This window comes from Schistocerca cancellata, chromosome 7 (assembly GCF_023864275.1).
Source record: "Schistocerca cancellata isolate TAMUIC-IGC-003103 chromosome 7, iqSchCanc2.1, whole genome shotgun sequence".
Classification (NCBI taxonomy): Eukaryota; Metazoa; Arthropoda; class Insecta; order Orthoptera; family Acrididae; genus Schistocerca; species Schistocerca cancellata.
The window spans coordinates 500,239,864-500,311,952 of record NC_064632.1 but is presented as its reverse complement, the minus strand read 5'-3'; positions in this window follow the sequence as shown (position 1 = coordinate 500,311,952).

Here is a 72,089-nt window from a genome sequence, read left to right as displayed (position 1 = left end):
CATTTTGTAATGGTAGCAGGAATTGTCTGCACCAGAAAGCATTGTTGGTGGGAGAGACCGCACTTTAACGTTCGTAGGAAGTCAGTAGTAAGTTAGACGTGAAGCGAGTCGGTAGCAGGTCTGAAGCGAGAGGTTGAGAGGAGCGGTGTGCCTGCCAGCCACCAGCTATGATTTACAAGAGATTATAAACGGATGTACAGAGACATCAGCTAAGTATTGTCATAAGAGGAACTAATATTATATTATTATTATTATTATTATTATTATTATTTTTTTTTTTTTGAGAAAGTAAAGACTACTGAAGATATGTTTGCGCAATGCTAGTTGTAAGATTATTGTAAAAAGTAAGTCCCATTTGAACGTTTGTAAAATCATTTCATTACCAACAGTATATATTTGAAGAATCGTTTTCAGAATATAATTAATTTTTGCTAGCAATACTGCATTACTGAATATAATCCATCCCAAAAACCATCAACGTAAAACTTTGCTACATTTTATTGTTATCAAGAAAAAGTTTAACTATGAATTACGTAACTTCAGTCAAATTAATTAAAAATAACGTCAGCTTTGCTATTAAAGAATAACGTCAGCTTTGGTAATAAATACAGCCACTTATTATGACAGCCCACCAGTAGCTAATAGAGTATAGTAAAACAGAGTAAGTATATTCAAATCGCAGTTCGATGTAGCAGTCAGATGGCGATCCAGTAGCAGTAAAAAAGGTAAGGAACAGTTCTGGGTTATTGCAGGTAACGACTGAGGGCCACGACGACGACACATTCTACGTTACGACGAAACAATCAGCAAATCACTTTTAATAAGCAGCATTTAAATTTGTATGTGAAGCTTGCACTTATTATTATTGAGAAAGAGAATAAATTTCAAAGGGAAGATTTCATTTGTTATTATTAAGCAAGAGATAGAAATCCTTAGGGAAGGTTTCATAGGTTATTGTAGAAGGGAAGGTTGCGTAACAAAAGAGATATAGAGGAGACGGAAAGGTTTCAATGGGAAGCGTGAAACAAAATCTCTTCGCTGGGCAAAAAGTTTCGCAGTTTCGAAACGTCGTTTATGTTACGCCTCTGGGTCAGCGGCTTCGTCCAAGTATATCTCAATCCGAGTTTGATATCATTTATGTTGCTTGTCCTGTTCTACCGACTGAGCTAAGGCAGTCAACGTATGCTTATAGTACCGGTATATTTTACTTTATCACAGCACAAATCTTTATGACAGGAGCAGTGTTCATAAAAGATTATAAATGAAAGGTGATCATTAAAAGAATCGAGACTCCGCAGAAAACGTATGCTACATTCCGTCACTGATATGCTTCCGTAGAGATTTTGGAAAGTCGGCGCCCATGCTTCCAACCCGCATTCAGTACAACAGGTGCAGGTAACGACTCCAAATAACAAAAGTATTATTTCACTCACTCTGCACGAATGTATTTTCCGAAGAGTCAGGGTGTCGCTAATGACAGTCTACGGAATATATACTACTGTTGTCATTTGGAATACAAAACAAGATTTAAACTCCTGCAGATGGAGTGCTGGTGTTTCGTTAGAGACATAATCCGTAACGAGCTGTATGAGTTTGCTGCCAAGGAGGCGGATGTTGCGAGTGACCGGGCTAGAAATTCGGTACTTTGCTAACTACAAGTAATTAGGCCGGACATTCACAACTTTGCTGACTACAAGTAATCAGGATGGACATTCGCTACTTGGCCAACTACAACTTTGAAAGCGCTGCGCAACTTGTGAACCAGTGAAAAGGCCGGCGGCGGGGAGCGGATGTGGCCGCCCTGCTTGGAATCCAATTGAAAAGGAGCTCCTCCAAAAGTTCGCCGGGCATGCGGACTCCAGCCGACAGACTGTGGCGAATCGAAGACTCTTAGCAAAGCTGCATTCTCCCTTGGAATGCTCACGACCATCCGGCGTGGGCTACAGCGGCCGAAGAGCTTAATTACGTCCACTGGAGGCAGAATGATGTCGGCAATGAAACGAGTACTTCTCCTCCATCTCTCCCATTCATCTTTGCTATTACCGTCTTGTAGAGGCGAAGATACAGTTAAGACGTTGTTGTTTGGCTTTCTTCTTTATCAAGAAACATCTTTGCCCTTATTTTTCTTCTTGGTACGTAAAGCAGTCTTGATTTTAACGATTTGGAACGCTGAAAAGGCATCTCTTAAGGGCATTCGTTAATGTTGTTGTTGTGGTCTTCAGTCCAGAGACTGGTTTGATGCAGCTCCCCATGATACTCTATCCTGTGCAAGGTTCTTCATCTCCCAGTACCTACTGCAACCGACATCCTTCTGAATCTGTTTAGGGTATTCATCTCTTGGTCTCCCTCTACGATTTTTACCAAATGTTCAAACGTTCAAATGTGTGTGAAATCTTATGGGACTTAACTGCTAAGGTCAGCAGTCCCTAGAATTACACACTACTTAACCTAAATTATTCTAAGGAAAAAAACACACCCTCATGCCCTGGGGAGAACTCGAACATCCGCGCGGGCCAGCCGCACAGTCTACGACGAATTCTTTTTTACCCTCCACGCTGCCCTCCGATATTAAATTGGTGATCCCTTGATACCTCAGAACATGCTCTACCAACCGAGCCCTTCTTCTAGTCAAGTAGTGCCTCAAATTTCTCTTCTCTCCAATTCTACTCAATACTTCCTCATTAGTTATGTGATCTACGCATCTAATCTTCAGCATTCTTCTGTAGCACCACATTTCGAAAGCTTCTTTCTATTCTTCTCTTAACTATTTATCGACTATGTTTCACTTCCATACATGGTTACTACACTCCATACAAATACTTGCAGAAACGACTTCCTGACACTTAAATCTACACTCGATGTTAACAAATTTCTCTTCTTCAGAAATGCTTTCCTTGCCATTGCCAGTCTACATTTGATATCCTCTCTACTTCGACCATCATCAGTTGTTTGCTCCCCAAACAGCAAAACTCATTTACTACTTTAAGTGTCTCATTTCCTAATCTAATCCACGGAGCATCACCTGATTTAGTTATACATTCCATTATCCTTGCTTTGATTTTGTTGATGCTCATCTTATATACTCCTTTCAAGACACTGTCCATTCCGTTCAGCTGCTCTTCCAGGTCCTTTGCTGTCTCTTACGGAATTACAATGTCATCGGTGAACCTCGAAGTTTTTATTGCTTCTACATGAATTTTAAATCCTACTCCAAATTTTTCTTTTGTTTCCTTACTGCTTGCCCAATATACAGATTGAATAACATCGGGTAGAGGCTACAACCCTGTCTCACTCCCTTCCCAACCACTGGTTCCCTTTCATGCCCCTCGACTGTTATAACTGCCATCTGGTTTCTGTACAAATTGTAAATAGCCTTTCGCTCCCTGTATTTTATCTCTGCCATCTTCAGAATTGGCCATTCGACATTGTCAAAAGCTTTCCCTAAGTCTACAAATGCTAGAAATGTAGGTTTGCCTTTCCTTAATCTTTCTTCTGAGATACGTCGTAAGGTCAGTATTGTCTCACGTGGTCCAGTATTTCTACGGAATCCAAACTGATCTTCCCCGAGGTCGGCTTATACTAGTTTTTCCATTCGTCTGTAAAGAATTCGTGTTAGTATTTTGCAGCTGTGGCTTATTAAACTGATTGTTCGGTAATTTTCACATCTGTCAACACCTGCTTTCTTTGGGATTGGAATTATTATATTCTTCTTGAAGTCTGAGGGTATTTCGCCTGTTTCATACATCTTGCTTACCAGATGGTAGAGTTTTGTCAGGACTGGCTCTCCCAAGGCCGTCAATAGTTCCAATGGAATGTTGTCTACTCCTGGGGCCTTGTTTCGACCTAGGTCTTTCAGTGCTATGTCAAACTCTTCACACAGTATCATATCTCCCATTTCATCTTCATCTACATCCTCTTCCATTTCCATAATTCTGTCCTCAAGTACATCGCCCTTGTATAGACCCTCTATATACTCCTTCCACCTTTCTGCTTTCCCTTCTTTGCTTAGAACTGGGTTTCCATCTGAGCTCTTGATATTCATACAAGTAGTTCTCTTTTCTCCAAAGGTCTCTTTAATTTTCCTGTTGGCAGTATCTGTCTTACCCCTAGTGAAATACGCCTCTACACCCTTACATTTGTTCTCTAGCCATCCCTGCTTAGCCATTTTGCACTTAATGTCATGTCATTTTTTACAGGTTTGTATTCCCTTTTGCCTGTTTCATTTACTGCATTTTTATATTTTCTCCTTTCATCAATTAATTAATATTTCTTCCGTTACCCAAGGATTTCTACTAGCCCTCTTCTTTTTACCTGCTTGATCTTCCGATGCCTTCACTACTTCATCCCTCAGAGCTACCCATTCTTGTTCTACTGTACTTCTTTCCCCCATTCCTGTCAATTGTTCCCTTATGCTCTCCCTGAAACTCTGTACAACCTCTGGTTTAGTTAATTTATCCAGGTCCCATCTCCATAAATTCCCACCTTTTTGCAGTTTCTTCAGTTTTTATCTACAGTTCATAACCTATAGAGTGTGGTCTGAGTTCACATCTGCCCCTGGAAATGTCTTACAATTTAAAACCTGGTTTCTAAATCTCTCCCTTACCATTATATAATCGATCTGATACCTTCTAGTATTTCCAGGATTCTTCCATGTATACAACCATCTTTTATGATTCTTGAACCAAGTGTTAGCTATGATTAAGTTATGCTCTGTGCAAAATTCTACCAGACGGCTTCCTCTTTCATTTCTTACCCCCAATCCATATTCACCTACTATGGATCCTTCTCTCCCTTTTCCTATTCTCGAATTGCAGTCACCCATGACTACTAAATTTATGTCTCCCTTCACTACCTGAATAATTTCTTTTACCTCATCATACAATTCATCAGTTTCTTAATCATCTGCAGAGCTAAAACTTCCTGGCAGATTAAAACTGTGTGCCGGACCGAAATTCGAACACGGGACCTTTGCCTTTCGCGGGCAAGTGCCCTACCAACTTTTTTTTTTTTAAGGGGAAATCATTTGTGGGAATTATTATTTATTTTTATTTACTGTTTTTAATACATTCTTAATGTGGTTTTACTTTATACCACAACAAAAATAAATGTATCTAGCACCGCATCGTGCTCTGAGAAAAAGAAAACAATATCTCGGCATGTTCCTACACCGAGGTAATGTATATGGGGAAAACGAAAAAAAAGTGCTCCATACAGGATGCAGAAGGGTGTGTCGCTACTCTCCTTACGCTTCATAATCCAGGTACGTCTTCACGTATATCATGTTGTTCCACCGAGAATCGAACTTAGTCATGTCAGCTCACTCAATGGGTATCTTCTCCTACCTGTTGATGATCCAGCTGCGTGGAGGGTCGCGTAGGGCACTCCCTAAGTAATTAGAAAAATACTGTCTGTATTTTGGATTCCGTACGATCTTGCAATGACGTTCTTGTAGATAGTTCCAAAAGTCTAATACATCTTTAGGTCCATCGTGAAATAAGTAGTGTACCGCATGCACACGGACCCACGTGACAGCGTTGGTCTTGGCGCGCGGGAAATACTGTTGATCCGGAAATAGTAGAAACCGAGGTGTAATGTGTTCCGGAGTCACTCGTAGAAAATACGACAAAATTTGTCGCACCATCCAACTGAGCTACCCAAGCACGACTCACGCCCGGTACTCACAGCTTTACTTCTGCCAGTACCTCGTCTCCTACCTTCCACACTTTCCAGACGCTCTCCTGCGAACCATGCAGAAGGAGCACTCCTGAAAGAAAGGATATTGCGAAGACATGGCTTAGCCACAGCCTGGGGTATGTTTCCAGAATGAGATTTTCACTCTGCAGCGGATTGTGCTCTGATATGAAACTTCCTGGCAGATTAAAACTGTGTCCGGACCGAGACTCGAACTCGGGACCTGCAGAGCTAGTTGGCATATAAACTTATAATACTGTACTAGATAAATTATGTCATTTTATGTTCATAACATGGTTGTTTCCTTGTTGAATTTCAGTGTTCAATTACAAAACGGCAATGAAATTGATATACTATGAAAGCCAGCCAAAAGGTTCTATTCGAGTCATGTGATGGTTGTGACGTCACTGGCTAGCTCTCTGGTCGTACTGTCATAAAGCTGTCACAGAGGTGTTCTGTTTCGGAATTTACGTTTTGGAAAATTGGTTTACAAATGGTATTTAGTACCACATCGCACGAATACAGCCATAAAAACTCTTGACAAATTGTTTTTGAGTGTTTCGGACAATGAGAATGTGCCTAAAAATTGGCTGCACAGTACCAGCAAAATGCCGCCAATTCGATGCCCACGTTTCCTTACTTAATTAAAAATATCTTTCACTCTGAATTTAACATTAATTTACCTCCGAGATACGCTTTGCCACCATTACAAAGAAGGATAGCGCCAGTCGAAGAAATTAAACTCTTAGTAAAAATTATCGTTGTACCTACTTCTTTGAACATCATTGGTAGCTCGGTTGGTAGAGCGGTGGGCTCTAGAGTATTAATGGATGATATCCGCAGGTCGCTGATTCGAATTTAGCCTGCAATAAAATTTTAACTTATTTATCAAACAGATCGACAGTACTTCCATACGAAAACAAAATCACAATTACAAAACTTCACCGCACCGATTTCCCTTGGTGCTCACATGCGCTTACATTTGTAATAGCTGTTCACACAAGTCATGTTCAAAAAGATATTGTCTAATTAATGTGACCCTACACTTTTTACTTTATTAGAAACAATGTCTACTTTTATCTTCGTACTGTCCAGCTAGGATCCTTATTGTTGAAGCTCTTGAAGTTCCATCATCTTACATAGGTGAAGTTAAGCCTGCTTCAGATACTGATGTTAGTTTACACTCACAGCCAGCACAGCCCTTACGTATGTGTTACTTGTATGTTGTATCCGTAGTTACATGCGCTATCCGTTGCGCCACAGAGTCCGCTCTTGTCGGCGTACCTCTGCTGAATACCTTGTATAGCGGATATCAGCATAACACTTTCCAAGAATTATTTTATTGCACTTTGGGTTGACAGTCTAGATATAAGATACGGACCCATTTGCAAAAGTTCCAAAATTCCTTAGTTTTGAGTGGGTTTAATTATGTTGCCCTAAATGAGGGGAGCATAAACGCATCAATTCTCGTAAGGTTTCCACAATCAGAGTTCACAAAATTCCTTTATGATGTTACTTAAAAGTTGTAAATTCGTTTTCCATCACTAAATAGCTAAATTATTCGCAGAAAAAGAACGTAAAAAGCTAGTAATTACGGCTAACACTCCTATAAGACACGTATAGCTTCGTCTTACGTCCAGTCTGTGACGTCAGCACAGCATCAGCCAATAACAGAGTTTTCGGTCACGTGACCAAATCTTGATATTTAATGATTTTTTAGCTTTAATTACATACAAATGAGAGAGATTTTGTGAGAATGTTGACCGTAAATGCGATTTGTATCTTACAATCACTCCGAAAAACAACAATCCGAACCACACTTTTAACACAGCGCTGTGAATGTAAGAAATACGTAGAGACATGTTTAGATGTGTAATGGTTTAGGAACAGGACGTGAGAAGAAAATCTGAAAGTGAACCATTATTTGGATTTTACTGTTAGCCGTCGCTTATGCAGTTGTTTCGATATGAGCACCAGACACGTCGACTAGATGCTGTACAGCGCCAGACTTGCACCTGGTGGCCAAAATTGGAAGATAATTTTTCTAGCGTTAATCGGTTCCGTACTAACGGATTACCATATTTTCCAAATTTCGCAATGTACGACAATAACAGCGCACAATGGACATCTGTGAGAAGCTGCTCTTAAAATTACAACCACCAGGTACTTAGTCAGAAATTTTGAACATGCCCTGATAATGTTGCTGCTTCACTTCATTCTTTTTAAATTCACCATCACTTACGCTGCGAAGACTGGCATGGGAAATATCTCGCAGCAGAGGCTTTCAGCCGAGTGACATCCTCATTTCCAATGTCTTGGACATGAGCATCGTGTGCCAAAAATAGGGAATTGCACCATGCTCACCGTGAAACTACCTCTCTTATTGCGAATGGAGGTCGTACTTTGTTCGCGATCAGAGGTTGTGCTCTAGAAAAAGAATTTATTTTGGTTGCAAAACGTGGCAGACTGGTGTTCCAGGTCTATGAAACGTTTTGTACTAATGCAGAGTACACGCACCAGACGGACCCGAATGATCAGTGAAAGTTGTCAGCAGAATATCATCTAATTTCATTGTTATGCCGGAAGATACATCCGTCTGGCTTGGTACAGACTGCAGTTTTATGTTCCAACAATAGCACAATTCATTAGTAATGAGTAAAAAGAAGGCTGTTAACTCATTTGTATGTGAGAAGAGCCCTTGTATACCGTGCAATCGCGCCTTGAGCAGACCGAATCAAGCGGTTTCGTCGAGGAATAATTGTCAACGTTAATGACATGGACTGTTAAATGAGGTTTGGGCTGAGTTTTGGTTTGAGGGAGTTTGCAACACTTGGCCAAGTGCATTATTACTCCCACCTCCCTCATTAGTGCTTAGTTAGTTCAGGGCATAAACGAAAGAAAATACTAAAAGAAAAGAAATTGTCATTTTACTTGGAGGCATGATGTCCCAGTTTCAGTCACTCAACGATAGCCTAAAAAGTCAAGTCAAACATGTCGTAGGAGACATATGACAATAATCAAGACTGATATCGTTGTCAGCTACCTTAATGAGCGTGAAAATTCAGGTACTGTGCACTGAACAGTGGGTGTAGCAAAAAAAAATGAGGTTATAGTTCAACGTCCCGTGGATAGAGAGCCAATTATAGGATGGCACAAAGATGGAGAAGGAAGTCGGTCGAGTCCTTTCTTAAGGGAACATTCCGGTATTCGTCTTACTTGATTAAGAAAAACAACGAAAATCTCTAATCTGCATTGCCCGACAGAGTTTTGAATACCAGTTATCGCGAAGTCTGCAGTCCAAACACTATACAACCACTTTCTCGGTATCTGAGTAGTACATAAAGGCAGTGTTGAGCAATTAGTAACAGCTAAAGACAATCTAACAGGTAGACAGAATACACCCATTATCAATAAATGACGTAAAATTATTATACGAGTCCGTGATCATTATTGTTAGTCAATAAAAATGTGCGTTTTGATAGCTCTTTTTATGTTTTAGTAGTTCCACACCTTAAGGGGTTTCAGCCAAATACAGCCGATCTTCATGCTTAATGAACAACATTATTTTAGATTACATTGGTACTCTGGAGCCTTACAAGGCTTACTGATGTCGCACTGCGGCGAGTGAGGTGGGCTGGAAGAGCATGGTACATATCTGCCGTCGATATCTAACCGAAGGCACCAGGTTTGATTCCTGGCGGAGTCGGTGACCTCCTCCGTTCGAGGTCTGGATGTTCTGTTGTCCTTACGTTCGCATACTCTCTCTTTCGTATACTCTCTCTCTCTCTCTAGTATAGTCACTCTCCACTGCTGAGACTGCTGTATGGGCACGTCCTGAAATCCAATAATTAAAAAAAAGTTACTTGTCGTACGTGCGTCGTGAGCGGGCTGTGGAGGCTGCGGCCACGCTTGCAGCGTCATCAAAAGTAGTAATCAAAACAACCGTCAGATGACGATAACACAAAATGCTACATCTCCATTTTTTAAGTTACTATTTTAAAGTTCTTGCCATATTGAACAGGGCAGAATACTGTCGCAAAAGCAACGAAAAAAAGCATGTAAAATTTAAAAGAACTCAAAGCAAGAAGTTGCTGAAGTTTCACAGAAGCTTGAAATTTAGCGCGAACTTCAATGTGAGATGATTTTAATAATTTTCACAACGAAACTCTGTTCGAAATCTGTTACAAATCAGAAAGAAATTCTAGTCGTATGTATAGTACACCAGTCCAGCGGTTAGTCGTAACAGCAAAGCGCGAAAACAGTGGTGGTGCTACTGATGATAGTAACACTAAAGCAGGGTTACTGAACATATTTCTCAGAAATTTTTTCGCAGCGGCAGAGGAAGTAAATAAACCAGAATTCGAAGCAAAAAGAACCACTGACTTGAGTAACTTATAAGTAGCTTAAATCACTTAATAAAGCCATGGCCTCCGGTCCAGACTGTATACCAGTCAGCCTGCCGGTGTGGTCGAGCGGTTCTAGGCGCTTCAGTCTGAAACCGCGCGACTGCTACGGTCGCAGGTTCGAATCCTGCCTCGGGCATGGATGTGTGTGATGTCCTTAGGTTAGTTAGGTTTAAGTGGTTCTAAGTTCTAGGGGACTGATGACCTCAGAATTTAAGTCCCATAGTGCTCAGAGCCATTTCAACCATTTTTTTGTATACCAGTCAGTTTACTTTCAGAGCATACTGACATAGTACCTCTATACTTAGCAATCATATACAGCCGTTCGCTCGTGGAAGTATCCATACCTCAAGACTGGAAAGTTGCATAAGTCACACAAAACCCCAAGAACGGAAATGGGAGTAATCCGCTGAATATAACTAACGTTGATTTTCAGTGGGATATTGAAACATGTACTTTATTCGAACGCTATAAATTACCTCGAAGAAATGATTTATTGACAGACAGCCAACACTGATTCAGAAAATATCGTTATTGTGAAACACAACTAGCTCTTTATTCTCATGACTGATATCGAAAAGCGATGACAGATGAATTCCACGTTTTTAGATTTCCAGAAGGCTTTTAACACTATTACTCACAAGCGACTTCTAATCAAATTGCCTCCCTATGGAGTGACGCCTCTGTTGTGCTACTGGATTTGTGTTTTTCTGTCAGAAAGGTCACCGCCGCAGTTCACGGATAGCTATCGAGTAAAAGAGAAGTAATATCTGGCGTTCTCCAAGTCAGTTTTTTTTTAGATTTTCTGCTGTTCCTGACCTATATCACATTTAGGAGACAATCTGAGCAGCCCTTTTAGATTGTTTGCATATGATGCATGTACCGCCTTATACACTCATCTGATGATCAGAATCAATTACAAAATGATTTAGACAAGATATCTGTATTGCGCCAAAAGTGGAAATTGGCTGTAAATAATGAAAATCTGAAGTCACCCACCCGAGCACTAAAAGGAATGTGCTAATTTAGATTCCATGATAAGTCACACATCTGAAGGCTGTAAATAAAAGTAATTGGTTCGGTGTTACAGTTACGAATAACTTAAACTGGAACGATCACATAGATAATGTTGTGGGAAAAGTGAACCAAAGACTAAGATTTATTGGCAGAACACTTAGAAACTGTAAAAAGTCTACTACTAAAGAGACCGCGTTCGCTATTGTTGTCCTCCTCTTTTGGAGTACTGCTGGTCGCTGTGAGGTACGCATCAGATAGGATTGACGTACGACACTGAAAAAGTCCAAGAAGGGCAGCTCGTTTTGTATAATCACGAAATAAAGGAGAGAGTGGCACGGATATGACACGCAAACTGGGGGTTTTCATTGCGCCAGGATCTTGTCATGAAATTTCAATCACTAACTTTCTCCTGAATGTGTGCAAGTACTTGTTAGGCGCCCACTTTCGTAGGGAGAACGACCAACATAATGAAATGCCGGCCGCTGTGGCCAAGTGGTTCTAGGGGCTTCAGTCCGGAACTGAGCTGCTGCTACGGTCGCAGGTTCCAATCCTGCCTCGGGCATGTTTGTGTGTGTTGTCCTTAGGTTAGTTAGGTTTAAGTAGTTCTAGGTCTAGGGGACTGATGGCCTCAGATGTTAAGTCCCATAGCGCTCAGAGCCATATAAACCATTTTTTAATGAAATAAGAGAAATAAAAAAAAATGGTTCAAATGGCTCTGAGCACTATGGGGCTCAACATCTTAGGTCATAAGTCCCCTAGAACTTAGAACTACTTAAACCTAACTAACCTAAGGACATCACACACACCCATGCCCGAGGCAGGATTCGAACCTGCGACCGGAGCAGTCCCGCGGTTGAGAAATCAAAACATTGATAAAATACAGGAAAAGCACATCGTAAGAAAGAAAGGTAGGACTCACCAAACAGACCAGATACATTGTATCATGTTTGACGAATTCAATTTTGTTTTACCTAAGAATGTGTCGTACTCGTAGATACTAGGTGAATTCTATCTCTCCTATTTACGATGTTCATTTTGTGTATTTTATCAGTGTTTTTCACTGAGTGCTTGCTTTTTCCGTTTGTACGAATGCGTTTTACGTAATTGTACCGCTGTATTTTTACCGATACCCTTTCAGATATTTCTCTTGTAGATGCTTTGACAATGGAGTAAGGCCGAAACGCGTAAGGCAATATAAAAGTAAAACATACTGTGGTTAACACTAATATCAGTTTTTGAGTACAATGAATTTTTGCGCCCCATTTTTCACACGTGGTCTCTAATTATACTGAAAGTTCTCATCGTAGCAGTTCCGTTCGTACTGTCTGAGTGAACCATTTCAAAGATAGGAGATCGTTGAGTGCCCTTCCGCTAAGAACGTGCCCCATAATACACTGAGGGGTGCTATGTTCACAGATACGAGGTGATGGCTGCTGTGCTCCGATTTGCTGCTGCCAGCGGTGTTAGTTTAGCGCATAAGCTTCGTACAGTTGACTGTGTGTTTCTGGCGGACCTTAACCTCATGAAACATAGCTCCTTGATGCGACTTCATTTGTTACAGGGCAGACCGTGTTTCGTCCCTTTCTGCGTTTGAGTCGTGGTGCGCCTTTTCTGGCACACCAGCTCTTTGGCTCGACTATCGATTACCGACTGTACTACGATCTTTGCCCCTGTTGTCTTTTGCCGGCGGATTTTTACGGTTGTGGAGTTGGTCCTCGGACTCGCTACGAGGCGCTGGGACGTGTTTGAGGGGAAGACGGAGCAAACACGCGGGCTCGGTCAGCGGTGGCGCTGCGGATCTACCTTGCAAGAGAGTCGCGAGTTTGTGGTGGACCTGTCTGATGTCAGCTTCGGGCGCTGCTCGTCGCATTGCCTTGGGGCCTGTTTTCTCGGAGAGACCCATCCCTCGAGACCAACTCGAACAACGCTCTCCATCGTACGTGTAAGTGGTTTTGGTGCCTTCGTTTCGTCAAACGATTTGCGTTGCAGCGAGTGTATTTGTTGGTAGGTTGGTTCTAATGTACGTGTTGTCGAAGTAGGGGCAGCCGGCAGAGTCTGTGTGACTGTATGCAGACCAGCAGTTACTATTTGCTTTAAAATCCGCTAGTTGGATGACTATTAAAAGGCAGATTAGCACGAAGTCGTGCGTGTAATTTAGGGTTATTGCAATCAAGCGACGTCCCTGGTATATTGGTGTAAAAGAAAAAAAAATTGCAACCAGTCATTCCGTTATTAGTAAAACTTGTATTTGTAATGTTAGTCATTTATATGTTCTTTCTTATATATGTGCACTTATTGGATGCACTCACTCAACAGTAATTGGTTTGTGTATTTTATTGTTTATCAGTTTCTTAACGTATATTGATTGAAGTTTGGTCGGTGTTTGCCGTGTCTTCTGCGGTCTGTTTGTGTTCCAGTTTCAGCGAGTTTGGTTGCGTGGGTGCGGCGCCACGTCCCGCTTCGGTGCACAGAAGCTGTGACGTGACGTCTAATGGGAATGGGCCCCGACGTTTAGGTGTTGTTTGGTCGGCTGGTCTGCTGCTTCCGGCATTTAAGTCACTTTTGCTCGGGGCAGCCTGGGGACACTGCCCGTTTGATAAACGTAACCTATTTCATGTACTTTTTTGTAAAAAAATATGTTTCAAATTTTTTTGTATGAATTGTAATTCTAGTCACGAGTTGTGCTGGTTGCGTTTTTGGGGGCTCTAAACGAACTGATGCTTTTCGTAAGTCAGCTTCATATTGTTAATTAGTTTAAAAAAGTTGTGCCATTTCTTTAAAACAGCTTCAGACTGTAATTTATTTGAAATCTCTGTGGGTCATCTCTTTAAGTCTGTTGGTAATTGTTATCTGCTGTCTTGCTTGAGAAGCAAGATATCTGTAATATTTTATAAATGATGCTCACGTTGATTGTCTCTTACCTGTTTTGAATGAACAATAAATTTGGTAGTTGTTGTTTAAGGAGTGACATTACAGGGGCCTTGACCTTCCATCCTAAGTGTACCCTTCATCCCCACTTCCTAAGATACACCGTTCCCTTTGCACAGGTTAGTATTGTGAGTTGTTAATGTGACTGCTATGGATGCCGTGTTCAGATATGCAGGCTGCACTCGCCTGTACACACACACACGCACACACGCACACACACACACACACACACACACACACACACACACACATGCGTGCGCTCAGACAGAGGCACACACAATTGCAGGAAAGAATCGTTTGGAAAACGCAGTCTGTACTACACGGTTTATTAAAATTCCGTTCTCCGGGCTTTTATCGCATTGGATAGTAGTTTGCAGTGTGTTGTATTTTTCTTTCGTCGATTTTTTTTTCTTCTCTAAGCTCAAATTTTGGGAAGAGAAAGGGGAAGGGCTTGGAGAGAAGTGGTGGGGTGCACCAGTAAAGGGGGTTATAAAGGGGCAGGATATGAGCGCACGCGGCCGCTGGATGTTCTCCGTGATACCGGCGTGTTAATAAATAAGCAAAAAAGCGCGCGGCTCCGGCTAAATATGCGGACTGGCGCGCGGCATTTGCATACAAATAGTGGCGGCCCTGTCGGCGCCTCCGCCGGTCCTGCTGCCGTTCCCCTGCCTTACTGCGTGAGTAGCTACGTGGAGGCAGACACTAGGAAGTCCCATAAAGGCGCGGTCTTATGCCTCTAATGAGCTCGCGGCAGCTTCACGTGTCGTAGAAGCTCACCGAAAGAGCCGCAGTCTCGGTTCATTAAACGTCCAAGCACTAAAATCTGTTTTGACATAGTATGCTACTATCGTTTCGTTTTAGTATCGCGCCGTCCCGCAATGCGGTGTGTCTCAGTCGCTTTACGGCCGCTATATTTTCAGCTTAAAATAGTTTGCCTCAAACGTGGAAACAATCCCTAATAAGAGCTAATAAAAATCCACTCTAATGCACCTAATATCTGCACCCTCTCTCACCCTCACTGCCCACGCTGCATGTGGGTATTCCCGGAACCACTTAATAAAACGTTTTTATTAGGTCGCAAGAACGAAGTGTCCGGATTGGAAAGGGTGTAAGAGACGGACGTATTTCTTTTCCCCTACTGTTGAGTCTATACGTCGAACAAACAGTGACGGAAGCTGATGGCATTGCTATCCTCACTGAAAGTCAAGAAGAATTACAGGATCTATTTCACTCATGCTCATAAATTAAGGATAACTGCAGAATGTGGTGCCAGACAACGTGGCACTAAACAGAACTTGCGCTAATAGTATAGGCACGTAGGGAACACACACAACATAGATCTGTAAGTGCACGGTACTGGCGATAAGATGCAAAATCCGTCCCGAAACACACGTGCTACAAAATGCCACTGTGTCCTGCGCGTGTACCCAGCATCAATATGGAATATGATCACCAGGCACACACGTACACAGGCCGCACAACGGGTTGGCATACTCTGGATCAGGTGGTCGAGCAGCTGCTGGGGTACAGCCTCCCATTCCTACACCCGTGATTGTCGGAGCTCCTGAAGTGTCGTAGGGGTTTGAAGACGTGCAGCGATACGTCGACCGACAGCATCCCAGACGTACTCGATGGGGTTTAGGTCTGGAGAACAGGCAGGCCATTCCATTCGCCTGTTTCAACGTACTTCTCCACGATGGCAGCTCGGTGGGGCCGTAAGTTATCATCCATTAGGAGGAAGGTGGGACCCACTGTATCCCTGAAACGGTGGACGTACTGGTGCAAAATGACGTCCCGATACACCTGACCTGTTACAGTTCCTCTGTCAAAGACATACAGGGGTGTACGTGCACCAATCATAATCCCACCCCACACCATCAAACCACGACGTCCATGCAGGTCCCTTTCAAGGAAATTAAAGGGTTGGTATCTCGTCCCTGGTTTACGCCAGATGAAACCCTGGCGTGAATCACTGCTCAGATTATACCTGGACTCGTCTGTGAACATAACCTGGGACCACTGTTCCAATGACCATGTACCGTCTTCTTGAACAGGGGTCAGCGGAATGCACCTTGCAGGTCTCCAGGCGAATAAACCATGTCTGTTCAGTCGTCTGCATAGTGTGTCTGGAGACAACTGTTCCAGTGGCTGCGGTAAGGTCCCGAGCCAAGCTACCTGCAGTACTCCGGTGCCGTCTGCGGGCACTGATGGTGTTGTACACTGTAGACGTCCCGTACTGTAGCGCATTGACACGTTTCCTGTCTGCTGGAATCGTTGCCATAATCTTGAGGTCACACTTCGTGGCACACGGAGAGCCCGTGCAGGTCTGCTGTGTTTGACCAGTCTCCAGTCGTCCTAGTATTCTACCCCTCATAAAGTCATCAAAATGTGTTCTTTGAGCCATTTTCAACACACAGTCACCCTTAGCACGTCTGAAAACGTCTGCACACTTACTCGCTGCACCGTACTCTGACATGCACCAACACACCTCTGCGTCCGTGGACTGCTGCCAGCGCCACCGTGCGACGACCGCAGGTCAAATGCACCGCATGGTCATACCCTGAGGTGTTTTAAGCCCGCAAACCGCCCACCAGAGCGTTGTTTCACCATGTATCAGCATTATCCTTAATTTATGAGCATCAGTGTAAATGGAATGAACAGTCTAATGAGCAGAGAATATGGATTGAGAGTAAATCGAAGAATCACGAAAAGAATCAGAAGCATCAGAAAAGTGAGAAACTTAAATTCATAATTGGTGATCACGAAGTAGATGAAGTTAAGACTTCTCCTATCCAAGCAGAAAAATAACCAGTGACGCATGGATCGAGGACGAAATGAAAAGCAGTTGACAGTTCACGGTTGGATACACAACATCGCAGTTACAGGTAGTCTGCGTAAACCACTTATGTGGCCACTGACGCATCGCGTATAGGGATGGTTCAAAAATGGCTCTGAGTACTATGGGACTTAACTTCTGAGGTCATCAGTCCCCTAGAACTTAGAACTACTTAAACCTAACTAACCTAAGGACATCACACACATCCATGCCCCACACAAGATTCGAACCTGCGACCGTTGCGGTCGCGCGGTTCCCGACTGTAGCGCCTAGAACCGCTCGGCCACCCCGGCCGGCTATAGTGATGGTGTTAACTCCTTCAGTAGCAGCTAAGGCTTGTAGATGGTGCACTGAAACGCCAAAACTGGCAGCTGTACAATAATCAATATCATTAGGACGGCTCTTGGTGTTTCATTTTCTTACAATATAAAAAGCACTCTAGCACTGGGAAAAGGGAAATTCCCCCCAGAGAGAAGTCTATTACTATCAAACGTAGGCCTTAATTACAGGAAGAAATTTCTGAGAATGTACGTTTTGAGCACAACATTTTATGGTAGTGAGACATGGACTGTGGGAAAACCGGAACAGAAAGGAATTGAAACATGCGAAATGTGGTGCTACAGACGAATGTTGAAAATGAAATTGACTTACAAGGGACGGAATGAGAAGGCTGTGCGCAGAATCGGCGAGGAAAGGAATGTGTGGAAAACACTGACAGGAAAAAGGGGCAAAATGACAGGAAATCTCTTAATACTTCAGGGAATAACTTCCATAGTACCGAAGGGAGATGTAGATGGTAAAAACTGTAGAGGATGACAGAGATTGGAATACAACATGCAAATAATTGCGAACATAGGTTACAAGTGCTGCTGTGAGGTGAAAATGTTTGCACAGAAGAGGAATTCGTGGCGGGCCGCATAAAAAGAGAAAAAGAAAAAAGCTGCGCTTTAATGTTTGTTTACCTGTTCGGTAAAAATCATGCAATTCATTTAAAACTAACTTGATTATGAACTAGAGACTTGAAACTTTCAGCATAGCTTAGCAATGACTGATAATGCAATGTTACCTCGATGTTTGTCCGGTGTGTGGCGGAGGGTGCTTTGTATGCCATTGTCGCATCCCCCGTTTTCCTGTTCCAGCAGCGAATGGTGCGCAACAACAACGATTGCCGCTGAACTTGCGTGTGTGGTCGAATTGCTCTAATTTTTGCTTTGACGGTCTTTCCGTGAGATACACGTAGGAAGAAGCAATATATTGGTTGCTTCAGGTAAAGAGGAGCAGAAATTAAACTGAAACTTACAACAGGTCTCTGTTGTAACGTCATCGAAATGAAATCGACCAAAAAACTTTGCACATACAAGACTAAAAGGTAAAAAAAATTATTATTTGAATAACAACCAATATCTAATATAACTCGGTTTTAAATCGAATCAAAAAGTATAAAATAATTTCTCCTAACCCCATACAAATTGTTAACCCCATAGATATGAAAATTTCCGATTGTGAACTTTTAATAGATATGAAAATTCTTGTAAGATTTAAAACGGGAAACCTGGGTCGCATGCGACACATCACCGAGGCATGAATATTTAAAATAATTCACCTCCTTACTATTGTCTATTGCATGTGCCCCACGTTTTTCGTTTTAAATCTTACAAGTAGTTTCATAGCTACTGAAAATGACTGTCGGAATGGCGTTAGGAATCTGCAATTGGCTAGGAAAAGTTATTTTATACTGTTCAATCCAGTTTCTTTTTTTAAATACCTTTATATATTAAAAACGATTATTAAAAACGGATTTTTTTAAATAATTGTGAAATCTCAAAACCCTTGTGCAGTTCATCGCTATTTGTCTTCCAACCGAAGACACCAGATGACTTTCAGTTCTGATAGGTACCATTAATGTTGCATCTTCAGCAAAAACAATAAAATAAAATAAAATAAAATAAAAAATAAAAAAAATAAAAAAAATAAAAAACATAAATCTGCCATTTTCAGCGACATAAACGAAATGGGGCTCGTTTTACAACTCCATGTCTCTGGTTCTTCCCTGACGGAATGCCAGGCGCACCAGACCGAAGATGGAACACCCAGAAGTCGGACTGGTGGGCGCGGACCGCAGAGGGAACACCCAGAGCTGCAGCGGACGCAAAACGGAGCAGCAACGCTCCAGCAGGTATCACGGAATGGGCGCGAACCACAGAGGAAGCGCCTGCAGCCGTTGGTGAAGGGGGAAGGCCATAGGCGTAAATACTGGACCAGGTCCACTCGAGGAGCAGTCTCAGGTCGCACCTGATGAAGGTCACGAGCTACGTGACCGAAATATTCCATTCCATTCCATTCCTATTTCACATTCCAACCAATAAGGCTTCCTTCATGTACACACAGGAGGGTTCCAGTCTCCCACTCCAGATCTTACTGTGTGGCTGTAATTAAAGTGAAGCTAGTGACAGACGTGCAGCATGGGCTGTAATTATTGTATGGCAACGAAATTTGGTAGGTATTCTAATGTGTTAATGCAGAATCGATTTAGACTGGGAAAAATAGTTCCTGTATTGGCCACAAGGTGCAAATCTGGCGCTGTGAATGCAAGAAAAACTACAGAAATGTTTCCAGATGTAATGGATTAGGAACAAGATGTGAGCAGAAAAGGACAAACAAGTGAGAAAGGCATACTGTTGATTTTATTGTTAACTACTACTCACGTAATTTGTTCAGTATGAGCAGTTGAGATCTTGACGAGATGCTTTATCCACTAAACGACGTGGTGAACGGTTGCTCGCAGTAGTTCCGGTGGAATCTGGGCAACGTCTTCTGATCAGGTAAAGACAGAACGTGTCCCTGGTAAATGCTTTCCTTTACATATCCCCAGAGCCAAAGTCACATGGATTCATATCAGGTAGTCTTACAGACCGTGCATCTGGAAAACCTTTGGCAATAACACTTGTGTGATAGGTTGAATTAAGTAGATATTTCTGCGGCAAGCGACAAGAGGTGTTGCCCCATCTTGCATGAAAACAATGGTTTTCACACTGTTGCGCTTTTTCAAAGCAGGAATCACATGCTGTGCAAGGAGGTCTGGATAATGTGTTGACGGCACAGTACACCTGACGTACGCTCTGCGCGGATTTTCTTCTAACAAGGGAACATCCCCATCGTACCCCCCTCAGATTTAGTTATAAGTTGGCATAGTGGATAGGCCTTGAGAAACTGAACACAAATCAATCGAGAAAACAGGAAGAAGTTGTGTGGAACTACGAAAAAATAAGCAAAATATACAAACTGAGTAGTCCATGTGCAAGATAGGCAACACCATGGCTAATGTTAGCATAGGAGCGCCGTGGTCCCGTTGTTAGCGTGAGCCGCTGCGGCACGAGAGGTCCTTGGTTGAAGTCCACCCTCGAGTGAAAAGTTTACTTTCTTTATTTTCGCAAAGTTATGATCTGTCCGTTCGTCCATTGACGTCTCTGTTCACTGTAATAAGTTTAGTGTCTGTGTTTTGCGAAAGCACCGCAAAACCGTGCGATTAGTAGACGAAAGGACGTACCTCCCCAATGGGAACCGAAAACATTTGATCGCAAGGTCATAGGTCAACCGATTCCTCCACAGGAAAACACGTCTGATATATTCTATACGACACTGGTGACGGCATGTGCATCACATGACAGGAATATGTTGTCGACCCACCTAACTTCTACTCTTGTCGAATGGGTAAAAAGATTCTTCTACTTTGCCCGATTTAGGTTTTCTTGTGGATGTGATAATCACTCCCATAAAAGTGATGAAAACATAAGAGTTTGTCACATAAACTGAAAATAAAAATTAAACTTTTCACTCGATTGAAGACTTGAACCAAGGACCTCTCGTGCCGCAGCTGCCCACGCTAACCACGGGACCACGGCGCTCCGGAGCTCAAAGTATCCTTTATGTTGCCTATCTGGCGCATAGACTACTCAATTTGTATATTTTGCTTATTTTTTCATAGTTCCACACAACTTCTTCCTGTTTTCTCGATTGATCTGTGTTCAGTTTTTCAAGGCCTATCCACTGTGCCAACTTATAACTAAATCTAAAGGGGTTGCGATGGGGAGGTTCCCTTGTAAGAAGAAAGCACTGAAAATGAAGGTATTTGTGAATCCACACCACACAGCAGCAAATGGCCAAGTGCAGTCACTCTTTGTGCACAACAGGCGGCTTAACAGTATTCCAGATTCGGCAGTCGTGTATTTTCACTGAATCCCGTAGCGTAAAATGTGCCTCGTTTTTCCAGAGAATATTTCCGAGCCACATGCCATCAACCTTGACCTGTGCCAGAAGCTGTAGAGCAAATTTGGAACGTTGATGACGTTCATGAGGTTTCAGTTGCTGTTCCTCCTGGATCTTGTAAGAAGGGCTCAGTTCTTTACGCGGTATCGCCAGCAAACAACTGCAGATCGCTACGCACCCCGTCCACCAGGTCATTCACGTGTATACAAAATACTAGTTATCCTAATACGCTGCGCTTTCCTGAAGATAACCTTGTCTGTGATGAACCGCCGTCGAGGACAACGTACTGGGTTCCAATACTTAAACAGTCTTAGAGCCACTCACGTACCATTATTAGCTCGTGGGAATGCGTCGCGGTGCCCCCCTGTTGCTGGTGGACACACCATAATAAAGGACGCAAGTACTACTGCCGTTCGAGAAAGGGCACATGGTGCCAGATCGACAAGCCTCTGGCCAAGTGTAATACAGCTGGCCAACCGGCTTCCTACGTGCAATCTCATCTCCCTAGCCTCTGGCGGCACACACTTTGAAAAGCACACACATCCCCTCGTGCTTAATTGCTCGAGTCTGGACCTCGCGTCCCTGCTCTGTGAGGCTTCGTTCAAGATGCATTCTATGAGACTCTCAACTATTCATTCAAATAGCCCTCCACAGCAAGAAATTAAAATGAAAATTTATTGGGTAGATGTGGCAGTCACTAACATTAACTCACATTTCTCGATGGGAATCAATTTAGATTTGGTATACTTATTAATTTAATGGAGTTTTATTATGATACGTGATGGCTTTGATAAAATCGATTACTTATCAAGATGAATGGTGGTTGTGGTGGGTGGTGGATTTGAGGTTGAAAGGGACCAAACTGCATGGTCATCGGTTCCTTGTTCCATTGCACCAAGTCCATGGGTTAAAATGGAAAACATACGAGAGACACCACAGGAGGTCGAGAGGGACAAAAAAAAAAAAAAAATCTGAACACACCAGGGACAATAGAAGACAAGAAGGGCACAGACATACAAGAAACAGGCAGAAGAGCTTAAAACGGTAGAGCAGATGACCCGGGCTGGCTGATCACGATGATAAAAAAGGATGAGCCAGCCACTCTGCAACACATTAAAATCTCTAACCTAAAAGGACTAGGATAGAAATCACGGGGAGACAAAAAAACGGGAAGTAAAACTTAAACTGAAGATGAAAAGCCAGCGTCACGTATAAAATGTAAAACCAAGTTAGCCATGGAGGCATCGTCTCCTAAAATAGAAGGAAGGGTGTCAGGGAGATTAAAATTCCGTCTTAGAGCGGCGAGATGTGGACCACCAAAAGGTGGGCCACTGTTAAACGTGAGCCACAGCGACGACATGGTGGGGCCTCACGCCAGAGAAGATAGCCATGCGTCAGCCAAGTGTGGCAGATGCGAAGGCGGTAGAGGACCACAGAGTCCCTGCGAGAATCCCGCAGAGAAGACTTTCACTCATTTGTGCTCCCCTTGATGGTACGGAGTTTATTGAGCGTAACTAAGCTGCGCCATTCAGTATCCCAAATCCCGAGAACTTTGCGGCGTAACACCGAACGGAGGTCAGGTTCGGGTTTGCCAATCTCCAGAAGCGGCTTACCAGTGGCCTGTTTGGCCAGGCTGTCAACAAGCTCATTTCCCGGGATTCCTATATGCCCTGGGGTCCATACAAAGACTACTGACCGACCATATCGTTCGAGGGCATAAATCGACTCCCGGATGGAACTACCAGCGGAAGGCGTGGATAGCACTGATCAATGGCCTGTAAACCACTCAGCGAATCATTGCATACCATGTAGGGCACACCGAGGCAGGACAAGAGGAATTCAGCAGATGTGACCATCTCTGGTCGTGTCATGTTAAAATAAACCACAGCAGCGGATATTCGGTATGCCGCGTGACGGTACAAGTCTATATTTCACATCTTGTAGAAATATGTTCCCAAATTTTTGAGGGCATACGGGCTTGTCAATGCACATGGTGACAGTATAATCTGCTCGGTTGAAAAGCTCATCCGAAGTTAACGCCCACGCTGTTCATTCTTTTGTGATATGGGATTGGGATACCCTCATGCAGAACAGGAGGCAGATATTCGTGGAACTTTGAACGTATGAATTTCTCTAGGGACACCACGATTACGAGAGAATTTTTCACATTTAGTTAAATTCTCAGACTTTTCTCCCTGTTACATCCGTTACATCTATTACATCTACATCTACATAGACAATCAGCAAGCCAATGTACGGTGCATGGCGAAGGTTACGCTCTAGCACTACTAGTCATTTCCTTTCCTGTCCCACTCTCAAATAGAGCGAGGGGAAAACGAGTGAGCCCTAATATCTCGTATTTTATCTTCGTGGTCCTCACGTGCAATGTACGTTGGCGGCAGTACATTCATTCGGCAGTCAGCTTCAGATACCGGTTCTCTAAATTTTCTCAAAAATGTTTCTCGAAAAGACAGTCGCGTTTCCTCCAGGGATTCCCAGTTGAGTTCCAGAAGCATCTCCGTAACCCTTACTTACCGGTAACACATGTAGCAGCTCGTCTCTGAATTGCTTCATTTTCTTCCTTTAATCCGACCTGGTACGGATCCCAAACACTCGAGCAGACAGATGATGATTCATTTGGACGATCGCAGTTTTCCGCGGATACCTATTTTATAAATTTTTTGCAACTAGGATTCGCGAGAATAACGTCGATTTTCTTCCATAGATTTCCATTTCAAGATCCCAGTTCGAACACGGAGATGCTAGACAAACAGATGTGGGTCATTACGTGCACAATTTTCGACAATTTTTCGGAAACTCTATCGAGTGTTTCACTGGTCCTCTATAACAGTAGCTGTATTTAGGTCCTAAACATCGTCCAGTTACAATGTTAACTAATACACAGAGAGATTCAGAAGAAATGTAAATACTCTTTGATAGTTAATGTTAATGAAACGAGATGACATATCCCATTAAATTTCAGGCATGCAGCCGCGCAAATAAAATTTCCTCCACTAATATTTCGGCCGCGTATCGTCCGACCATCCTCAGAGTGGGCCACAAGACTGGCGACAAGATGCCAAGCCCTGCCTTATATGCTCCACCGCGGAGGTACTGCGCATGCGGGCTACAGATGCTGGTCGGTGGCAGAGAAATACGCTTACACATGCGCCGCCTGCGGCGATGGCGGACAGACATTCGATTCTCTTATCGATGTATGATCGGCGGCGGTGACACCATGAGACTTCTCTCCAGTTTAATTACCCAAAGAGCCGGATTCCATGCTTTGTCCAAATTAAAATCATTATCTCTATTTATTAAATTATTAGCTAATCTAATCTCTATAGCTTCCTTGAAGCCATATTCCCAAAAAGAAGAGGTGGATGTTAAAATCTTCACATCACTGTATTTCATGGCATGCCCTGTATCAATACAATGTTCGGCCACAGCTGACATGTCTGGCTGTAATAAACATGTGTATCTTCGATGTTCCACACACCTCTCATGAACTGTGCGTGTTGTTTGACCTGTGTACGACTTCTCACAATTTCCGCAAGGAATCTGATACACACCCGCTTTACGAAGCTGTAAATCGTCCATCACAGAGCCGTGTAAAGCTGCAATCTTCGTGGGGGGTCGGAAGATCACCTTAACAAAGTGTTTCTCAAGAATACGGCGTATCTTCGAGGAAAGAGTACCCATATAGGGCAAAAACGCGCTAGATCTGATGGAATTACTATCTTCTTCCCCATCAAATACCTGGATTTTAGGTTTTGCATCGAATGCTCTACGAATTTGTTGCGGAGAAAATACATTCGATTTAAACATGCTCTTGAGGTATGTGAACTCTTCTTGCAAATTGTCTTTATCTGATATACAGGGCGCCCGATGCACTAAGGTCTTAAGGACACCTGTGGTCTGTGAAGGGTGATGGCAGCTACTGGCATGAAGATATAGATTTGTGTGTGTTGGTTTCCGATATACGGCAGTTCCTAATGTGCCATCACCCTTACGGCGAACGACAACATCCAAAAAAGGGGAGGCAGCCGTCTTTTTCTATTTCCATAGTAAATTTAATGCTAGCATGGATGGAATTCAAATGCTTAAGAAATTGATGTAATTCATCCATCCCGTGGGGCCATACCACGAATGTGTCGTCCACGTACCTCCAGAAGACCGTTGGTTTAAAACTTGCTGAGTCCAGTGCCTTGTCCTCGAAGCGTCGGAGATACGCTTATTACAGGCAGACAAGTCAGCTGTGGCCGAACATTGTATTGATACAGGGCATTCCATGAATTACAGTGATGTGAAGATTTTAACATCCACCTCTTCTTTTTGGGAATCTGTCTTCAAGGAAGCTATAGAGATTAGATTAGCTAATAATTTAATAAACCGAGATAATGGTTTTAATTTGAACAAAGCATGGAATTCGGCTCTTGGGGTAATTAAACTGCAGAGAAGTCGTCATGGTGTCACCGCCGCCGATCATACATCGATAAGCGAATCGAATGTCTGTCCGCCATCGCCGCAGGCGGCGCATGTGTAAGGGTTTTTCTGTGCCTCCGACCAGCATCTGTGACCCGCATGCGCAGTACCGCCCTGGTGGAGCATATAAGGCCGCGCTTGGCATCTTGTCGTCAGTCCCTCCTCTGCCTTTTCTCATTCCCTCTCGCGTCTGCTCTGCCCCTCGTCCCCCTTATGAGTCCACTCCCTCCTTGGTTGCCCCCCCCCTTTTTTTCGTTTTTTCCTCTCCTCCCTCCGCGTTTTTCCCCCTCCTCCAGATCTCCCTCCTCCCGTCTGCCCTTGGCTCGGGAGTGTCATCTTTGTGCCACCATCTTCGTGCAATGTTTTAGTGAGTGTTCGGTGTTGCGTGTCTTTTGGGTAGTGTTGCGAACGGCCATCATACTGTCGCTGGGTGTGATTTTTTATCTCTTGCGAACAGAAACCAGACTGTCGCCATGATTTTTTTAATTGTGTGTCTACTGTGTTACTTGTCTGATTCCTGTGTATTTTATTAGCATTGCCAGCCCCTTTGCTTTCTGTTTTAACTTTCCGCATTTTTCCGCCATTTTACACTTTAAGTCACCGTTTTATCGCCTGTTTTTCTTGTTTCTTTTCTTCTTCCGTTTTTAAAAAAGTCTGTAGGCTATAGAGCAGCGTACTAAGCTGTTGCCAGCCCGCCCCCTTCGGGGGGAATTGAAAATCAATAAAGGAAAAAAAGAATTGTCGTCAGTCTTGTGACTCACTCTGAGGATGGCCGAAGTATCAGTGGAAGAAATTTCAGTGTCGCCAGTGGGACAGCTGCACAGGACGCCTCGATGGTTTCGCGTAGCTCGTTTTGTGTAGCTGGCTTTTGTTCATAAACTTCATTTTGCAACGTTCCCCATAGGTAGAAGTGAAGAGGTCTGAAGACCGTGGTGGATACTCAACAGCTCCTCTTCGACATACCCATCGTCCAGATAAATTTTCATCCAAGCAAGCTCTGACATCTCTATGGTAGTGAGGCGGAGCACCATCTTGCTGCAGGTAAAATCTTTCAATTCCTAACACCTGTCGAATGGCGGGTAAATCGATGTCTGCAGTATATGACGATACAGCTCACCTATCACAGTACGTTCAAAGAAAAACGGGTCAATCAAATTGATCCACGACAGACCACACCACACATTAACACACAGTGGATTAACATATTTGTCCACGTGAATGTTGTGATTTGCAAGAGCCCAATATACGCAGTTGTGGAGTTTTACAGTAGTGTTAAATCTAAATTGCGCCTGGTCAGATTAAATGACCACCCGTGCAAACCGTTCATCCTCGAGAAGCACGCCTTCAATCCACTCGCAGTACTCCATCCTTCGATCCGGGCCGTTCTCGTTCATAGCGTGCAGCGATCTTGTAATGCACACTTTCCACTGTGCAGCCTTCAGAATTCCCCGTACGCTTGATCGGCTTACTCCGCTTTCACATGCACCCTGGTTCAAATGGCTCTGAGCACTATGGGACTTAACTTCTAAGGTCATCATTCCCCTAGAACTTAGAACTACTTAAACCTAACTAACCTAAGGACATCACACACATCCATGCCCGATGCAGGATTCGAACCTGCGACCGTAGTGGTCGCGCGGCTCCAAACTGTAGCGCCTAGAACCGCTCGGCCAACCTGGCCGGCACATGCACCCTGCTTCAGATATTTGAGGTGACGTAGTAAAATGTTGCGATACAGAGAGCTGGAAGCTGGACTTGTCGATGTTTTGGTCACGTAGACCTTTCCTTATGCAATCCTGAACATTACCGTCGGCTTCAAATTGTTGTGCGCAACGATGGGTGTGTTTCATAAACATTACGCCTTTGTTGTTGTACCTACATCGTGTTTTCATACTTCCAGTGCTACTTAAATACAGCCTTCCGTGGTTCTAACGACAATCTTACTTCTTTCATTGCTGCACTGTCATCTACTGACGAGCGCCAAGATCTCTTGACAAAACAATGAACTGCGCTATCGCGCAAAATTGCAACTGTGTGACATTTTACTCCACTGATGTTAACTATCAAAGTGTGTCTACAATTTTCGGGACCGCTCTATTGGTCAGGTATGATTCAAAGTTTCGATGGCAATTGCTTCCTACAGCACCCATAGAAAGATGTCTTGTATCGTTACCTTTACTTCCCAATTAATGCGACCAAGAAAAAAGTTTCTCTGTCATTACCCTGGTTGTCCTTCCTAACATTCCAATAGTTTATTTATGTATTAACTTCTTTTGACAGAACATATTGCAGAAGAGATAACAACAGGGATGGAAACACCAAAACTATAGAACATTACTATGCGTGCACGTACGTTCGCTTGTTTACGTCTACATATCCGGCGAGAGAGGGCAAGGGACAAACAGCGAGAGGGAAAGAGAATGGGGTGCCAGGAAAAGAGAGATAACAAACAAAGCAGAATTCAAAAAATGGTGAAATGGCTCTGAGCATTATGGGACGTAACTTGTGAGGTCATCAGTCCCCTAGAACTTAGAACTACTTAAACCTAACTTACATAAGGACATCACACACATCCATGTCCGAGGCAGGTTTCGAACCTGCGACCGTAGCGGTCGCGCGGTTCCAGACTGTAGCGCCTAGAACCGCTCGGCCACTCCGGCCGGCCAAAGCAGAACTGTTGACGCATTGCAGAGGAGGGCGTATCGACTTCCACAGATCGAAACATCTTACTGCTCGATCTTACTTCCTAACAAAAACTACTGGAGAAGACGCAATTAAACTTCTGCAAGTTCCATATCAGAACTCCAGATGCTCGCCCTTTAAGCTTATCCAAGAAAAATCCAACTTTGCTGTCCTCGTTGCAGGAAAGTTCTCTTAAAAAGAAATTGTTCGCTTCGTATCTGGGTGTTTGTGGCACTGTTACAGTACTGTGCGCTAATTGTCTGTGCGCGATTCTTTTACTTTGTGTAAAAACTGTTATCATTTTGTACTTACAGCTCTGTTAATACAAAGCATCCAGCAGACACGCTGAATATAAAGAAACCAACAGTTAGCTGATGTAATTGCGTTGATGGAAGCATAACATAGAACCAACGGCGCTTTAAAATAATGGACGATTATCTATAACAACATCCTTTACTTTTGCGTTTGTACAAGAAGAGAATAGAAGCTTTCGAAATGTGGTGCTACAGAAGAATGCTGAAGATAAAGTGGGTAGATCATGTAACTAATGAGGAGGTATTGAATAAGATTGGGGAGAAGAGAAGTTTGTGGCAAAACTTGACTAGAAGAAGGGATCGGTTGGTAGGACATGTTTTGAGGCATCAAGGGATCACAAATTTAGCATTGGAGGGCAGTGTGGAGGGTAAAAATCGTAGAGGGAGACCAAGAGATGAATACACTAAGCAGATTCAGAAGGATGAAGGTTGCAGTAGATACTGGGAGATGAAGAAGCTTGCACAGGATAGAGTAGCGTGGAGAGCTGCATCAAACCAGTCTCAGGACTGAAGACCACAACAACAACAACAACTGAAAGAATCTACAACAAATGTATTTTTACTATCTTTAACGTGTCGTCAAGATCGGATGGAGTGTTCTTTTTATCTTTTATAAAGAATAACCCTTTAAGAAGAGCTTAAGAGGAGATCTCTTATCTCTAGTTCTGTGTTAACCTTCCCCTTAACACCGCAAGGGAATGTCAACTTCGTGACTAAAATCTGCTGTTTCATCTCTGCTCCACTTTTCAGTAATACACTGCCGGAGAAAAATACCACAACCTTTATTAGAGGTTTACAATTCACTCAAGTATTTTGTTGCAACAGCGCATTGGGAGTACATGAAAGGATTACATCTACATATCATTAGCACAAGAGGTTCTGAGGTTCCCAAAAAAAAAAAAAAAAATGTTCAAATGTGTGTGAAATCCTATGGGACTTATCCGCTAAGGTCATCAGTCCCTAAGCTTACACACTTCTTAACCTAAATTATGTGGTGTTACCGCCAGACACCACACTTGCTAGGTGGTAGCTTTAAATCGGCCGCGGTCCTTTAGTACATGTCGGACCCGCATGTCGCCACAGTCAGTAATTGCAGACCGAGCGCCACCACACGGCAGGTCTAGAGAGACGAACTAGCACTCGCCCCAGTTGTACGACGACTTTGCTAGCGACTACAGTGACGAAGCCTTTCTCTCATTTGCCGAGAGACAGTTAGAATAGCCTTCAGCTAAGTCCATGGCTACGACCTAGCAAGGCGCCATTAACCATATCTGAGAGTCTCACTTGTATTATCCAGAGCGATGTACCACAAGGATGAATTAAAGTTAAGTATTCCTGGAGCTACGTACTTTTCTTTATAGCATTTATTACGTATCCTGTTCCAGACCTCACGCCAGCCGGCGTGTGTGTACGCGTGCATTTCGGCTACTTCCGAGTGGCGTGGCTGTCTTGCAACGCCACAACAAATTATCCTAAGGACAAACACACACACCCATGACCGAGGGAGGACTCCTCCGTCGGGACCAGCCGCACAGTCCATGACTGCAGCGCCTGAGACCGCTTGGCTAATCCCGCGCGGCTCTGAGGTACCAGACATCGACCCATGCTGAAACATTCACATTAGTAAGTGGTGTAGACTACACCCGGTACCCGTCCGCAGGGCGGGGGGAGAGGGGGGGGAGGTGAGGCAAGCAATGCAGGCGCGCTGTCTCCGGCATATAGCCGATAGTACTGATGTCGAACTCTACTTTCCTGTCTTCTCGACCTGTTCATGTAGTTCTGTAAGAGTTGTTGGTTGACGAGTCGCACGAGAGTCACTTCTCGTCCCATCTTACCTCACACACCCTCTACTGGGGACGAGTCCGGAGATCGTGCTGCCGAGGGAAGTTGCTGCACATCTTAAGGTACCTGTACACTGAACACCAAGTCCAACAAACTAGGTTGACAACTGTTTTCAGCTCGAAGTTTGATTTAGGTTTATATTGTTGTCAACAGTTTTTGAAGTCGCCAGTTTGAACAACTAGTTGAGGGAAATTTTTCTCAAGTTTATGGCCAGTGAGCAAAAACACGGTGGAGTTTGTGATATTCGCTATTTTTGGCTTCATTAAAACAGCAAATACGAGTAGTTAATACTTTCAGCCAGAAGGCAAATACTTGTTTATAAATAATGATTAATGTATAATGAGGCGTCGCATGGCGACGGTGGAATTTTCTAAATAATGTAATTCGTCGTCTTTGGGCGGCAATATAAACAGAAAAATACGGATAGATATGCGATCCTTCACTATTTTGTTCGCTGGAGAACAAATGAAGCCTTGAGCGCTAAAAAGACTTGTACTGTTTTTCTCGAGTAAGACGGACGCAGATTTGTGGTAGTCTGATCTAATTTTTACTAAATGTATATAAACGTGTTATGTCTAAGTTTGGGTGAAGTGTAAAAAGAAGAACTGTTATAACTTACCGTGACGACGCACGAATGACTCAAAGAAGACAATGGTTATATAAAAGAGCGCTCAATGGACATGATATGGACATAAATATCTACCGTCATTGTAGTATTAAGCTTAAGGTACGATATATGTTTTAGTTATAATAAATATTTGTTCTGGGAATACTGAATTATTTAGCAGTGCTCATTTCTATTATCTCCTCAGTATTATTTTCATTTTAATTATGCATTTTGCTAATATTACAGACTCCAAGATCAGCAGTCCAATGTGCGTGTTACATTGATAAAAAGAACACTGTTTTATCGTCTTCTTGCATCAGCTTTAATATTGAATTTCCCTTTTGTGTGATGTTACAGTTGTTTTTGCGCCCTTAAGAACTTTCTGGTCCCTTAGAAAATTGTTTTGCCGTAACAATAACTTCACAACCGGGAATGATCGTATCTACGATCATGAAGTAATTAGAAAGACGATAACGCAACTTCTTAATCAATAGCACGCTAGTTGTGACTGCCTCAAGCCACGCGAAACTGCAAGTAAAAACTATTCACATCTCATAATGCAATATTTTATGACAATGGTCAATCCATGATTCTTACGCCAATTGTGATTGATAAAACAGTAAGCTAAATCTCAATTTCCAACTTTCCATTGAATAACAACATCACTTTTATTTTGTAACATCACAAGTTGTGTGACTTGCGCATGCGCATTTGCTGTGTCGTCTGCCGCGTTTCCTCTTCGTGTGCTATGTTACTTTGGACAATGGCGACTCACGACTGAGAAACAAATCTAACTATTCAGTTGTTATTAGAAATTGAAATAAGGAAACCTCTCTGGGATCCCTCTGATTCTGCATATGAAAACAGATATAAAAGGAAAGACTTGTTGAAAGAAGTTTCTGATAAAATTGGTGTACCGCTTGTGGAGTGTGAAACGAAATGGACGAATATGAAAACACAGTACAATCGTGAGCATTATAAAATGCTCAGAACTAAAAGATGGTCTGGGACAGCTGAGACATACGTTCCGAAGTGGATATTTTACGGGCATATGAAGTTTTCGGAAGGCGTGAGTAAGGCACCGAGAAAAATATTTACAGTCGTATGTAATATGTCATCCGCTAGCTAGCTTAAGCTGTAAGATTTTTAACCGGATATTTTGTAATTCCATATGCATTTTCACTGGAAATTTATTTCTCTTGTAATATCACTTTGTCAACATCTGATACAAAGTAGTTTGCAAATTACTGACGTATATTGTTAATAACTAAAACTACAAGCATACTGTTTGGAAGTTTGTAATTACATTTGCCATTTCACTCGATATTTATTAATGCGTATTTTTCTTGCCATTTCACTTTATCAACATCCGACACGAAGTACATTGTACATTCATCCCTTATATTCTTTGGGATTCTTCCTCCGTTGCCTCCCTTTCTCTGAAGACATTTATTTTGCGGAGACGTCCTCCAACTGCCTTCTGAAACTCTGCCTGTTTCTGGATCTTCCACATCAAAACTGCCAAGTGGTGAGTAAACTGTTGCACTTTCTTTATTTCTTCTAAGTAAATTGTGCAGGTACGCAGTTGCAGAAGTCACTAATGTTGCTTTTTCAGGACTTAAGTGCATAGTTGTTCTAAGACATCGAAAAACTGCTGACAATATTCCAAAAAAATTCTCCACTATTCTTCTAGCGCGAGATATTCTGTAGTTAAACATTCTTTCCTGGCTGCCTTTCTCTTGCCACCCTGCGTATGGTTTCATCATTTACTCTGAAAGGGCAAAAGAATCGTCTCTTACCATAACAAATGGCACATTCTCGTTTCTTCCAGGATGTGGTCTTGGTGTGGGTAGAGCAATCTTTCACTTAGAAAATCACTCACCCATCTTGGAGCGGCTGAAGACACCACCATCTGAAATACTTCCTTGCATACCTACTTCGTAACTGATTACGTTGTAATGTGCGTTTACCAATGCTAGCAGCACAATACTAAATGTCCCAGTGTAATTATAATACAATGATCCAGTTCTTGCAGGCTTCACTATTTCAATATGTCGCCCATCTACTGCTCCAATACAATGTGGGAAGTTCCATATTGCTTCAAATCCTGTTGATACTTCTTCTCATTCTTCCTTTGTAGAGGGTTCCTATAAAAATAAGAAAAAAATACTGCTAAAATTTAAGCACTGTCTTAATAAGTAGCTTTAGGGGGGACAATGTTTTAACGTTTACATTTTGTGTGTGTTTCAGAATTCATCAGAAACATTTAATGTTCACCACTTAGCCACCACTGAAGAGGGTAATGATGATAACGGTGATGGAGCAGATGAATTGTTAATCCATACCACTAAACAGTTTACAAGCTTTTACGAAGATATCTCGGATGTAACAACAAATATTTTTCCACCTGCAATGCTATCACCATTAGCATCATCACAATCATCTGCACACTCCCCATCGCCTTCAGTACCTGTCAGAGATCACAATTTCGCAAAAAAGAGGAAGATGGCCACTGCTGCAGAGGAAGCTGTGAAGTGCATGAAGTCAGTTGCTTCATCATTACAAAATAAAAAACAGTCAAACTCAGCAGACAAATATTGCACATTGGGTTGCTGTTCAACTGAGAGAACTAAGGGACGAGAAAGTTCTTATTAAAGTAAAACGCAAGCTGAAGCCCAGGCTGCTGCTGCTACAGAAGAAACAGTGACACTATTTTATGCAGCTGAAAATGAGGCTGCAGTTGTAGATAAAACTCAATTACTGACAGTCCATAGTGAGGAAACAGACTGATATCTCATTTTTTTTTCTTAATTATAGAGCCAAAATCCGTCAATATTTTTGACAATAAATTATTTCAATTTATCAACCTTTTTATTTGTAATTTAAGGCAGCAACATTTTCTATGTTCCATTTTAGATTTTAAAACATATTTTCATTGTTTACTTTCAGAAGGATATACTGTATCTGAGTGTTAGTGCATATATTTCAAATGTTTCTGGCAACATATACGATTTTAGTTAATGGTTGAGGTATCTGGCAATTATTCTGGCAATCAGAGACCTTAACAATAACTTTCAGTTCCTTGCCATCAGATAGTGAGTTATTGGGAAAGAACTGAATATGTAGCAAGTGCATGTATAAATGTGTTAAGAATGTGTAGTAAGTAAAATAACAGTACTTACTTTTACAAAATCTTTGAGCACATTCACGATAACCCAGCTCACTATAGGCGCAGTTTCAATAATCTTGGTCAGTGATATTCGATGAGAGTACATCAAACTTATACAGGGTTATGATTATAACAATTTATTACAGAATAACAGATTGACATAATAATTTACATTTGATGGTGTTACATAGGTTAGTGTTACGAGTTTTTTTTAAGACCAATTACGTCAGTTAACCTCAACGTATGCTCCCTTGGTAACTCGGAGAATGTCGAGGCGGTATTCCAGTTCCCGCCAGGTGTTTCGTAAAATGTGTTCTGTCACAGTACCCACAGCAGCTTGTATCCTAGCCTTCAGTTCGTCGATGTCCGCAACTGGTGTGACGATGACTCTGTCCTTGATATAGCCCCAAAAAAAAGTAAAGGGGCGTAATTTCTGGAGAGGGGAGTAATGTCCGGATCGGTGGATTGGAAGGAAGGGTCCAACACCCTGGCCACCCCGCTCTCTAGACATTACGCCCCATGAATTTTTTTCAGGGGCTATATGAAGGACACAGTCTTCGACACACCAGTTGCTGACATCGACGAACTGAAGGCTAGGATACAAGCTGCTGTGGGTACTGTGATGGAACATATGTTACGAAACACCTGGCGGGAACTGGAATATGGCCTCGACATTCTCCGAGTTACCAAGGGAGCATACGTTGAGGTTTACTAACGTAAGTAGTCTTAAAAAAAAACTAGTAACACTAACCTATGTAACTCCATCAAATATAAATTATTATGTCAAATGGTTACTCTGTGTAAATTTTAGTAACAGGACAAGTCTTTGTGCTCACCCTGTATATCTGTCACCTGTTGCCAAAAATCGAAGGGTTACAAGAAGTTGTTCCGCTGATGATACTGCACCTCTAAAATGTGTGTCTTTCCGCTGAATATGTGGTGCTACTAACCTCAAGATTTCTTCAAACTGCCCACCTGTCATTCTGACAAAATTCTTGTAACCTTGCCTGTATTCAGCATAGAGCTCCTCCCATACAGAATTATAAGCTCCATGAGTTTCTCTTTGTAGCAAAAATTTTCTGGACCACATGCGTCTGTTTTTGGGCTGATTTTCATGACAAACGATTACACCAAGAATTATAGCACAAATTTCTAGTGCACTTTCACAGTCAGAATCAATTCGAGTTGCTTTTCTGTAACATACACCGAATGTGTGTTCAAGGACATTTAGGGATTGCAGCCGGTCGTCGTAAACTTCATTCCACGATATTTCGGCTGGGCAAACTGCCAGCCATCTTCAGGTGAGCCGAACGAGGACTGACGAAGACTCACTCACTCACAATAATGACGGGCCTGCCTTGGCCCGAGGTAGCGGAGTTTAGGCTGTTTTGAGCTGTTCCTCCTGAAGTCCTCTAGGTTTGGAATGGTTTTTCTTCGCGTGTTGGTCTGTCCTCTGGTTTCTGTGGATGCAGCAGCTTATCTGCCGGCTGATTCCGGCGGCTTCTTGTTCTTCTTCTTCTTATTACTGCTTCCTGGGTGCCCGAATTCTATTTTCTTCGGGCGGGACCAGTCCACTGGCGGCGTCTGTGTCCGGATATACTTGACTGCTTCCTCAGTCATGCATTTCCAGTCCTCGTCCGTGAAGATCGGGTGCTTGTTTATGAGCTCCAGATCTCCACGGCTGACGATTTCCCTCCCGCGCAGCTTCTGGTTTATGGGTTCGCACCCCCAGTGGAAATCGTAAGGTTTGTGAGGAAGGGGAGGGATGTTATCTACCGTGAAAGGGTAAGGATGGTCATGATGGGGGTAGCTACCGTCTCGCAGGGAATCGACGACCTTGGTGAGCACCTCCCCCACAAACTTCTTGTTGGGGAGGGGGAGGCACTCGAACGGCTCTTCTTCTTCTTCTCCCTCGGTCTCCATCGGCACTTCCTGTGTCGTCTGCGGTTCCGCAGAGACAGGAGTGACGACTGCTTCCGAGGGGGCCGTCTCCTTGTTGTCGGTGGTCTTCCCCGACTGTAAGACCACCTCCCTAGCAACCTGCGTTGCCGCGTCGGCCAGGGAGGCGGTCGTTTGTGTTGCCGCGTCTACCCCCGTACAGGTGGGGGTCGGTGCCATGCCCGTCTTCGTGCAGGACGCGAGGTGCACGGTGTGCCTTAGTTGAGACAGCTCCTCGCGAATCTCTTCGACTTCCGCTCTCAGGGCCGCTCTCTCCTCCGCCATGGCGGATTTGAGCGCGGTGATTGCGTCCTCCCGCAGTGCTTGGCGGAAGGCGTCCACGTCGTCTTGGTGGCGCAGCCCGCTTCCCCTACTAAGGCAGGGGGACGGGGTGACCACCATTTATTCTTCTTGGGCCACCTCTTCGTGCGTGGTGGCCGACGTCCGCTGCTTCCACGTCTTCAGGTACCTGCAGCTGCGCGCGTTTGCGGCGTGCGAACCACCGCAGTTCACGCACAGCGCTGCAGTACCTCTTGGTTTTGTGCAGTTGCGTGTGTCGTGCGGTTTCCCGCACTTAACACACGCAACCACACCGTCGCATTCTTTGGCTATGTGTCCAAGCTTTTGACACTTATAGCACTGTAATTGTGCCACAGGCTTCCGCTTCTCCTTCTTGTTGCCGCAACCGTTACTCCCGACTGCGTTTAGCAGGAGCTCCGCAGCAGCAGCAGTCTTGCCTCTTCCTCCATTCCTACTTCTCGGCATGGCGATGGGCTAGTGGCGAGCGAGCGACGGTGTAAACGGTGCGAGCCGCAGCGAGTCGAGCAGCGGAGTGCGTGCGTGCGTGCGTCAATGCTGACGCTACAGCATCTCGTATAAGGTGCTGAGTACCTTAACAGTAACATCTGTTTGTGCGTCCAGTTGAAAGACTTACTCCAGGCCACTGAGCCACACGAAATTATTAATTACCATTATCTGGGAACAAAGTTTCTTAATACACCGTAAAATGGGATAAATAGAAACAATTTTCAATTTTAAAAGAAAGAAACTGATGATTTTTAAAAGAAACATGAAAATCCAAATTATAATTAAAGTCGAACACACCTCATGCTCTTACAACGTAAAAACGATCTTGGCGTTTCATTTCACTCTACAGAGAGGAGTGACAAAAAACCGAGTTTTTGTCTTATTATTGTATTTATTGGTCTTCGGGCTGAATAGGGATATGTCATAATCTGTTTTCGTTCTAGGGAAAAGGACACAAAATTTATCTATTTCAAAAAAACTTTCACTCAATATACAAACAGGAACGTAAAATTTATGTGATGAAGATGGACCTTTACAAATAAACTGCCACAATATGATCACGGTCACATTTACAGAATTCACAGGCTTTGTCTTCAATTGACAAAAATTAAAAATTTTGAATGGATTGTGGATGTTTATTTTGCTTCTCAAATAGATATTTTTATAGATCTCCAATAACACTCATTTTCAGAAAAAAGCAAATCACCTTGAACGACTAGAAATAGGACGTTCACATTCACAGGAAATGATTGGCATCTCAGTCACTTCGATTCAGCACGTGTCATGTTGTTTAGTAGGTCCAGCGTCCGCCATGGGCCCTGATAATTTGATCCATGCGTGATGGCATCGACGCTTATAAGGCACGAACAGCGTCCTATGGCACAGTCATCCGTGCTCCATTCACCTGGTTCCAAAAATCGTCAGTGGTGGTTGACATGGGTCACAGCGCTGCACTCATCGCTTTGCCATATCCAACACATTTTCGATTGGCGACAACTCTGTTGCTCTGGCGGGCCAGGGGAAAAGGCTGACATCCTGTGACACCAAAAAGGCGTTTGTTCGTTCAGAAACAAGTGGTCGTGCATTGCCTTGTCGAAATGGCGTCTAGGGCATTGTGCATTGTGAAGTACTGATGCTATGCTGCGTTCGCATCGACCCTCTGTTCATAATTATGTTATATAAATGGAGATGATGCTTTAATTACTGACGACGCCTTTGGCACAGTTGTTTTCTGTATCTCCACTGCAGGATGTGAGTTTAGTGTATTTCACTTCTGATGAAGGTATATTTAGATGCGCCGAAAGCGCGGTCAAGGATTTTAATACATCTTTATCCTGGAACTGATTGACTGTTATCATTTACCGTGAATTGTGCACAATGGTTATGGCTACGAGTCGCAGGCTGTCATTCACGTAGGTCACACTGGTCGCAGTGCCCTGGATATGCACCAGCTGTGATTTGCGGTTGTACCAAATAGCATCCCACACCATAAGGCCTTGAGTTGCCGCTGTATGTCTTGTGTGAATGCAGTCACTTTGATGTCGTTCCCCCTGTCTGCGGCGAACCAAATTGTGTCCATTGTTTTCAAACAAGCATGAAACCTGGTAGTCAAGTAAGGCAGGATTCGGTTACGATTGGGGACGGGGCCATAATCAGTTACTAATGGTTCCCTTTTGCAATTACACACATTTATTTTAAAACGTTAATTCCAGACTCAGCAATAAATAAATATATCACACGTTATTAATGAAAGAATAAACAACTGTGTAATTAATAGTGCTTTCAGTGCCTTATAATTATCAAATACGCATAAAATATAGACACAGTAAATAATGTTTTAAAATCAACCCAATTAGAATTTTAAGGAAAGTAACCACAGTCACAGCTGAAGGCCTTTGACGCCAAGAACGGCAATTATAAAAGAAATTTAACAAATACACTGTAAAACAGCAATGCAATAGCAAGGTTAATTTAAATAGCAAGGTTAATTTAAAAAGACAGGCAACTGCTCACCAGATAGGTGAGACAAAGTGACGGTAAAGTTGGTAGCACAATCATTTAAACCTGCTCTAACGCCAAGAATGGCAATTACATCAAAAGATTTAGAAACATACAGTAAAACAACAAATACAATAATAAAACACAAGGGCCAGTCACAGATGGTGCACCAGGAATCAACCTCTGAGTAGGTCCGAATAAAAACACTTTCGCGAGTGATGAGATAGGCAGCCAAGATTTGCGTTTCACTTCACAAGATGGTAACTCAGACTAGTGGCAGTCTAACGAATGACTAATGATAATCTTGCTGAGGCTACCTGACGTCCAATAAACCAAATGCAAAGATGTAAAAATACGCCAAAGCCGGAACTGGCGGTCTGAACTCTGTCCACAGAATACTGTGCTTAGAGCGCCTGGAATGAGAAGGGAATCACTAACACTAGAAGAAAAGAATCGGCAATCAACCTACAATAAAGAAAGCTGTCAAAACTACACGCCTCACCGGACAGCAGCGGCAAGGCGAGGAAACGTATACTGCCATTACATACACTAATGCCCCAGGGCAGGTAACGGGTGCATTAGAAGCCATGAGGCATAAAAATATCTCTGGTTGAACTTAAAAAGAGTAACAGCTGCACGCAATAACTAGTAATTAGAAGTCCAGGAAAGCTAATCAGATCCGCCTTCCCCAAGCACTCCACTTGCTGGTCTTTTCCTAGGCAACAGTTGCAGAATTTTGGAACACGTATTGTGTTCGAGTATAATGACTTTTCTGGAGACTAGAAATCTACTCTGTAGGAATCAGCATGGGTTTCGAAAAAGACGGTCGTGTGAAACCCAGCTCGCGCTATTCGTCCACGAGACTCAGAGGGCCGTAGACACGGGTTCCCAGGTAGATGCCGTGTTTCTTGACTTCCGCAAGGCGTTCGATACAGTTCCCCACAGTCGTTTAATGAACAAAGTAAAAGCATATGGACTATCAGACCAATTGTGTGATTGGATTGAAGAGTTCCTAGATAACAGGACGCAGCATGTCATTCTGAACGGAGAGAAGTCTTCCGAAGTAAGAGTGATTTCAGGTGTGCAGCAGGGGAGTGTCGTACTACCGTTGCTGTTCACAATATGCATAAATGACCTTGCGTATAACGTCGGAAGTTCACTGAGGCTTTTTGCGGATGATGCTGTAGTATATCGAGAGGTTGTAACAATGAAATGCAGGAGGATCTGCAACGAATTGACGCATGGTGCACGGAATGGCAATTGAATCTCAATGTAGACAAGTGTAATGTGCTGAGAATACACAGAAAGAAAGATCCTTTTTCATTTAGCTACAATATAGCAGGTCAGCAACTGGAAACAGTTAATTCTATAAACTATCTGGGAGTAGGCTTTAGGAGTGATTTGAAATGGAACGACCATATAAAATTAATCGTCGGGTAAGCAGATGCCAGACTGAGATTCATCGAAATAAGCCTAAGGAAATGCAGTCCGAAAACAAAGGAAGTAGGTTACAGTACACTGGTTCGCCCACTGCTTGAGTAATGCTCACCGGTGTGGGATCCGTACCAGATAGGGTAGATAGAAGAGATAAGAAGATCCAACAGAGAGCAGCGGGTTTCGTCACAGGCTCATTTAGTAATCGCGAAAGCGTTACGGAGATGATAGATAAACTCCACTGGAAGAATCTGCAAGAGAGACGCTCATTAGCTCGGTATGGGCTTTTGTTGAAGTTTCGAGAACATACCGTCACCGAGGAGTTAAGCAGTATATTGCTCCCTCCTAAGTACAACTCGCGAAGAGACCATGAGGATAAAATCAGAGAGATTAGAGCCCCACAGAGGCATACCGAAAATCTTTCTTTCCACATACAATACGAGACTGGAATAGAAGGGAGACCCTATAGAGATACTCAAGGTACCCTCCGCCGAACACTGTCAGGTGGCTTGCGGAGTATGGATGTAGATGTAGATGTAGACACAACAAGTTTTACATCATGCATACGATCCAAGTGACTTCTTACTTTTTCCGGGGTCGGCTTGGGGCTACAACGGCAGAAGCCGCCACTAGAGGCTCCAAGCTGAGACGAGCGCGGCGGGTATTCTCCGAAGACCACTAAATACACAACTGACCACCGAGCGGGGTGGCGCAGTGGTTAGACACTGGACCCGCATTCGGGAGGACGACGGTTCAATCCCGCGTCCGGCCATCCTGATTTAGGTTTTCCGTGATTTCCCTAAATCACTCCAGGCAAATGCCGGGATGGTTCCTCTGAAAGGGCACGGCCGACTTCCTTCCTAATCCTTCCCTAATCCGATGAGACCGATGACCACGCTATCTGGTCTCCTTCCCCAAACCAACCAACCAACCACTACTGGCCATTAAAATTGCTACACCAAGAAGAAATGCACATGATAAACGGGTATTCATTGGACAAACATATTATACTATTCACTCAATTTGGGTGCATAGATCATGAGAAATCAGTACCCAGAACAACCACCTCTGGCCGTAATAGCGGCCTAGATACGCCTGGGCATTGAGTCAAACAGAGCCTGGATGGCGTGTACAGGTACAGCTGCCCATGCAGCTTCAACACAATACCACAGTTCATCAAGAGTAGTGACTGGCATATTGTGACGAGCCAGTTGCTCGGCTACCATTGACCAGACGTTTTCAATTGGTGAGAGATCTGGAGAATGTGCTGGCCAGGGCAGCAGTCGAACATTTTCTGTTTCCAGAGAGGCCCGTACAGGACCTGCAACATGCGGTCGTGCATTATCCTGCTGAAATGTAGGGCTTCGCAGGGATCGCATGCAGGGTAGAGCCACGGGTCGTAACACATCTCAAATTTAACGTGCACTGTTCAAAGTGCCGTCAATGCGAACAAGAGGTGACCGAGACGTGTAACCAATACCATCACGCTGGGTGATACGCCAGTATGGCGATGACGAATACCCGCTTCCAATGTGCGTTCACCGCAATGTCGCCAAACACGGATGCGACCATCATGATGCTGTAAACAGAACCGGGATTTATCCTATAAAATGGCGTTTTGCCATTCGTGCACCCAGGTTCCTCCTTGAGTACACCATCGCAGGCGCTCCTGTCTGTGATGCAGCATCAAGGTTAACCGCAGCCATGGTCTCAGAGCTGATCGTCCATGCTGTTACAAACGTCGTCGAACTGTTCGTGCAGATGGTTGTTGTCTTGCAAACGTCCCCATCTGTTGACTCAGGGATCGAGACGTGGCTGCACGATCCGTTACAGCGATGCGGATAAGATGCCTATCACCTCGACTGCTAGTGATACGAGGCCGTTGGGATTGAGCACGGCGTTCCGTATTACCCTCATGAACCCACCGATTCCATATCTACTAACAGTCATCGGATCTCGACCAATGCGAACAGCTGTGTGGCGATACGATGAACCGCAACCGCTATAGGCTACAGTTTGTCCTTTAACAAAGTCGGAAATGTGATGGTACGTATTTCTCCTTCTTACACGAGGCATCACAACAGCTGCTGTTTGTGTATGAGAAATCGGTTGTAAACTTTCCTCATGTCAGCACGTTGTAGCTGTCACCACCGGCGCCAACCTTGTGTGAATGCTCTGAAAAGTTAACCATTTGCATATCACAGCATCTTCTTTCTGTCGGTTAAATTTCCCGTCTGTGGCACGTCGTCTTCGTGGTGTAGCAATTTGAATGGCCAGTGGTGTAAAATATAATGGGCGTTCAATAAGTAAAGCAACGTATTTTTTTCTGAAAGCAGGTTGATTATATCAGTATTCCAGTACATAGTGGTATTCCCCACTCTTTTCGCTACAAAACCATATTTTTCAACATTATCTCCGTTCAATGCGACTTCCTCACGCCACCCTATTGGGAGAGCCTGTATGCCCGCACGGTCCCACTGTACTGGTCGACGTCGGAGTCAACGTCTTCCTGCATCAATAAACCACCCCATCTTCCACCAAGTCTTCCCCACGGAGTCCATCCTCCATTAGGACACACAGACGGAAATTCTTTATGGTCTTCTGTTCGGCGGCGATGAAACCTTTTAGTAGTCCAATTAGGGGACGAGTGTGTCATCATTACCGACAGAGACGTCAAGTTAGCAGCGAGGTGTTTGTGATCCGTCTATGACCTCAAATTAGAGTGTCCGCACGTCCTGGTACTTCAGGAGTCTCAGCTGTGCGCGGGAGACGGGCACGCGGTTGTTCGGACAGGTTTGCGAGACCTGTTTGTGATGATGACAGACATCTCGCCGAACCACTCACCCAGATTTTGTTCACTGCCAGACCTTTGTAGACATTCCGCAAGCGCCTATGAATATCTACGATGCTCTGGTTTTCCCTCAAAGGAAACTCCATTATCCTCTGCTTGGAGCACACATCTGCTACGGACGCAGTTATTAAGGCGACGTATAGCGCCGCACATATCGGAACTTCATGAGGCTGTAGGAGCTGAAGCGGGAAATTACACGACGTGCACAAAGTTTTATTTCTGAGTCAGCAGCCTTCTGTTTTAATGCTGGCCTCCACGATTTGCTGTCCTGTGCCATCCTCTTCATCTCAGACTAGGACTTGCAAAACTACGTCCTCAATTATTTTCTGGATGTACTCCAATCTCTATCTACCTCTACAGTTTTTACCGAGCACTGCTCCCTCTTGTACAATGGAAGCTACTCCGTGATTTGTTTCCTGACAGCTTTTTCCATGTATTCTTTGCCTCGCCGATGCTCTGGAGAACCTCATTCCTTACTTTAACAGTCCTCCTACTTTTCAATATTCTTCTGTAGCACCACATCTCAAAAACCTCGTTTCCGTTCTTTTCCGGTTTTTCCAATGTCCATATTTCACTACCATACAATGTGCTGCAAACGTACATTCCCATGAATTTCTTCCTCATATTAAGGCCAACAGGAACGTGAAACAACTCTTGTATTTCTGTGCCAGTATGGGCTTAGTAGTCACAAACTCCTTTTTTAAACATAAGAACATTCACCGGTATACTTGGGAAGGCAGGGAAACCAGATCTGTCATTGACTATATAATAACAGATCAGGAATTCAGGAAGGCTGTGAGGGACACACGTGTATTCAGGGGATTCTTTGATGACACTGATCATTATTTAATCTGCAGTGAAATTGGTATTGTGAGGCCGAAAGTGCAGGAGGTCAGGTCCATATGTAGGAGGATAAGAGTGGAGAAACTTCAGGATAAGGAAATCAGGCACAAGTACATAACAGCGATCTCAGAAAGGTACCAGTTAGTTGAATGTAGCCAATTACAGTCATTGGAAAAGGAATGGGCAAGGTACAGGGACACAGTACTAGAAGTGGCTAAAGAATGTCTGGAACAGTAGTGTGTAAAAGTAGGAAGAAGCAAACAGCTTGGTGGAATGATACAGTCAAGGCAGCCTGTAAAAGGAAAAAGAAGGCGTATCAAAAATGGCTACATACCAGAACCCAGGTAGACAGAGAAAGTTATGTTGAAGAAAGAAACAAAGCCAAACAGATAATTGCAGCATCCAAGAAGAAATCGTGGGAAGACTTTCGAAACAGGTTGGAGACTTTGGGTGGAGCTGCTGGAAAACCATTCTGGAGTGTAATTAGCAGTCTTCGAAAGGGAGGTAAGAAGGAAATGACAAGTATTTTGGACAGGTCAGGAAAACTGCTGGTGAATCCTGTGGATGCCTTGGGAAGATGGAGGGAATATTTTGAAGAGTTGCTCACTGTAGGTGAAAATGCGGTCAGTAATGTTTCAGATTTCGAGGTAGAATGGGATAGGAATGATGATGGAAATAGGATCACATTTGAGGAAGTGGAAAAAATGGTCAATAGATTGCAGCGCAATAAAGCGGCTGGGGTGGATGAAATTAAGTCGGAACTCATCAAATACAGTGGAATGTCAGGTCTTAAATGGCTACACAGGATAATTGAAATGGCCTGGAAGTCGGGACAGGTTCCATCAGACTGGACAAAAGCAGTAATCACACCAATCTTTAAACATGGAAACAGAAAAGATTGTAACAACTACAGAGGTATCTCTTTAATCAGCGTTGTGGGTAGAATCTTCTCAGGTATTGTTGAAAGGAAAGTGCGAGTATTAGTTGAGGACCAATTGGATGTGGGGTTTAGGCCTCTTAGAGGTTGTCAGGACCAGATCTTTAGCTTACGGCTAATAATGGAGAAGTGTTATGAGTGGAACAGGGAATTGTATCTATGCTTTATAGATCTAGAAAAGGCATATAACCGGGTTCCTAGGAGGAAGTTATTGTCTGTTCTACAAGATTATGGAATACGAGGCAAACTTTTGCAAGCAATTAAACGTCTTTACATGGATACTCAGGCAGCAGTTAGAGTTGACGGTAAATTGAGTTCATGGTTCAGAGTAGTTTCAGGGGTAAGACAAGGCTGCAACCTGTCTCCACTGTTGTTCATATTATTCATGGATCATATGTTGAAAACAATAGACTGGCTGGGTGAGATTAAGATATGTGAACACAAAATAAGCAGTCTCGCATATGCGGATGACTTAGTTGTGATGGCAGATTCTATTGAAAGTTTGCAAAGTAATATTTCAGAGCTAGATCAGAAATGTAAGGACTATGGTATGAAGATTAGCATCTCCAAAATGAAAGTAATGTCAGTGGGAAAGAAATATAAACGGATTGAGTGCCAAATAGGAGGAACAAAGTTAGAACAGGTGGACGGTTTCAAGTACTTAGGATGCATATTCTCACAGGATGGCAACATAGTGAAAGAACTGGAAGCGAGGTGTAGCAAAGCTAATGCAGTGAGCGCTCAGCTACGATCTACTCTCTTCTGCAAGAAGGAAGTCAGTACCAAGACTAAGTTATCTGTGCACCGTTCAATCTTTCGACCAACTTTGTTGTATGGGAGCGAAAGCTGGGTGGATTCAGGTTACATTATCAAAAAGGTTGAGGTTACGGATATGAAAGTAGCTAGGATGATTGCAGGTACTAGTAGATGGGAGCAATGGCAGGAGGGTGTCCACAATGAGGAAATCAAAGAAAAACTGGGAATGAACTCTATAGATGTAGCAGTCAGGGCGAACAGGCTTAGATGGTGGGGTCATGTTACACGCATGGGAGAAGCAAGGTTACCCAAGAGACTCATGGATTCACCAGTAGAGGGTAGGAGGAGTCGGGGCAGACCGAGGAGAAGGTACCTGGATTCGGTTAAGAATGATTTTGAAGTAATAGGTTTAACATCAGAAGAGGCATCAATGTTAGCACTGAATAGGGGATCATGGAGGAACTGTGTAAGGGGGGCTATGCTCCAGACTGAACGCTGAAAGGCATAATCAGTCTTAAATGATGATGATGATGATGATGATGATGATGATGATGATTAAGGCCTATGTTTGATACCAGGAGACTTCTCTTTTCAAGGAATGCTCTTTTTGCCAGTGCTAGTCTGCTTTTTGGCGCCCTCCTTGCTCCGTCCATAATAGGTTATGTCGCTGTCTAAGTAGAAGAATTCCTTAACTTCATCCACGTACTTCGCGTTCACCAATCCTGATGGCAAGCTTCTCGTTGTTCTCATTTCTGCTATTTGTCATTTGCCTTTCTTCTGTTTGCTGTCAATCAATATTTTGTACTCATTAGGCTGTTTATTCTATTCAGCATATCGTGTAATCCTTCTTTACTTTCACTGAGGACAGGAATCTTATCAGCGAATCTTACCTTGAATTTTAATTCCACTCTTGAACCATTTTTTTTTTGTTTCCGTCATTGCTTCTTCAATGTGTAGTCTGAACAGCAGGGCAGAAAGATACATCCCTGTCGCATACCCCTTTTAATCAGAGCAGTTCTTTCTTGATGTTCCACTCCTATTGTTTCCCCTTGCTTCTTGTACGTATTGTATACTACGTGTCTTCCAGATCTATAAATACTATGAAAGTGTCTTGATTTTAGTCTTGCTTCCATTATGAACCACAGCGTCAGAACTGACTCTCTGGTGCCTTTACCTTTCCCAGAGCCAGGGTGATCTTCACCCTACACATCCTCAATTTTCTTTTCCATCCTTCTGTACATTATTCTTGTCAGCATCTTGGATGCATGAGCAGTTAAGATGACTGTGCGATAGTTCTCGCTCTCGTCGGCTTCTGAAATCTTCGGAAATGTGTGGATGATGTTCCGCCGAAAGTCTAATGGCATATCGCCAGACTCGAGCGTTCTGTACGTCAACGTAAACAATCATTTCGTTGCTATTTCCTCAATTATTGTATAAATTCTGATAGAATGTTATCCACCCCATCCGCCTTATTTTTTTAAGCCCTCCAAAGATATTTCAAATTCTTATTCTAGTACTAGACCTTATCTCTTCTATGTCGATATCTGTTTCTTCTCCTATCACATTTCTAGACGAGTCTTACCCTCTCCTAGGGGCCTTCAGTGTAATCTTTCCACCTACCTGTTCTGGAGAGAGCCAATTGGAAGCTTGTTCATACGGAAAAATGTTCTCTAACCGGCCGTGCTTTTTCCATATACTTTAATCGCAACGTAATCTCACAGGTTGAGAACAATACCAGGTGGTTGTTCGGTTTAGTCAAATTCTTGGACTTCCTCTGAAGAAACTCTGAAAATTTGGGGTTGGTTTATAGGCATATGTCGAGTGAAAATTGTCAATTATTCGAAAAAAAAACTTAGATTAAAGTGTGCTTTAAAGCCGAAATTTTGCTTAATGAAACAGGATTGCAAATTTTCTTACCATGATCTTAGCACCACTAGCCCCGGATCTACCATATTTCGGAATCGGAGCAAAAACTTGATAGTTCTCTCCTTCTACCCCCCCCCCCCCCACCTCTCCCCCTTCGACTGTTTCAGATAGGACGTCAAAAATTTAAAAACATCGATTTTTTGAAAATATGTTTACTTTGTGTCGCACATATTCCTAAAGAGTTTGATGTATAAAACATATTTGTTCGAGTAAATGAAAGGCAAATTATTTGATCTTAAGTGTGCCAAAGTGTAGTGCCATACCTCTTCACACAACATTTTTCGCTCTGAGGAATTGAAACGCATATATTTTGTAATGCAAGCCATCAAACCTATATTCAGGACGATGGAAATTAAAATTCCCTGTTTTGCCTCTTCTGCTCCCACTCGTTCCGTTTGACATGCTACCTCGCTTAAAAAAAAAATAATCACTTTTAATACTGGGTGGGCTTATTTGTAGCCGGGAGAATAAGAGCTCTCCAGAAAATTTGCCCTCTTCGTTGCCTATTAGCTAATAACTTTCTCTTTTGTGTGACTTAAAATTAAATACAGGAAACATTAAACCAGTAAAGACAAGACACAGGCAAGACAGAACACGTTTCTTCAATCCTTAGGTCCCAACAGTTTTTTCTCTCTAATCTTGCTGTAGCTCCACATGGGGCGCTTTCGTTTCTGCGAAAGAATCTATTGTCTCAACGAAGTTTTACTCCATGAGAAATCAAAAAGCTATCTAATACTGAAAAAGCTGTTATACGAATAGTACCCTAGACTGGTGTGGTTTCTCGATTTGATTACATCTATTTTATCACTGTTTGCTCGATAAAACGGAATAAGGCTTTTTAATTTTGCAGCAGTTATAAAACACGCCAGACAAGCGAGACTGTTTTGGCACAAATGATCATTTTTAGCTACCGCAATTACATAAATAACAGGACAGAATCTAATTCATGAAGTACCAATATGAAATGCCTATTAGGACAACTACAATTAAAAAAGTTTTATGTTAGGAAATAGTTTCACATTTCTTTCATACGCTTCAGTTTTTCAAGCATGAGATCGAAAAGCTGCAGTACGAAATTTTTATATAAATTGGGAATCGTCATAGTCTTCCATATAATATGTGTGATGTCCCCGTTTCTTCTCCTTCCTCGTTCTAACAAGCAATCTAGTCATCCTTAATTCTGTAACTGTTCCTGCCATTGTCAAAACTCATTCTCCGGTTAACGTCACCAACCCTGCCAGAATCACCGATTTAGTTATCCCGCGTGTATTCTCCAGTTAGGTGTTATTACGTGTTGGTACAACGCGTTTTCCACGCGATTCCGAGAACTAAACTTAAGTGGCTGCTAACTGGGAACTGAACAACTGGCTCTCAGTAGTGTAGAGATCTTAAGAAAATTTATGTCAAAATTTCATTTTTCTTGGACACACCGAGAAGATAATATGTAATCTTTCTTACCTGTTACTCCTGTTAGAAGTTTATATCCTCTCTGGTAGTCTGAATCTATGGATTTCACTAACCTCCATCTGCGTCACACTCCGCAAGCCATCTAATGATGTGTGGCGGAGGGTACTTTCAGTACCACTGTCTGATCCCTCCAAGCCTGTTCCACTCTCGAATAGTGTGTGGGAAGAATGATTGTCGGTAAGCCTCTGTATTGGCTCTAATTTATCGAATTTTCCACTCGTGGTCAATACGCGAGATATATGTGGGGGGAAGTAATCTGTTTTCTGACTCCTCCTGAAAAGTGCTGTCCCGAAATTCCAATAGAAAATCTCTCCGTGATGCACAACGCATCTCTTGTAACGTCTGCCAGTCTAGTTTGTTTAGCATCTCCGTAACGCCCTCTCGCCTGCTAAATGATCCCGTGACGAAACGCGCCGCTCTTCGTTGGATCTTCTCTATCTCCTCTATCAGTCCTCCTTGATAGGGATCTCAGATAGATGAACAATAATCAAGAATACGGTGAACAAGCGCCTTATAAGCCATTTCTTGCGTGGATGAGTTACGTTTCCTTAAGATTCTTCCGATGAATCGGAGTCTGCTGTCTGCTTTTCCCACCACCTGTTTTGTATGGTCATTCCACTTATGGTCGCTCTGGATAGTTACGCCTCTATATTTAACGGTAGACGCTGTCTCCAGCTGTTTGTCATCAGTAGTGTAGCTGTACGGTAGTGGATTTCTTTTGCTATGTATGCGCAATATGTTACATTTATTTACGTTCACGATCAACTGCCAGAGTCTGCACCATTCATCAATTCTCTGCAGGCCGTACTGCAATTTCTTGCTATCTACTGGCGTAGCTACTTTGTTATAGACAACTGCATCATCTGCGAATAGCCTTGAAGAGCATCCGACGCTTTCTACTAGATCATTTACATATATTGTAAACACCTTCGGTCCTATCCCACTTCCCAGTGGTACTTCGAATATTACCTTTACATCTGTCGATTTAATAATTATAACAACGCTGATCATTTGCACACCTAGTCAGCTACATAAACAGCGGTTGGCTTTCACCTCTTAGGATTTATTCGGCTCAGCTCGTATTGCCGCGTTCAAATGGTTCAGTTGGCTCTGAGCGCTATGGGACTAAACATCTGAGGCCATCAGTGCCCTAGAACTTAGAACTCCTTAAACCTAACTAACCTAAGGGCGTCAAATACATCCATGCCCGAGGCAGGATTCGAACCTACGACCGTAGCAGTCACGCGGTTCCGGACTGAAGCGCCTAGAACCGCTCGGCCACCGTGGCCGGCTATTGCCCAATCTGTTTTTCTCTACGGGAAAGTCTTTTACTTCTAGATGCGACGGGGATTCCCCTGGCAGAGACATTACGCACACTATGCACGCATTCAAAAATCAGTTTACGATTCGTTCAGAAATCAGCTTAGAATGTGTCCAAAGATGTTCAAAAACTAACAGAGATTCCTTAAATAGACTGACGTGCACTGGATGCGAGGCGCTTTGTGGAACAAGGTTGTTTTGAAACTTCCTGGCAGATTAAAACTGTGTGCCGGACCGAGACTCGAACTCGGGACCTTTGCCTTTCGTGGGCAAGTGCTCTACCATCTGAGCTACCCAAGCACGACTCACGCCCCGTCCTCACAACTTTACTTCTGCCAGTACCTCGTCTCCTACCTTCCAAACTTTACAGAAGCTCCAAGCTTTACTGAAGGAAACTCCGCTGCAGAGTGAAAATCTCATTCTGGAAGGTTGTTTTCTTCAGGAATATGAATTTTGCGCCCTCTGAAATTGCCACCTGGGGCAGCACACCGCACTCAGATACTGCAGTTAAATTATGCAAATCTCTAAAATATCGTTTTTCATGTTTTTATACAGCTGATGAATGGCAATATTTTAAATGATTGGACTGCTTGGAGAAACATCGTAATTATTAGAAAACAAAAACATACACACATCAAAAAAAAGTTTTGCGTCCCCCCGGTTCCCAGAACTCCAAAACATAGACGTTGACTGTGGATACTGTATCACAGACACAGTCCCTTTGACTGTTCAGAGATGTCACTAAACCCGCCCAAAGATGTAAACAACCATGCATGAGCAACGCCAATTAGAAGGAGGAAGTCCGACAGCCGATCAGTTCCAGTCATTCCACCAGTAGGGAGATACATGGCTCGTGTTTTCTGTAAGTCAACCATGCCTAGACGGTCAATACCGCGGTTCGATCGCGTCCACATTGTTACTTTGTGCCAGGAAGCGCACCCAACAAGGGAAGTGCCCAGGCGTCTCGGAGTGACCCAAAGCGATGTTGTTCGGACATGGAGGGGATACAGAGGACAGGAACTGTTGATGACATACCACGCTCAGGCCGCCCAAAGGCTACTACTGTAGAGTATGACCGCTACCTACGGATTATGGCTCTGAGGAAATATGACAGCAACGCCACCATGCTGAATAATGCTTTTCGTGCAGCCAAGGGACGTCGTGTTACGACACAAACTGTGCACAATAGGCTGCATCATGCCCAACTTCGCTCCCGACGTCCATGGCGAGGTCCATCTTTGCAACCACGACACCATACAGCGCGGTACAGATGGTCCCAACTGCACGCCGAATGGACCGCTCAGGTTTGGCATCACGTTTTCTTCGCCGCATATGCCGTCAACCAGACAATCATCGGAAACGTGTTTGGAGGCAACCCGGTCAGGCTGAACGCCTTAGACACTGTGTCCAGCGAGTGCAGAATGGTGGAGGTTCTCAGCTGTTTTGGTGGCTACATTGCATGGGACCGACGTACGCAGCTGGTGGTCATAGAAGGCGCCGTAACGGCTGTTCGATACGTGAATGCCATCCTCCGAAAGACATTGCAACCATATCGGCAGCATATTGGCGAGGCATTCGTCTTCATGGAAGCTAATTTGCGCCCGCAATGTCCATATCTTGTGAATTACTTCCTTCAGACCGAGCGAGGTGGCGCAGTGGTTAGCACACTGGACTCACATTCGGGAGGACGACGGTTGAATCCCGTCTCCAGCCATCCTGGTTTAGGTTTCCCGTGATTTCCCTAAATCGCTCCAGGCCAATGCCGGGATGGTTCCTCTGAAAGGGCACGGCCGACTTCCTTCCTCATCCTTCCCTAACCCGAGCTTGTGCTCCGTCTCTAATGACGTCGTTGTCGACGGGACGTTAAAAAACACTAACCTAACCTAACCTAACTTCCTTCAGGATAACGAAATCGCTCGACTAGCATGACCAGCATGTTATCCAAAACTGAACCCTATCGAATATGCCTGGGATAGATTGAAAAGGGATGTTTATGGACGACATGACCCACCCACCACTCTGAGGGATCTAAGCCAAATCACCGTTGAGGAGTGGGACAGTCTGGACCAACAGCGCCTTGATGAACTTGTAGATAGTATGCCATGACGAATATAGACATGCATCAGTGCAAGAGGACGTGCTACTGGGTATTAGAGGTACCGGTGTGTACAACAATCTGGACCACCACCTCTGAAGGTCTCGCTGTATGGTGGTACAACACGCAATGTGTGGTTTTCATGAGTAATAAAAAGGGCAAAAATTATGTTTATGTTGATTTCTAATCCTATTTTCTGTACAGGCAGAACTCTCGGAACCGAGGTGATGCAAAACTTTTTTTATGTGTGTATTTTTACCTCTGTTTCACAACTTTTCTTTACCGCCGATCAAGGTTTCGATTTTCAATCGTATTCTATGGTGTTGGTGTTTCACTGTTTAATGAATAGTAGATTCTTAGTGTCGTACAATGCGAGAATGCATTAATGACATCTTTGAAATATTAACACTAGAAAATGGATTTGGAAATTTGAAACCTGGATCGTTTGAAATTATTCTAGGATACCTTCGCAAAAAAGAAATAAAATATTTTGTAATACTTGAAACTAGTATTCAGTTGCAATGATTTATACAATACGATTTCGCTTTATTCTATTTTAGCTCCTTAAAAGTTGTTTTTCCTTGCGGAGAATCCTTGTTTCCTTTCAGACGCACGCCAAACACTTTTCCTCTCGGCCAGTGTCGTGCTGGCTGACTACATGCAGTAACGTGGACGCAGATATTATATTTGCCGGACACACTCTAGACCGTGAATTCCCTGTCGTCGTTCCTTTGTTGGCTTCTTTTCTTTAGAAACTTCCGTTCTGACCGAAGTTCCGGAGTATATAACCCACCGAGATATTGGCTACCAACTTTGCAGGCTTTTACACGACAGCTCTTTCCGGACTTTTTTATGTTTCAAACCTCTCTCACCTTAGTCGAACCACGTCATGTTATAAAAATTTAGCAAAGTATATATTGAGAAACTTTCGGGGCAACTCAGTAGATTTCCGTGTTCTTTTTATTTTATGAAGAATAGCGTCCTCCAAGAAGAGTTTATGAGACAATCTCCTCTCTCTAGTTCTGTGTTACCTGCCTCTTTGTTCATCAGCACGCAAAACATGTTTTCTCCTTAGAAGCAAACCGATTCCTTGAAATTTCTTCAGGAAAATTCGAGGTGCAACCTGTGTTTACTACGTATATTTCCAACACTAATCAGTAGAGATAGACATGAAAATTACAGTAAGCAGTACAACATGCTTGCCGAAAGTTCACTGAATGGATCGATACATAAATATTAAGGTGTGACAAACGTGTACAAAGACCGGCATACGGAGGGATACATTTAGAAGCGCTAAATTACGACAAATATGTAATGTTAAAGCAGATTTGGTTACTACGCCCAATCGAATCTAGCAGCGGTGATGACTCACGTAATTGTGGAATGGAGCAACACACGAACAAATGTTGTCAGAAACGGAGAATAATGTCAAATGAGGCGTGAAACAAAAATGTGTTTACGTCGGGTTAAAGAGTTTCGTGGATTAAGAGGACACTGTTAACGATGCACCGTTTTCAGATCGGCTGTCAACGTTGCTTTGGTGCGACTGCCGCAGACACAAAGCTGGTCTCTCTCTTAAGAAATTTGACTCTGCAGCGACAATATCAACTCATCAATCACACAGTATGCGGAACAGGAATAAATGATACTGATTTATGCTGTACATATTAACTGACGACGGGAGGAAACGCTGATGTAAATGCTCTTTTCAGATAGTCGTTATCCCGAGTAGGGTCGTAGTTCACTTGACTTTACAGCCAGTTGACAGCGGGTTGCAACTTGTAAGGTCGAAGCCCCAAACCAGCTAGTAGTCTATAAATCAAGAAACTTCCTGGTTTAACCATGCACAAACAACTCGCTGACTGTAAAACACAGGAAGTGTTCGCGACAGACATAAGATGAGAGCTGCATTTAGATCAAAAAGCAAGTACATTGTGGCCTTCAAATATACATTGACTGCATAATACACTGTGGTGACAAAAAGTCATGGGATAATGATATGCACATATACAGATTGCGGAAGTATGGCATACACAAGGTATAAAGGAGCATGTATTGGCGCAGCTCTGATTTATACTCGAGTGATTCATGTGGAAAGGCTTATGAAGTGATTATGGACGCACCCCGGAATTAACAGATTTGGATCATGGAATGGTAGTTGCAGTTAGATATATGAGACATTTCACTTCGGAAATCGTAAGGGAATTCAAAATTCTGAGATTAACATTCTCAAGAGTGTGGCAAGAATACCAGATTTCAGATATTACCTCTCACCACGGACAACACAGTCTCTTAACGACCGTGAACAGTAGCGTTTTCGTTCAGTTGTCAGTGCTAACAGACAAGCAACACTGAAAGAAATAACTGCAGAAATCAATATGGGAAGTACAAAAAAATGTATCCATTAGGGCAGTGCGGCGAAATTCGGCGTTGATGAGCTATGGCAGCAGACGACAGACGCGACTGCCTTTGCTAACACCAAGTGAAACGTCCCCTTAGAAAAATTTATGAATGCCTGTGCTGATAGACCTCTTACATTATTTGATTTTCAAACAGCTGAGCAGAACTGAACGTACTCAGACATTCCGCTCTTTACCTATTCTGATCAGCACTACGCTGACACAATATTTTTAGTGCAACGCAACCTGACTTTCAAAACTCCCCACAAAAGAATGGCCCTGACTAACAATAACCTATACCTTTCATGAATCACTTACCTCACAAAAAATCTTCGTTACTCGAACTATTGCAATACAGCGAGCGCCACTACTGCCAGCTAAATAAAAGATTCTAACTACTGAAGGCACTAACCACTGATAAGCATAGTTAGCAAATGAAAGACTTTGATAGAGAACAAGCAATGTATTTACGTTAATAATGTTCAAAAGTCATCATATATATATATATATATATATATATATATATATATATATATATATATATCACTTCATGATACCCAATACTACAAATTTACTGTTTCTGATGGACACACGTTCAGATCGTCCGCTCACAAAATTCTGCCATCTCTCTCCCCACATCCATCACTGCTGGCGGCCGACCTCCAACTGCGCAACGCCACGCGCTGTTCACATCCAACTACCCAATACTACAATGGCGAATATTCCAACAATGCCAACCAACCACAGACAGCACACAGCACAGCCAGTGATTTTCATACAGAGCGCTACGTGACGTTACCAACATAAAAACCTAAACAGCCTACTTACACAAGACATCGCTTGCACCGCCTCCCTTGTGCTCGTGACCATGTATGTTGGATCCTAGACGACTGGAAAACTGTGGTCTGGTCACATTAGTCCCGATTTCATTTGGAAAGAGCTGATTGTAAGAGCTAACGGTAGGGTGCGAGTGTGACGCAGACCTCACGAAGCCATAGACGCAAGTTGTCAACAAGACACTGTGCAAGCTGGTGTTTCCTCCGTAATGGTGTGGACTGTGTTTACATAGTATAGAACCGATCACTGATTAAATGGTTATATTTGGCTATTTGTAAACCATTTGCAGTCATTCATCGACTTCATGTTCCCAAACAATGATGGGATGTTTGTGGATGCAATGCGCAATGTTACTCGGCTTCAATTGTTCGCGATTGGTTTGAAGAACATTCTGGACAGTTCGAGTGAATGACTTGGCCATCTAGATAGTCCAGCGTGGATCCCATCGAACATTTATAGGACTTAATCGGGAGGACAGCTGGTGCAGAAAATCCTGCACCGGCAACAAAAAAATGGTTCAAATGGCTCTGAGCACTATGGGACTTAACTTCTAAGTCATCAGTCCCCTAGAACTTAGGACTACTTAAACCTAATTAATCTAAGGATATCACACACACCCATGCCCGAGGCAGGATTCGAACCTGCGACCGTAGCGGCACTCCTGGAAATGGAAAAAAGAACACATTGACACCGGTGTGTCAGACCCACCATACTTGCTCCGGACACTGCGAGAGGGCTGTACAAGCAATGATCACACGCACGGCACAGCGGACACACCAGGAACCGCGGTGTTGGCCGTCGAATGGCGCTAGCTGCGCAGCATTTGTGCACCGCCGCCGTCAGTGTCAGCCAGTTTGCCGTGGCATACGGAGCTCCATCGCAGTCTTTAACACTGGTAGCATGCCGCGACAGCGTGGACGTGAACCGTATGTGCAGTTGACGGACTTTGAGCGAGGGCGTATAGTGGGCATGCGGGAGGCCGGGTGGACGTACCGCCAATTGCTCAACACGTGGGGCGTGAGGTCTCCACAGTACATCGACGTTGTCGCCAGTGGTCGGCGGAAGGTGCACGTGCCCGTCGACCTGGGACCGGACCGCAGCGACGCACGGATGCACGCCAAGACCGTAGGATCCTACGCAGTGCCGTAGGGGACCGCACCGCCACTTCCCAGCAAATTAGGGACACTGTTGCTCCTGGGGTATCGGCGAGGACCATTCGCAACCGTCTCCATGAAGCTGGGCTACGGTCCCGCACACCGTTAGGCCGTCTTCCGCTCACGCCCCAACATCGTGCAGCCCGCCTCCAGTGGTGTCGCGACAGGCGTGAATGGAGGGACGAATGGAGACGTGTCGTCTTCAGCGATGAGAGTCGCTTCTGCCTTGGTGCCAATGATGGTCGTATGCGTGTTTGGCGCCGTGCAGGTGAGCGCCACAATCAGGACTGCATACGACCGAGGCACACAGGGCCAACACCCGGCATCATGGTGTGGGGAGCGATCTCCTACACTGGCCGTACACCACTGGTGATCGTCGAGGGGACACTGAATAGTGCACGGTACATCCAAACCGTCATCGAACCCATCGTTCTACCATTCCTGGACCGGCAAGGGAACTTGCTGTTCCAACAGGACAATGCACGTCCGCATGTATCCCGTGCCACCCAACGTGCTCTAGAAGGTGTAAGTCAACTACCCTGGCCAGCAAGATCTCCGGATCTGTCCCCCATTGAGCATGTTTGGGACAGGATGAAGCGTCGTCTCACGCGGTCTGCACGTCCAGCACGAACGCTGGTCCAACTGAGGCGCCAGGTGGAAATGGCATGGCAAGCCGTTCCACAGGACTACATCCAGCATCTCTACGATCGTCTCCATGGGAGAATAGCAGCCTGCATTGCTGCGAAAGGTGGATATACACTGTACTAGTGCCGACATTGTGCATGCTCTGTTGCCTGTTATTATGTGCCTGTGGTTCTGTCAGTGTGATCATGTGATGTATCTGACCCCAGGAATGTGTCAATAAAGTTTCCCCTTCCTGGGACAATGAATTCACGGTGTTCTTATTTCAATTTCCAGGAGTGTATTATCAGGCGACAAGGACATACTGGCAAGTCATGATTCGGAAGCAGCGAGCATTTTGGTGGTCAGCAGAGTGGCAGCATGGTTCATCTCTTGGCTCGGTAATGCAACCATCATTAAATTAGCATGGGTACTACCGTGGCTTACGAGCGATAAACGAAATAATTGCTCGCTGAATTAGTTGCTTTTCTTATTGCTCCGAGGCTTCAGCACTCAGTAAACACTTAAATCAAGTAGCACGTCAGGAGTAGATTTATGAAGCCTGCTCCAGACTATACCGGTGGCAGAAATGTGTGTTACCTCGTCGAAGTCTAACTAAATGTGTGGGGTGTCTTCTCTCCCTGGGTCTTGTTTAAAGCCTTTTGTGTACAAAAGAAGTCGATTACCTTTCGTGGCCAAGCTAGCAAGCCACAAGTTATAAATACCGCTCAAAAATGATTCAAATGGCTCTGAGCACTATGGGACTTAACATCTGAGCTCATCAGTCCTTTAGAACTGAGAACTACTTAAAGCTAACTAACCTAATGACATCACACACATCCATGCCCGAGGCAGGATTCGAACCTGCGACCGTAGCAGTCGCGCGGTTCCAGACTGAAGCGTCGAGAACCGCTCGGCCACCACGGTCGGCATGGATACCGCATCGTGATGTTAGAGTGCTAGGCTGGCGACCATTTTAATTGTGAAAGCAGGCTCCTTCTTTAACCGAAATCGACTTGTTTGCTACAGCTGATAAGTTATGAATGAGAAAACTCATTGAGGTGCATAATCAGGTGCTGATTACTAACCCCAATACGCGAATTAAGGCCACACCACACACATCAGTGACACGACAGAGCCGTGACCGTCCCGTTATACCGTCGGTGTGTTTGAAGGCATTTTTCTTGTAATTTAACAATTTCCTTGGAATTTAACAATGTTCAGACTCTTCCGTGGCGTGAGCGTGACCGCGCAATCCGCGCGTGTATCACATGTGTAAAGGAGACCGCGTATAGAATTCTTGAGTATTACCAGAATAATTGAGATTCCCACCAGATTGGTTTAAAGGAGGTCATCGGAGCAATTCGGAGGAGTGCTGTTAGTATTTCTCCCCGACACACTACACTAATTGCTGTATCTCTAGGGAACGGAATCTTCTCACTTTACGCGCGCGGCATGGTCAGGTTGGTGTCTTGTCGTGCAGTTGTTTGTCATCATAAACATGACTGACGAACAACTTATTGAACTGGTGCGCAGTTATTCTGTGTTGTATAATCTCTCCAATCACAAATACATTGACACAAAGCTGGAGAAAACACACTGGAACAAAATAGGAGCAGAAATAAAAACAGCTGGGAACTAAATACGTCTATAATTCTGACTTTACATTACTGAATATAAGCAAGGTAGGCAGAACATTGCTTTGAGTGTTGGATATACCTTTAATATTTTTTTTATCCGTAGGTGTTTAAAAATCAAGGCGGAGACCCAGCCTCTGAACAGAAGTACTTAATTAATATTCCTCTTATACGAAATGCAGCTGTTGTTGCGTTCCTTCCTCGCAAATTAAAATTTTGTAAAGTTTGACCACCTCCACCCAGTGATCATACCCATTTGCTAAGTGGCGTAATTATAAGTAGTTCTATCGTAAAGCAACTGGTCATAATTATGTAATCTACGTACTTTGAAGCGGATTGAGTCCGCCTATTGTAAAGTCTAAATTTTTCAAACAATATACCAAATCTGTTTTCTGATATCTTGCTGGCACGACTCAGACGAGAGTTAAGTTACGCATACGGTCGTTCAATTTATCTCCTGGATATGGTCGCATTAGGTAGGTTTTTACAGAAAATGCTTCATCAGCTACAATAATGTTTTGAACTCGTGTATCAGTGTTTGCTAAGCGCTTTACCTAAATTTGAATCACTGTTGTTTCCATATCCCCCAACTTCAACAGCAATAAAGTTACATTGAGCGTCTACAAGAGCCATCAAAATTGTGGAGAATGCCTTTTTGTAATTAAAGAATAGTGATTCCGTCCAGAATGAGATTTTCACTCTGCAGTGGAGTGTGCGCTGATACGAAACTTCCTGGAAGATTAAAACTGTGTGCCAGACCGAGACTTGAATGGTCCCGAGTTCGAGTCTCGATCCGGCACACAGTTTTAATCTGCCAGGAAGTTTCATAGTGATTCAGTGTTCGAAGGAGCCTGAAAAATAACCGTTGACTCAACCAAAGCTCGTATACAGTTGGGGAAATTCCGCATTTCATACAAATCCTTAGCGATGTTTCTGCCAGGAAGTTTCTTAGCGTTATTGTTCCTCATTTCTTCTGTCGGAGTATGCGTCAATTCGTCCATCGTATTGCCTGGAATTATTCTGCAAGTTTTTCAAACGGTCTTTTGATTCCTAATATGTTTCACGGGATAGCTAAGATAGTTTTGTTTAGCGTACATCCAGTGGCCAAATATCTGAAAAAAAGGTACAAATATAACAAATGAAGATTTCACAAGCGGAAAAAATCAGTACCGCATGAAGCGGAATCACACACTCAAATCTATATAACAAAAGCCAATAATGATACATGCTGATTTCATATATTTAATTACCAACATACTGCCAAAGTTTGTGTTAATTAGTTACGTATACTAACCAACCTCACAAGAAAACGGCGAGCCGTTCTCTTGGTGTGACAGCCTTTCTCAAGTCTGTCTTTCCCTTTTTCATATGAACTTGTTCAATAGTGAGATGAATACATTTCCTGACGTTCTGCAATATTCATAAAACTTTACCCCGTCGTCCATTAATTCACTGTACAGAGTGGCAAATTCCCTTTCTGTTGCTCTATTTTTCCACGCCTGATGAGCCCACTTCGGTATTTTCATTTTTTCCCTACTTCTTCATCCAAAATCACAGAAAGGATTATGAGATTGTTTTCCGAGAACTTCGCCGTTCAGACCGCTCAAGGGCACTGCCACGCGTCGAAACAAACACCAACCACTGGGAATAGGGAATGCCAAACCAAGCATCTTTCAGCCGCCTAATTCTTTGAATGCTGGCCTCTACTTGGACCGGAAGCGAGGTTGGAATCTTCCTACAAGTCGGCCAGGCGGGCTGAAGATGGCGTAATAAGCCGCCAAAACAGGTAGACCAATAAAATAGCCGGCCGGGATGGCTGAGCGGTTCTAGGCGCTATAGTCTGGAACCGCGCGACCGCTGCGGCCAAAGGTTCGAATCCTGCCTCGGGCACGGATGTGTGTGTTGTACATGTGTTAGTTAGGTTTAAGTAGTTCTAAGTTCTATTTTTGAACTATTGGAACCATTTGAACCAATAAAATAACAGTTTGGAAATTCGACGGCTGAAAGGATTTGACATTCTGTACCGAATAGCCGAATCCCACAACCATCTCTGAGAAGATGGACGTACAGAGACTGTGAGTTGGCGCCACTGTGGCATCACGGCCGGTGCCATCATGGGCCGGTCATTGCACTGTCGTGTCACTCATGTATATGTGAAGCGGACTTTATTGGCAACAGTATAAAAAGGATTGTAAAAGTAGACCATAGAGAAGATCATTTTGGGTTCCAGAGAAGCGCGGAAAAACGCAAGGAGATCCAAACTCAACAACTTATCTTTGAAGAAAGACTGAAAAGGCTGACTTAGGTTTGAGACCATTATGAGAGCTGTAGGTGCTATTTTACGGTATTCCAGTGTTGCCGTCTGGGAGTGACAAATTTTTTTGCTTATATAACGTGTCCTAATCACCAGATTTGCAAAATCACAGCTAAAATCGAGTTCCCTGCGTGCAGGATTGTCTTGGTTAAGCAAAAACATTACACAGCTGCAGAAGGAATAAAAACCATATTGTAAAACCTTAGTGACCATTAGCTACGTACTGCTGTACCACGGGAAAGTACGGCACGCGAATTGTAAAATTTTTTAAAGTTTTATTCTGAGCATTGTGTGTTTGTGCCTTAATGTAGTATTTTTTGTGCCATCTATCCTAAAGTGGGGGAAATTATACTGAAAAGTACTGTGCTGAAATATGTAGTACAGAAAAGTGTAGAATTCCAATTACAAACGATGGACAAAATACTGAAAGTTGCCCTAATTCTTTAATTGAAATAACATTTGTTTTAAATAACGGCGCACAGTCTTAGTACTGATGCGAAGTGTGAGGCGCATTAAACTGTTACGCGTGAAATGTTTACGTGATCTATCTAAAAGCTAAACATCTCAGGATACCTTTGATAAACTTATTCATGAGAAGATATTATTACTCATGGGTTTCGCTTGGCGAAATATTGTTATCTTTTCATAAGGAAACGTAAATCATTTATTAATTTTTAGCTCAAAACATTGTCTTTGAAGTGGCAGTCGTCGGCTGTGTCTTCCACGCAAGTTACAAAGTTTCTTTACGAAAGTGAACGTACGTACAATTGCTGCGTCAGTTTTATTGAAACACGCATTTTCCCCTTTGTCCATGGCCTAGACATGTTGTTCTGTTGTACTATACGTAGACAAATACTTCAAAATCCTAAGGCAAAAAGGAAAATTCTATATCGAGTCAACAACGACTTAGGCTTTTAAAACGTCTTTTAAACGTAGCGCTCTACAAATTTGCAGTAGTAGTCCACGTAAGACAAAATTTATGTCATCCCCCTTAGTTTTTGGGGAAGTCCTAAACTAGATGAGTGCTTATATTCTGTAGCAGAATTTTTATAACTTGTGAAATACAATACTTTAAAATATCCCACGCTGTCTTGCAGATAAAGCCAAAAAAATCATTTACTGCTGTATTACTATTGTACACTGGCGAAAAAAACCTCAAAAAAAAACCAGAACAAAAAATAATAAGTGAAGTAATGAAATTTTGGGAATACAGTTGTGTAGGTAACATACAGGGTGTTTCAAAAATGACCGGTATATTTGAAACGGCAATAAAAACTAAACGAGCAGCGATAGAAATACACAGTTTGTTGCAATATGCCTGGGACAACAGTACATTTTCAGGCGGATAAACTTTCGAACTCCAGTAGTTACAATTTTCAACAACAGATGGCGCTGCAAGTGATGTGAAAGATATAGAAGACAACGCAGTCTGTGGGTGCGCCATTCTGTACATCGTCTTTCTGCTGTAAGCGTGTGCTGTTCACAACGTGCAAGTGTGCTGTAGACAACATGGTTTATTCCTTAGAACAGAGGATTTTTCTGGTGTTGGAATTCCACCGCCTAGAACACAGTGTTGTTGCAACAAGACGAAGTTTTCAACGGAGGTTTAATGTAACCAAAGGACCGAAAAGCGATACAATAAAGGATCTGATTGCAAAATTTCAACGGACTGGGAACGTGATGGATGAATGTGCTGGAAAGGTAGGGCGACCGCGTACGGCAACCACAGAGGGCAATGCGCAGCTAGTGCAGCAGGTGATCCAACAGCGGCCTCGGGTTTCCGTTCGCCGCGTTGCAGCTGTGGTCTAAATGACGCCAACGTCCACGTATCGTCTCATGCGCCAGAGTTTACACCTCTATCCATACAAAATTCAAACGCAGCAACCCCTCAGCGCCGCTACCATTGCTGCACGAGAGACATTCGCTAACGATATAGTGCACAGGATTGATGACGGCGATATGCATGTGGGCAGCATTTGGTTTACTGACGAAGCTTATTTTTACCTGGACGGCTTCGTCAATAAACAGAACTGGCGCATATGGGGAACCGAAAAGCCCCATGTTGCAGTCCCATCGTCCCTGCATCCTCAGAAAGTACTGGTATGGGGCGCCATTTCGTCCAAAGGAATCATTGGCCCATTTTTCAGATCCGAAACGATTACTGCATCACGCTATCTGGACATTCTTCGTGAATTTGTGGCGGTACAAACTGCCTTAGACGACACTGCGAACACCTCGTGGTGTATGCAAGATGGTGCCCGGCCACACCGCACGGCCGACGTCTTTAATTTCCTGAATGAATATTTCGATGATCGTGTGATTGCTTTGGGCTATCCGAAATATACAGGAGGCGGCGTGGATTGGCCTCCCTATTCGCCAGACATGAACCCCTGTGACTTCTTTCTGTGGGGACACTTGAAAGACCAGGTGTACCGCCAGAATCCAGAAACAATTGAACAGCTGAAGCAGTACATCTCATCTGCATGTGAAGCCATTCCGCCAGACACGTTGTCAAAGGTTTCGGGTAATTTCATTCAGAGACTACGCCATATTATTGCTACGCATGGTGGATATGTGGAAAATATCGTACTATAGAGTTTCCCAGACCGCAGCGCCATCTGTTGTTGAAAATTGTAACTACTGTAATTTCGAAAGTTTGTCCGCCTGAACATGTACTGTTGTCCCAGGCATATTGCAACAAACGGTGTATTTCTATCGCTGCTCGTTTAGTTTTTATTGCCGTTTCAAATATACCGGTCATTTTTGAAACACCCTGTATTTACGTGATTAATATTGCAAGATCAAACGTTAATGTAAATGTGAGATAAACTACTGCAAATGCAAAATGCTGGTAACTGCCAGAATGTTGAATGCAGACTTGCAAACGTGCATCCGCTCTGTTGCACAGGTGCCGGATGTCAGTTTTGTGGGATGGAGGACCATGCCTGTTGCGCTTGGGATACGGTTAATGCTGTTTGTGGATGACGCTGCAGTTGTTATCCGATGATGTCCAATATTTACTAGACTGAAGATAGATCTGGTACCCCAGCAGTCCAAGAAAACATGTCGACACTCTGTAGGGCACGTTGGATTACAACAGCGGTATGTGGGTGAGTGTTATCGTGTTGGAAAACGCCTTCCGAATGCAGGGTACTATTTTGTCGTCAGGATGAGTGCGATGACCACGAGATTGCTCCTTTCATCTTACAGTATCGCACCCCAGACCGTAACTCCAGCTGTAGGTCCAGCATGTCTAGCACACAGTGTGGTTTGTAGCGTCACAGCCGAATCTTGCAAATTTTTCCTCTGGGTTTTATTAATGTAAATATGTGGAAACCTACGCTGTACAGTGCGCAAACGAAAAGTATAAGACTTCAGAGATATATGAACTCTATCAGAAATACCAGAGCTGTAATCATAAATGTAATCTATAAATGGACGAAGATCATCGACATAAGTGATTCTATAAACCATTGTACAAGGGTCCTCGATCTCCCTTTTTGATCTCACTGCTTATTTTGCTCGCTCGCTTTGTTAGCTTGCTCGATTTTGAATTGCGCTAGGTTCAATCTGATGTTAATTTAGTCGGTTTAATTCGTATCTGCAAAATAAAAAATAAATGTTTAATCACATTCCGGGAATAATTGACTGTATTGGAATCGTGTAAAAGTGTTATGTTCACAGACAACATGTTTATGTTTTTTTTTGTGTTTTTGTTTTTCCGTGCCGGCCAGTGTGCCCGAGCGGTTCTAGGCGCTTCAGTCTGGAACCGCGCGACCGCTACGGTCGCAGGTTCGAATCCTGCCTCGGGCATGGATGTGTGTGATGTCCTTAGGTTAGTTGGGTTTAAGTAGTTCTAAGTTCTATGGGACTGATGACCTCAGCTGTTAAGTCCCATAGTGCTCAGAGCCATTTGAATCATTTGTTTTTCCGTCGTAACTATCAATCGGTCGCTGTGATGATCAAATCTATCTGTGTATGTCTGTTTCTTTTAAAATATGTTGTTAAATTCATATTTCATCTGATTTAAAATACCACTCCTATCCATACAAGATTAGTAATTGTCGAATAATTAATAATACGGAAGCCTTCCTTTTGGCGCGCGTTCAAGCGCCGTTTCATGCGCTGCTATCTTCCGCCTTCAAATTCTGATAGAATCTTCAATCATTTTTACTTTGCAAACTGCGATTATAAATTAGATAGTTTCTTCAGAAAGGAAACAGCTCTAAATTTCACGGTCAGTTAATAGATTTCCAAAGTAGCTGCCGTCCAAGGTAACTGTGGACCATAGCTACTTTAAAGTCGCGACTTAAATTGTATAATAATGTAAGTAGGCTGTTTAGGTTCTTATATTGGTAACGCCACGTAGCGCTCTGAAAATCACTGGCTGTGCTGTGTGCAGTCTGTGGCAGGTTTGCATTGTTGTCTGCCATTGTAGTGTTGGAAATCCACTACTTCCGTGTGCATTGTCTTTTATTGCTCAGACTTTGAAAAAAAAAAAAAAAAAAAAAACACTGAAATTTTACTGCGATGAACAATCTGGACTGTCTTTATGGACTGTGAGAAAATTTTAGCTTTTGACCAACATTGTATAAATAAGTGTGTGCATTTGATATCTTTGTTATTGTAATTATGAAAAAATTTTTCAAATAATTATTGGCCACTGCCCAAAACAATTTGTAAAAATTTTTGTGGGGAGCATGGGGGCTATGTAAGTAGGCTGTTTAGGTTCTTATATTGGTAACGCCACGTAGCGCTCTGAAAATCACTGGCTGTGCTGTGTGCAGTCTGTGGCTGCCTATGCCTACTAGTAGTTAGTGCCTTCCGTAGTTTGAATCTGTTATTTAGCTGGCAGTAGTGGCGCTCGCTGTATTGCTGTAGCTTGAGTAACGAAGATTTTTGTGAGGTAAGTGATTTGTGAAAGGTATAGGTTAATGTTAGTCAGGGCCATTCTTTTGTAGGAATTTTTGAAAGTCAGATTGCGTTGCGCTAAAAATATTGTATGTCAGTTTAAGCACAGTCATGTATAAATATTTCTAAGGGGACGTTTCAATAATTTACTTAAAAGCATAAACAGTGCAATCAAAGAAAGTACATTTCATGAAAAGGGGTCCCACTTGCGTTTAACACTGCCGTCATTGCTAATTATTTCAAGTCAGAATTTAAAGAAAGCTAATATTTTCGTTTATCAGTTATTTTACGTAATTTCATTTAAAGAAAGGCGGTGACGTGAAATGTTACAGAACCTCAACTGACCTCCTTCTAATCAACAAACGGACACTGACACAGAGATAGAACCAGCTTTCATCAGAAAAGACAGTATACATCCAATGAGCTCTCGCTTGAAATGATTGCATACGGAGGTGGTTCGGGTGTCAGTGGAAAGCACGCTACAGGGCGTCTGTATATGAGCTGCACTTGAAGTAACGATTAGTAACAGCCACTGTGGTACCAACTGCGGCTCAAATTGTTGCTGAAGATGCAGTACGATGCACCAGAGCCATATGCCGCACACCATAAAGGTATTACCTCCCGACAGTGCCACATGACCGTCCGGAGTCGTCCATCCACGTGACCACTGCTGCCAGCAGTTACGTATAATGGCCACTTTCCTGCCATGTAAATGTGCGGTATCGCTGACTGGACATACAGTTTCTCGTAGACCTATTACACGACCTCGTTCAAACTCAGTAATGTGTTGATAATGACGTCTTTGTCATCTTGAAGGCATTCTTCACCACCAACAACTAATCACGTTCAATGTCAAAGGGAAGTGACGCTCTTGACCGTTACGGATACTGGTGATACACAGCCTCCTGTACTCGCCGACCGCGGCGCTCGAAGTCACAGCGCAAAGTTACAACACCTGATGATGAGCATGTAAGAACCCAGAGCCGATCGTGTTTTGAATAAAAATAACCTCACAACTGAAGCGCTATTTTCAGCCTCTGCTATAACGCTCAGTTGTGGATGTTCCTCCGGCAGTATTCTTTCTGGCCTGTGTAGGAGAAATTTCAGATACGAGGGTTGTCCAGAAAGTAGGTTCCGATCCATCGCGAAATGGAAACCACTGAGAAAATCCGGTAAAGCATTGCACGGATGTTTTGGGCTGCGTCTCTAGTATGTCCGTCGACCGTGTCGCGTCGCTCTTTTCAGTTTTAAGTGAACAGTGAGCACGTAAAGATGTGTAGGGAATAGCGTCTCCCGCCAAGTATGACGGCCTGGTTAGAGATTTCGCCTGTGTCATGCAGCCCACATAACACAACTGTCGAGCAGTTCCTTCTCCATGCCAGTTCTCGCCCGCACACCGCAGGGGCAATAAGACGCTCCTGCAGCTTTTCCGATGAGAAGTGTTTGATCACCCACAATACAGTCCGTAATTGGCTCCTTCTGAGACTCATCTCTGCTCACGAGAACTGCTGGCTGTGAAGACAAAATTTTTCCACAGAAAACGAGATACAGACCAGAGCAGATAACTGGCCGAAAGCACAGGCACCTGCTTCGTATGACGAGGATATTGGAAAGTTGATACAACACTCCGACAGTACTCGAAGTTGGAGCGGTGGTTTCCATTTCGCAAGCGATCGTAACTTACTTTCTGGACAACCCTCGTGTATATACACTACTGGCCATTAAAATTGCTACACCACGAAGATGACATGCTACAGACGCGAAATTTAACCAACAGGAAGAAGATGCTGTGATATGCAAATGATTAGTTTTTCAGAGCATTCACAAAAGGATGGCCCCGGTGGCGACACCTACAACGTGCTGACATGAGGAAAGTTTCCGACCGATTTCTCATACACAAACAGCAGTTGACCGGTGTTGCCTGGTGAAAAGTTCTTGTGATGCCTCGTGTAAGGGGGAGAAATGCGTACCATCACGTTTCCGACTTTGATAAAGGTCGGATTGTAGCCTATCGCGATTGCGGTTTATCGTATCGCGACATTGCTGCTCGCGTTGGTCGAGAACCAATGACTGTTAGCAGAATATGGAATCTTTGGGTTCAGGAGGGTAATACGGAATGCCGTGCTGGATCCCAGCGGCCACGTATTACTAGCAGTCGAGATGACAGGAATCTTATCCACATGACTGTAACGGATCGTGCAGCCAGGTCTCGATACCTGAGTCAACAGATGGGGACGTTTGCAAGACAATAACCATCAGCACGAAAAGTTCGACGACGTCTGCAGCAACATGGACTATCAGCTCGGAGACCATGGCTGTGGTTAACCTTGATGCTGCATCACAGACAGGAGTGCCTGCGATGGTGTACGCAATGACGAACCTGGGTGCACGAATGGCAAGACGTCATTGTTTCGAGTGAATCCAGGTTCTGTTTACAGCATCATGATGGTCGCATCCGTGTTTGGCGACATAGCGGTGAACGCAAATTGGAAGCGTGTATTCGTCATCGCCATACTGGCGTATCACCCGGCGTGATGGTATGGGGTGCCATTGGTTACACGTCTCGGTCACCTCTTGTTCGCACTGATGGCACTTTGAACAGTGGACGTTGCATTTCAGACGTGTTACCACCCGTGGCTCTACCCTTCATTCGATCCCTACGAAACCCTACATTTCAGCAGGATAGTGCACGACCGCATGCTGTAGGTGCTGTACGGGCCTTTCTGGATACAGAAAATGTTCGACTGCTGCCCTGGCCAGCACATTCTCCAGATCTCTCACCGATTGAAAACGTCTGGTCAATGGTGGCCGAGCAACTGGCTCGTCACAATACGCCAATACCCTTGATGAACTGTGGTGTCGCGCTGAAGCTGTACCTGTACACGCCATCCAAGCTCTGGTTGACTAAATGCCCAGGGGTATCAAGGCCGTTATTATGGCCAGAGGTGGTTGTTCTGGGTACTGATTTCCCAGGATCTATGCACCCAAATTGCGTGAAAATGTAATCTCCTGGCAAAAATGAATTTATGACAATACCTACCAAGTATGGGATTCAACTGAAAATAACGAAATACGACATGACTTCTCAAAAATTCTGCTTTAGACGTAGAACGCGATATTGCATCTCATTGGCCACGTTCCTGGCCACGAAGGAAACATGTGACGGCTTGTTCAGTCTGCCACGATACCTACCGCCTTGGAACGTGAGACTGCAAGTTGTAGCGGCTCAGATTTTGAACGGCTCCTCTACCACGAACGCTTTCTCGCCCCGTGTGAGGACAGCTTGACACTACCCACTGATACTCGCCCGCCCTACAGCTTCCCCGCTCACCCGCCGTAACTTCAGGTCTCGGTGGGAGCGCAGACCACCCGCTGCGGTCGCCCGCCCGTCCGGAGCAGATCCCGGCCGGTAGCGAATTGCTGTCGGCATTAGCATAACGGCTGGCGGCTCGACCGCCGCGCCGCGATGCACTGGCGCGGATTGCGGGCCCGAGCCGCCGCGTTAATAGCACAACGTGGCAATTACCGCGCCGCTCCGGCCCGGCACACCCTGAGGCGCGGCGGGGAACAACGAAACGTTTCCCTGGCCGCTCCGCGCCCCCGTCCTCCGAAATCTCGCACGGCTGCTGCTGCTGCTGGCACTCTGCCCCACTCACACTATACTGTGACCCAAGGGGCGAGTTTCATGAAATTAACTGAAAAGGGCAATTTTCAATTTATGTTTTATTTATTAGTAGAACTTGTAACACCATAGTTTAGACGCTACATACCTATTGTTGATTCATTAGCTTTCTACTTTGTTCAGCATCCCATCACTGAACTTCTGTAGTTAGTCTACGATTAATTCGATACTGTATTGAATCTCTGTAATGATCTTTTGTCTTCCTCATATAATCTCTTTGGTTATCTTTAAAATTAAATAATTTTGAAACTTCCTGGCAGATTAAAACTGTATGCCCGACCGAGACTCGAACTCGGGACCTTTGCCTTTCGCTGGCAAGTACTCTACCATCCTTTTTATATTTTTTATTTCTTTTTTAAAACACGATGAAAGGAATGAGGAAGGGTATTTCTAGTAGGGTGCGGAAGGTATTTTTTAATTATTTTTAATTGTTTTTTATTTTTATTTTTTTAATTTTTTTAATTTTTTTATTTATATAGATATCAATGTGCGAACAGTCATAGTTAATCAAGCATGGAAAACGAAAACAGAATGAAGACACTATCGAAAGGTTCTGAAAGGTTCGCAGGAGAGCTTCTGTAAAGTTTGGAAGGTAGGAGACGAGATACTGGCAGAAGTAAAGCTGTGAGGACCGGGCGTGAGTGAGAGGTTGCTCAGAGGGTAGAGCACTTGCCTGCGAAAGGCAAAGGTCCCGAATTCAAGTCTCGGTCGGGCACACAGTTTTAATCTGCCAGGAAGTTTCATATCAGCGCACACTCCGCTGCAGAGTGAAAATCTCATTCTGGAAACATCCCCCAGGCTGTGGCTAAGCCATGTCTCCGCAATATCCTTTCTTTCAGGAGTGCTAGTTCTGCAAGGTTTCGCAGGAGAGCTTCTGTAAAGTTTGGAAGGTAGGAGACGAGATGCTGGCAGAAGTAAAGCTGTGAGGACCGAGCGTGAGTCGTTCTTCGGTAGCTCAGATGGTCAGTCTGCTTTCGGCTGCGGAGAGGCGAGGACGTCCGCTGCGCCCCGCCGTGCGCGACCGTGAGCGCCCGCTTGTCTTTACCTTCTGGCGGCGCGAGTTGTATTTGTTCCAAGTTCAGTGCGACTATGGCACACACATGGCGCCACGATACGATCAAAATTACTTTCCAACCAGATCACGCGCGTCCTCGAGCCTATGAAACAGAAGAGTTCATACGCGACGATCTACGTTTAGATCCGGCGACTGTCATCGGAATACATTTTTCTATAACGGCGAGCGTGGTTTATGTTAAAATGACCAGTGCAGAGGTCTGCGCGACAGTGGTTTCTAAATACTCGAACTCACTAAGATTCAAACATTCTGACGAGCATATCGGTGCAGTGACGGTGCATCATGCAGGCGTGGCCCTAAGGACTGTACGGGTTTTTGAGCTCCCCTTCGAGGTCCCAGAGGAAGTTGTCAAGGACGCCTTCCGACCATATGGCAATGTCATCAGTCACCTTGCAGAAAAGTGGCAAACTTTCTCGACGTATAAGGTCTAGAATGGTGTGCGCCAAATTAAACTTGAGCTCAAGAAACATGTGCTGTCCTATTTTTAACATCGGTGGCTGTCGTGCAATCATAATGTATGACGGTCAACCGCGTACCTGTTCCGGATGTGGGCAGGAAGGCCATGTTCGATCGAGCTGCTTACAACGTAGAATTACGCAGACACCAGTGGGAGACTCCGTTCCCCCGACGGGGACGACAATCCTGCCCCTCGCGTACGCTCAGACGTCGATGCGCACCATAGATGAGGACGACACGGGCGATCGATCACATCCATCGACGTCAGAAGGACTAAGGGAGGAAGAGGAAGGACGCCAGATGCCAACCCATATGCCGCCTCCTCTGTAGCAACACCAGCAGAAACAGTCCCGCGGAATCCAGACGCAACATAACAATCAGAACGAGATGG